Below are 71,372 nucleotides of genomic sequence, written 5' to 3' on the forward strand. Positions count from 1 at the left end.
ACGACGGGCAGCATATGGGACCTGAGGCTGCCCCAAGGGCAGCCGCTCAGGGGCCCGAAAGGCCTGTGCCTGCTGCTGAGCAGGCTGTGGACGTGGGCGCTGAGACCTAAGGTAGCCACTGGGGTGAGCCTGTGGGTGATAGCTACGCTGTGGGGCAGCTGAAGAACCTCTAGGCCTGCTAGGAGGAGGCACACTCCTTTGAAGCACAGATAGCTGCTCGCGAGTCTTCCTGGCCTGGACTGTTCGCTCAAGCGCCTCTAGAGCTGCAGAGCCAAACAGCTCCCCAGGTTCAACTGGAACACTGCGGAGGGTTCTCCTGCACGCCTCAGTAAGAGGAGACTGTGCCAACCAAACCTGGCGGCGAGCCTGGACGAGAGTGGACATCACCCGCCCCAACTCTCTGGACATCAGTGCGAACGCCTGCAAAGAAGCGTCACTGAAATCGTGGGCCGGAGCACCCACTGCAACCTCCTGCAGGGATGCTGACAGAGCGAGCATCAGGTGGGACATAGAATTGCCTATGCGTCCCATGCGTGCCGCTGCGTCATAGGCTTTGGAGAGCAAGTCATCCGTAACCCGACACTGGGGACGAGGACACCTCGCATCCGGTCTTAGAGCCTCATCAGGTGAGACAATTAGAGCGGCTATGGTTGGCTCAACTGCTGGCATGCGGTCCAAGCCGAACTTGGGTGCATCCTGCATGGCTGCCAGTGACCGACCGTCGGATGTTGCATGAGAGTGGGCTCTAGGATCCCTCCAGCATGCATGCAATTCCCTCAGATACTCCTCCGATGGAGGCACGGTAAAGCTGGCGGGGGCTGGGCCACGCCTGAAGAAAGCACTGGCCGGAGCCGGCTGCGCTTGTGGCACGTCTAGCTGCAGACTGGCCAGGGCCATACGAATGATGGCTCCCATTGAGTTGTCCTCAGAAGCACTAGTAGAGCTGTGGGTCGAAGGACGGGAGCACGCTGCAGAGGCACGGGAGGCTGCGTCCTGTAGGACCCCATCCGGCTCGTATTCAGCAAACTCGGCAGCCGACGCTGCCAGAGAAAGCACATCTTCCTCCGGCTCCAAGGTGGCTGCCGGAGGAGCAAGAGCACCTGGCCCCCCTGCACCAGTCCCAGCCTGAAAGGCTAGGAAGAGGCACTTCATGCTTTCGAGCTCTGCCGTCAATTGGCCTACCTTGGAGGCAAGCCCGGACTCCCTAACCTTCTTCCTAGAAGTGGGGCCTGCGGTCACGGCAGCCCGACGTTTGGAGCGACCATCCTGGGCTGGATTACGTCGCTGGGCTGGGGGCAACAGTTCGGGGGACGAAACGAGGCCCAACCGCTGTTCCACCTCAACTAATCTAGCAACTCTAACTGCCCGAGGCATAAAAGTGCAGTTCATGCAGGGGTCATCTGAAAGACCCTCCTTCAGATGCCCGAGGCCAAGGCATGAGGGACACAAATCATGGCCATCCTCAATCTGCAGAGGAGCCATGCAGGCCGAGCATGAGTGGTCGCCAACCATGTTGACAACCAGAAAAAATAACACTGTATAAAGCAAGAAAAACAATAGACACTGGGAGAGGGGGCGAAAACACAGCCTTCACCAATGGATATACAAACAGAAAAAAGACCCAGACAAGTTAGCCTCAGCGGGAACGCTGCTACCAACTACAGTCACACCTCTGCTGGGAGCGGGAGCGAGAGCACTGCCTTCACCAGTTGAGGGTAGCGGTCAGAACGAAACGTAGATAATAATAAGTGCAGTATAAATGCCGGGAGAGGGAGCGAAAGCACAGCCTTCACCGACAAATATTGGCGGGATAACAGCCCAGACAGTTAGCCTCAGCGGAGCACTGCTACTAACTACAAGGCTAAATATAACTATAAATGCTGGGAGCGGGAGCGAAAACACTGCCTTCACCAGTTACACAAAGCGGGCACAACCGAGTTGGCACCGAGGTTAAATGTACCTAAGCCGGGAGTGGGAGCGCACACACTGCCGTCACCAATAGCAACGATACACAACTTGAAAATTAAGTGATAAGCGCAATACAAACGCCGGGAGAAATTAAATGATAAGCGCAGTACAAACGCCGGGAGAGGGAGCGGGTACACTGCCTTCACCGAAACACGAAATTATAACAAAGTAAGCTTATCCAGCCGAGGGAGATGCGTTCCACGCAATCCGAACCTCTCGGCGGGTCCGTTGCGGCCTTTGGAGGGTGAGCAGCTCACGGCTCCGACAATATGTCGCAAGGCCACCAGCAACGAACGATCAATGATAATAATATCCAATTAGCTTTAAGCTAGCAAGGTGATACGATACCTGCGAAGCGAGAAGATGAAAGGAACAGATCCTCTGATGTCACCGGAAGATATAGGCTGTCCGGAGCTCATCAGGGGTCACAGGTGACTTTGTTGATATTAGGTACTCGAGCTGCGCATGCGCGAGACGGATAAATCCAGTGCTTAAAGCACCGCCTCTGGCGGTCAGTAAGGATGAAATAGAACCGTCAATGCAACCACTGATGGCAATGCCGTACTACTACAGCGGATGACTACTTTTTGTCATCCGCTGCACGCTTGGGAGGATGCCCGGAGCGTCTGCGTGCTGAAAGAGGAACGGAAAATGGACACGTCGAGATTAAAGTTCATATGATGTTTCAACTTTTTTCTCGACATTTCGAGTTTAAAGTCGACGCGTCGAGATTAAAGTCGACATGATATTTCAACTTTATTCTCGACATTTCAAGTTCAATGTCGACATGTTGACTTTAAAGTCGGCGTGTCGATTTTAATCTCGTCCCGGCAAAAAAACTTGTTTTTTCTTCACGTGTGGCCCTAATACTCCGTCGTAGATATTAGTGATGATGGTGTGTGTGTGTGTGTGTGTGTGTGTGTGTGTGTGTGTGTGTGTGTGTGTGTGTGTGTGTGTGTGTGTGTGTGTGTGTGTGTGTGTGTGTGTGTGTGTGTGTGTGTGTGTGTGTGTGTGTGTGTGTGTGTTTCCCTGTGGTGATTTGGTTGCTGGAATTGCTCCTGAATAAGGAGCTCCATGCTGACAAGAAAGGAAGGCACAATGAGACTGAATGTTCTAAATAAGTTTCTGAAATGCACACAGGACTGTTATATCCCAAATTCGAGAAAAAAAAAAGAGAACACCAGGGATTTTGTGTTAGTTACAATGTTTCTTAAGGTTTTCAGAAGTAGTGCCACGTTTTGCCTAATTTGTTATTTAAAATGTGTTTAGACTGGATGCAGACCAATACATAATTGTATAATTATTTGTAATTGTAGATTTGTAGAGAGAGCAACCTGGTCATTAAAATGATTACAAATTGAATTTTTTTGTTTTATTTTTTCTTTGGCGGCCCCCAGTCAAATTTGGGTTCCTAAATTGGCCCTCAGCTGTCAAAACTTTGAGAACCCCTGGTTTAAAGGAAGTAAAAGCATTATCTTTCCTACATGAATGGAATAAGTATGGACTACATTCTGAGTGACATCCACACGTACTACTCATCTACATCTTCTGTGCACTGATATTATCTTCTTTTGCTTAACTAACTAAGGGGTCGACTAACTAAGTCGACACCTAAATCTGGGAAACTCTCTTTATCTTGCTCACCCCTGCTTTATGACAGCCACAAAATCCCCTTCAGTCTCTATACTCCCTTATATGTTAAGGATATAGTTAATGTCACAGTCAAAGTTAAAACATTGCCTGTTTCATGAGTGAATTCCACAGCCACATATGTTGGTATTGTTGACAGTTGGTTGAAGGTATGCTTTTTTGCACACACAGAGCACTACGGACCCATAAACCCATGCATTTGGAATTGGAGCATTTCTCTGACTTTTTCGAGCTACAGAGAAGAACATTGAAATTCAATGCATTTCAATCAATTTTGACTTCAGAAGGGGGGCGGGATGCATAACTGCCACCTCTATTTATGGATACATCAAACAACAATCAGATTTTTCTATATTTTTTGGTTTTGGTTTGTTGGTTTGTTTAGGAAAATAGATTATGCAGTGACAATCGCTATGATGAAGGTTTGGGACTGCACGTGTGTGTGTTTTTTAAAGTCGTCCAAATTACAATATTTGATGACTAGTAGTTTCAGTGCAAAACAAATAGTTTGAGTAAACCACATTTTGTATATCCTGGGGTATTTACTTATAGGAAATAGTAAATGCTAGAGTGTATTTAGACTGTATGCATTTCTTACCTGCGACTGCTCAAAGAACTTTACAATTAGTGCCTCACATTCACCCATTCGCTCGCACACACGCACACAATTTTTGATACATGAGTTTTAGCTTACACTCAGGTAAAACTTTCAAGAACTTAAAGTATATCAACCTGAGAAGAACTATGTACAGTCCACTTATACGTCATGAATCAAATCTCCCGACACCTGGGACGGAGGTTTGATTGACAAGCATGCTGGCCCTCCCTCGCCCCTAATTACTGTTGGACAGGCGCCCGTCCCCCACCCCTTCATACTAATGTTATTGTGTTGACTCCAAACGTCAACTCAACCTCTTGTCCATTGGTATTGATTGTTGTTTGTAAAAAATAATTGTAATAATTCAAAACCTGCCCAAAATGTATGTTCTCGCCCACATTCTTCATGCCTAACATGATCAAAAGTAGCCCAATTAGGCGGTCCCGCCCAATCTGTCAACACTGCATGCAGGAGCCTCAAACCAGACTACTCGTTCTCAAAAAGATTCACTGAGAGTTGGGTAAGTTGGACAAAATGAGTCAGTAGAAGTAGTAGACACACCTTTGTATGTCAAATCGTGCGTGTCCTTTCCATTAAGCGAGTCTATTCTCAATTTTAAAAACGTTCTAATAGGAGAGACCGTTGTGTCAACAAATGTGAGTCTCCATAGGGAACTATCCTAACCACACAAACAACCGATGCTCAACAAGCATGTTTCCAATTGTATTTGTTATTTAGGTCAAACAAGAAATACCAGAACAGTTTAGGTTTTACATTTGGTTTCTAGGCTAATATTTTTACTTTGTATTCCTCTGCGACGTCCGAAATATCTAGCTTTTGTGATGATGACATCACCTTTGGCGGGTCACATCTTCACCCAGGGCCCAGAGGAAGTCAAGGAGACCAACTCTAACCCTGCGTTCACACCAAAAGATGCAAAACGTTGACGCGCGTCGTGATCCCATTCAAAGTGAATGTAGAGACGCGTTGCTGCTTTGCTGCCGCAGCATTTGCTGCCGAGAAAACGGGCAGCAAAACTTGATTTGCGGCGTGTCAAAATCTGATTTACGGCGCGGCATGCCCGTGCCCGCTGCCGGGCACGGGCGAAGGGCGCGTTCACGTATTTTGCGGCGCATCAAATGCTGCTCGAGTTGAAATATTTCAACTTTTGACGCGCGTCAAAAGTTTGACGCGCCGCAAAACTTGATTTGACGCGCCGCAAAACTCAGGCGTCAACGCGTTCGGGCAACAAATGCATCTTTTGGTGTGAACGCAGGGTAAGTAGGCCTATACTAAGAGGGTGAAAATAAACAAAATAAAATTACACAGAAAATCTGTTTAATTTACGACTAACTAGCGCTTCACGCAGCCTTCACCTATTTAATATTTATATAATTTCATATCTATAAAAATATATAGCTGATAAGAATTAAATCCTTGTCATTTTTGTCATGAGATGGACACATTTTGATCTTATATAAACGTTTGCCAATGGTAGTTTGTTCACTAGTAGGGAGTACATTTTTTCATTAGGTAGCCTCTAGTGGCCTTACAGTTGTAGACAGTTGCTTTTGCCTGCAGAAGTAGGACAGTATTTATAAGATTTAAAATACCCTGGATGGATTGACTCAGATGGACGTCTTTTTTCTCTTCAGAAACTTTCTAGGTCCGATACTTAAATAAAAAGCTACAGTCATAATAGTCCAGGTTTGAGGCTTAATTCATCAAGAAGTAAAAATCCATAATTTAGTAAAGGAAAACAAGCAACAAATTGTGTTAGATGACTTTTATGGTTGATTTCAGTCCCAACCACAAATATAGTATTGACATTTTCAAACATATCAGCCGATTTCCAATGGATCCGTTACTGTCAGTCATCCATCTTCCATTGAAATAAATGTATTGAAAGGCAACACTGCAACCAGTTGTGAACAGAGCATTACTCAATTACATTCAACATTTGTCTCAGCATACTCCCATTTACATAAACTTAAAAATATTATTTTTTCCCTGATGCAAGAATAAGAACTAAATATTAGTGATTTTAGTTCTCAAGAAACTCTTAACATCACAATAAAATGCTACTGAAAAACATTTCCATATAGATTGTTGAGAATTCAAGGGTAACTCACTCTCGCTCAATCTCTTTGTTAAAAGTACAATAACAATTACAATCCAAACGGAAACTCAAATTGCAGAAATGCATGTAGGACGATAATTGTGTCTTGGAAAATCTCACTTTTTGGCTGTGCTTGCTTAAAGGCTTTTAGAATAAGACAACACAGGCTTCACCAACTCTAAGGACATGCAGGCAACATCATGGCCAACAGGAGGTGCTGTTAAACTTGCATTTACACCCAACTTATGGGTAGGTACAGCTTGTTCTAGTTGACCGTGACATGGCTTAGCATTTAATACATTCATCAGGATTATTTTAGAGACCTGAACCAAAAATTATGAAAGATTTTCCTCACCTGAGATTGAGATCAGAACCATAGCAAGGCACTGAAAACGCACAATTGTCCTTGAAAAGATTTAAGTGAAAAGTAAAGTTTTCACTGATCTTGAAACGTGGTAAAGGCACTTAACAAAGCAGCAGCCAGCTATGAAGCCATTTCGCGTAACAACAACACCTTGATGAGGTAAATAATAATTTGAGGTTGTGTAGTTGGTTTTTGTTTCATTTCTTACACCAGTGTCTATTACCAATTGGTTTGAAAGAACTCCCATACCCGAGAACATCCTGGTTCCACTTGTGGCTTAGAAGAGCCGCATGTTCTCAAAGCCCAACTCTTCCGTCATTACCGCAAGCACTGTTATAGTGTAGCACCGCCACTCTTGTATGAAGGCAGAGATTGGCTGAGTGGTTTTACATGGGCGTCTCGTGGATCACCAGGTTGACGTTGGTGGTGCTGCCGTTCTTGCTGCTGGGCTGACTCTTGTTCTCGTAGGCCTGGGAGCAAGAGGGGGGAAGATTTTGAAATGTAAGCGTTACTTTCTTTTACACACTAGTGTAAAAAGAAATCCCTTGTTGTCATCAATATGTGTGACCAAACCCCATCAGAGCACTCAACTCTGCAGTTATTTTTGTCGGTTTTTAACCTCTTAGTAGACCTTGTATAATATTATCGATCAGATTTTGACACTACAGGCTGCTTTTTACGTGTGCTTGTTTGTTGTCTTGTACGTTGTCTGTCTCGGTTTCAGTGCCCTAATGCGCGGTAGTTCGCACCATGCAAACATAATTCCTAACGGAAAAATTAAGTTATATGAATTTTACTAGTGCCACGTTGACTGGCCCTTATGTTGAAATGTTCCTTTGTACAATGAAAACATTAGAACAATTTATGTGCAAAGAATGACGTTAGCCGTCAGCATGTGGAGCACCTTCCTTTAACTGTTACGGTAGCATTTACCAGACCAATTATAACATTGAAGGAAGACTCGTGAGGCACAGAGCTGAGTCCTTTTTTTCTGTCTTTTAACTAAAAAGCTCAACCTCAAAATTCCCAATGAAGCCCGATCAAGATGTCACTCAGTGTGTCCTGCATATAGCACTTTGGCAACTATAACTTAGCAAAAATACATTAAAGTCCAATCTTTACTGTTGAGCAGAGATCTTGTATGTCCGAAACAGTTAGTTTTCAGGGCATTACTTTGTTCATTTTTTCATAAAGTTGGTAATGTGTCTTTACATATGGTAAGTTATTGCACTTTTTAGATTTTGTGCTTGGATTTTCCTAAGTTGCAGGTGTCTTGAGATGAAGTGTCTGATAAGTGTCTCAATGAGGACCAGCAGCACTCACCTGCTTCGCGGAGGCCAAGAGGTCCTCTGCCTCCTGCTGGCCGGTCTGCTGCACCATCTTATAGAAGATGCCCTCGGGGTCTTGCAGGAGGGTGTAGGGCGCGTCGTAGGCCTGGATCTCCCCCGCGTCGAGCACCTGGACACACAGTGGCCTCTCAGGTCAAAAGATGCTCCGTAACGACAAGTAAGGAACACCAAAGCAGAGCTGCCATTATTTTTTGTCCTCCTGTTGACCCAGCTCGGACTTTTGACACAAGGCATTCTTGAGTTAGATTATCTCTGATCAACAGATTTCCAAAGAAGTTTGCGGTTCACCAATCAAAAGCCCTCAGGATTGCAAGCTCCAACCATACAGCACGGTTAGTACTAAGGGTAACTGGTCAAGAGCCAGCATGGGTGCTCAGCAGACTTAGGTTGGGGGCACAGTAGACTTAGGTTGGGAAGAGTAGTTAGGAACGAGAAGGTGTAAGGAGAGGCTGGAGGAGGGGTGAAGAAAGTGAGGAGGAACTAGGACAGGGAATTGAAAGATACAGTTGGGAGGAAGGTGGCAGAGTTAGGAAGGAAGGAGGAGCAGTGTTTTGAGGGAGAGGAGAAGGCGAGGGTAGGAGTTAGTAAAGGCTCCAGGTGGCAGGGAGGAGGGGTAGAATGGTGTGGTTACTAGAGGAGAAGAGGGTCACTCACCATGATGCGGTCGCTGTCTATGATGGTGTTGAGCCTGTGAGCGATGGTGAGCACCGTGCAATCTCTGAACTTTTCCCGGATCGTCCTCTGGATCAGCTCGTCCGTCCTATGGACGGCGAAATACAAAACTCAGACTTGAAGAGCAACAGAAACTAAGGTGGAGCAACAGCAGCAACCCCGGTGGTCAAACACACTCTACTACAAGCGCAGACTTGTACCTGGGGTCGACGTTGGCCGTGGCCTCATCGATGATGAGAATGCGGTTCTTCCTCAGGATGGCTCTGGCCAGACATACCAGCTGCCTCTGGCCCACGCTGAAGTTGGAGCCCGACTCGGCCAGTAGCGTCTCCATCTTGGCGGGAAGCTCCTCCACCACAGACTTCAGCTGAACCTGCACCCGGGGAAAACAGAGAACCAACACATGGAACCACTTCCTTCAACACACGGAACCCATTCCCTCAACACATAGAACAACTTCCTACAGAACACATAAACACTTCCTTCAGTGTGTGTGTTTATAATGCAACTGGTATGGGGACAACATTTGTTCCAAGGTTGTGAGGAGGGGTAGAAGGGCTACTGACCTCCTGCAGAGAGTTCCAGAGCTCTTCATCAGAGTGCTGGTTGAAAGGGTCCAGGTTCTTCCTCATGGTGTCAGTGAAGAGCACAGGATCCTGTGGAACCAATCAGAGGAGAGCTCAGCAACAGACCATCCAGAATCATGTTATGAGCCGGCCATCTCCTCCCAGAAGCAGGAGGAGTACCTGAGGAATAATGGACATCTTCTGGCGCAGGTCGTGGAGGCCGAGCTCAGAGGTCAGTATTCCGTCCACGTAGATCTTCCCCTGGGGTTCTGCCAGGCGGAACAGGGCCGACACCAGGGAGCTCTTCCCAGCACCGGTTCTCCCCACCACGCCCACCTGAAGGACACACGGAGAGCACAACCAATCACACTACAGATCAGAACGGGTCATCCCTGGATGTTGCAGAGTTGTGGCCGGCAGTCAAACCATGATGTCCCACCTTCTCCCTGGGTAGGAACGCGGCGTTCATGTTACGGAGGACCACCGGCCCGTCGGCGCTGTAGGAGAAGTTGACCCCGTCGAAGGTTACCAGGCCTTGGCTCGGCCAGTCAAGCGGGGGACGCTTCTCGGTTTCCCATGGTGCTTCGCTCTCCAGCTCTGTGTACTCCATCACTCGCTCCACGGAGGTCATCTTAAGAGAGAGAGTTATGTTTTAAACTCAAAAAGGGCCCCAATTTTATATACAGTATACTTAAATGGACATCACAAGTAGGGAGTGTCGGCTTGAGTTGGAACAATCCATCATACACCTGGATGGTCACTCTAAATTGACTTTACAATACAGGACAACAACGCAAACGCATCGTCGCATTGGTTGACCAAAGACTAATGGTGCGATCCAGATGCCTCGGACACCAGCCTTCCGAGTTGCAATTGTGACGTCATTTCCGGTCTGGGAGCACTTATAGCGTTCCGGTTCATCTTTGTGATTGTGACTCTAAATTGGCTAGTCGTTGTTTATTGTTAGCTACATTAGCCTCTTCAGCAAACCAGATCGAAAACAAACAACACAACTTTACATTGTATTGCACACACAGCAAGACCCTGCAATGCATAAATTCCGGACCTGAATAAAGTTGCAATGTAATCAAGTGTGTGAGAGCATTTAAAAATCACCATTAAAATGACATGATACAAATTCAAAGAAAATAAATGTAGCACTTCAGTGGCCATTCCACACGGTATTGATTTAAAAACCATTGAACGTGCTTGCAGATCCCAACCACCAGCACAATGATTGGTCGAAACAAATACGATTCGAAAGTATACCCAGATATGAGCTTGTTGACCATCAGACTTTAGAATAACCGCAGTGAATCTACCCACAGACTTACCAAGTTCTCCACTTCCGCTGACTGCCGGACTCCCCACTGGAACATCCCCATGAGGGTGATTGCGTAGGACAAAGCCAGCCCCACATCCCCTGCACCTAGGTCTAACAGAGGAACAAAAGCATGACATGTTATGCCACCAACAAACATGCATTGAGAGAGCTCAGGCCAGTCATTTGATGGGCTTTGATAGCTTTTGTGTTGAGGCACCTCAATCCCAAAAGGATCTTCTTAAACCCAGACCCTATTGGTTGAGAAGGGATATGAACCTAGAACCATGGAAGTGCAGAAGGGGAATTTAAACTGGAACACAGGAGGGGGTTCGAACAGAGCTTTCTTACTTTCTCGGAGCAGCACGCAGGCATATATGAGGATGATGACAAAGACGGCGCACAACAGGTCCAGGCGCATGGCGAACCAACGGGAAGAGGTCAGGAACAGGTACCAGGTCTCTGAATGCAAATGTTAAACTTCGTATTATAGCAGACAGAACACACCAAATCAGTCACGGGGGTTCACTTGGCCGATTTGATCTGATCTTGATCTTGATTTGTCTACGTTTAAATGGCAGCCAAGAGAAAAGTAAGAATTAATTTTAGAATTCGGTCGTGACCTAAAACAGTCACATGATGCTTTTGTTTGATTTCCAATGTGTCCAATACACATCTATCACAGCCAATCGTGCTATAGTACAGTGATTCCATGGCATCAGAGAAAAGGGGCGGGGCACCTGAGTGCAGGTCCTGGTGGGCGTCAAAGACGTTCTGGAAGCGCTCCTCGGCTCTGAAGGCCCTGATGGTCCACAGGCCCTGTAGCGAGGAGGACAGGTGGGAGAACACGGGACTTCGAGCTGCAGGAAGGAGCACAAGGAGCAGGAAGTTGACCTCACACAGGGCAGGGAGGTAAACCCCCTTTTAGAAGATCATATCATGTGATACTTGAATGGTAAACCACGTGGCACTAGGTCGTCAAGACATTTGGGTTTTAACTTAATGTTTGACAAGATAGACTGGTAAACATGATGGACCACTGCAAAGGTCTTCGCTTTAACAGACATGGAGCCAAAGCAAGCATGGGGGAGACTTACTGGTCCCCTCAAGTCGCTTTATGTCCCTGGAGGTTTGCAGGAAGTAGCGGCGGAGGAACAAAAAGATTATGAGGAGTGGTACGACCAGGATTAAGATCCAGGGAACGACCATCGCCGAAACCACAATCACACCGATCGTCTGCAGAATGACCTGCCCGAGACAACACAGAAAAAAACATTTACTGCATTGAACCTCATCTTTGCATCTGTATCTTTAACCCACAAGTGACGTTAAACTAGATTCTGATTGGTGCACCACATGCCCGTGCAATAGAAATAACACTAACAGCATCGGTTAAACATCTTCCACCAAATCCACCAAAAAAATATGCTCAAAAGGGCCGTAGAGTCTAATAATTGACCAGCATAATTTAATAACATTATTCCTACAGGTTTCAATGACCAAGGGGCCGATAACCTCAAGGTGTACAAGGCAATGTTTGAGAACAGTACCTGGCAGGCGTCCACAAAGGTGATGGGTAGCAACACGTCCATCTGGCCGATGTCCTTGGAGAACCGGTTCAGAACCCTGCCTGAACCACACAGAACAAATGCAGAAAACCACATCAGGACGAGACTCTCTGAGAAATGTCCAACGTCAAACACACAGAATTAATATCATTCCTACAGCCATGTTTATTTTTCTTCATTGACTAATTTTTTCTTTCAATTCACTGAAGCACATGTTGTGGCAACCCCGGTCCCAAACCTCCTGGCCAGGCGGCCCGAGGGAGAGGTGGTGGATGGTGTATACCGCCGATATCCACCAGTCGGAGCCGTGAAAGTTTCTCTTAGATGAGAGAACTGGGAGCACGAGAGACCCAGGAAACCTCCAGGACCCGATTCGGGCAGGCCGACAAGTTGGTCTAGCGGACCTTTCCCAAGCGTTCCCGAGGGAGCCTCACGCAAGGACTACACTCGTCGCTGAGGAACGCCCCGCCGGCACAGCAGCCCAGACGGGAGCAACCTCCCTCTCCGGGAACAAGACCAGCCCGGCCGGAGAGACAATTAGCAGTGACTTCTCCATGGCTCATGGAGCCATTTGTATTATTTCCGTTTATCCCGTGTTGGGCACCGACCCCCGGGTTTTTCTGTTATACATTGAATAAATACCTCTTGTTGGCTTTGAACAGACCTGGGCGTTTGGTAAATAGAGACATTCCTCGAGTCGCCACAATGTGTATGAATGAAGTAAAAAAAATACACTTTTTACACACACACACACACACACACACACACACACACACACACACACACTTTAGGAAATGTATATTTACCAATATTTAGATATAACCATTTCATTTTAATCAACATTAGTTTTCCCTTATTAAACAAAACAATCACAAATTTTGGATTTACATCTTGACATGAATCACTCCATCCAGATTTCAATAATAACAAACTTCTGCGGTGTAAGCAGCGGGGTACACACTCTGCTTCTCCTACCGATGGGGTTCACGTCGAAGAAGTGCACGGGCGCTCGCAATATGGTGTCGAACATGCGTTTGTGCAGGGTCTCCGTGCTCTTCACCAGCACATAGAAGAAGAGCATTGCCCTGACGAGCCCAAAAAGAAGCGTGGCTGCAGTCAGACCTGAAAACACATCAGCACAGTGTTTTGCATTGACCCTGAGCCACAAATATATACACAGAATATGTTTTATTTATTTATACAGTATGTTTCATCAATACAGTGTCCCTCTGAACTTCAAAACATACAAATGAAAAAACAAAACATTTCATTTTTTATGTGAAACACTACACACACTTTCTGGACACTCGCTGTGAACACATTTCACAGCGAGTCATTTGAAGGATAAAGTATCTTCCCGTTACTCTTAGCATTGGGTTGGTTTATATTTATGTCTGTCGCAGAATCAGAATAGTCAATGTATATTTAAATGACTGCTTGTGTCTATAGAAGTGCACTGCTGTACCTTAATTAAACTGAACCATTATTTATGGCATGAGCTACACCTGGGTTTTTACTTACGTTTCCCTCTTAATTCAGGGTCACCAATCTGAGTTTCTCCAAAGTGACTAGACAGACTAGTGAATTGGATGGATCACAGCAAATGGGATCCATCTCATTAAGGCGAGCTGTGTTTGCCATCTGTGTGCTAGCTATGTTTGTGCTGTGAAAAACAAAATCGTTGTTTTTTTTCCTCACCTCCGTATATTCCCAGGTAAAAGGGTATATCCAACACCTCGGTGGCGTTGGTGATGTAGTTATTTATGTCTGCCGTCAGGCTGCCTTGCCTATTGGACCTGATGAAAATAAGGTCACAAACCCATTGTTATGCCTCTTTTAATGCTGACCGTCGAGACTAGAGCCAAACGAGATGCCTATTTACCATCCCAGTTTCTATTGATATTGATTCATCTTTAAGGTTTTTAATCATTAATTCAAGTTGGCTGTTAAATCTAAAGAAACAAATTTAAATGCTTATATACTTACCATTCAGACAACCACAAGTCCTGAAGGATGTAGGCCACCTACATGGAAGAAAAAAAAGTTATCATTACAAAAAAAACTTTTTTTATTGACAATTCACCTACCAGATACCATTCGCTAGATTCTGCTCATGATGTATTCAGAAATTTAGCACAAGAATATGAATGAATTCTGAATGTGCTTTCGGCACATAAAACACTCCTTGTTTCAAGACTTCTTTGGATTTTGGATGGGCTCAAGAGATGGAATACAAAATGCATGTGCTTGGCAAAGGCTGGCAGTAAGCATTTAGCTTACCTGAGCGACTATGTTGACCACAAAGAGCACTACCAGAACAAAGATGTTCGCTCCAGCACGCAAGTACTTGTAGTACATGTCCGTGCTGATAGTCCCCTGCGATCGGCCCTCCTCCACAGCTGTTTGGGTATGTTCTGCCTTTAGAGATGAATTAATAACACTGTTACTAGTGCAGCGGCTCAGATAGTGGCCCTAATGTAGCAGCTAATCTACCTTCTAAGCAGTGGTAACATTTGAGGCACAGTGTTCCCATCAATAGACAGTGTTAGCGTAAGAACAGTGGGGAGCGTATCTAGGTTCCCCGGGTCCTATGTTCCCTGGGTCCTATGTTGCCTGGGTCCTATGTTGCCTGGGTCCTTTGTTGCCTGGGTCCTATGTTCCCTGGGTCCTATGTTCCCCGCTTTGTATGTGACCAGGGAACATAGGACCCTGTGAGCAAATATTTTTTCTGTAGGATGGTAGGGGCAAGTACCGCCTTTTTCGCCTCTGATTCGCCTGTGATTGCTGTGATTGCCTGTTAGAATGCCTCTCCTCCGATTGGTTATGGTTGGGGTTAGGTTTAGGGTTGACCCTCACCCTAACCCTAACCATAACCCTAACCCTTTGCATCCGGGGAACATAGGACCTGGGGAACATAGGGATGACCCCAAACTGTGTTAGCATCACAAGCAAACACCGCTAGTGTCAAGATATAAATGCTAAGCATCAAAGAGACTGACTAAGCATCAGAACATTTTGGGACTTAGTTAGAATCACTCTATATTCCTGTCATGTGTCGCACGATTTACATTTTTAAGAGAGTTTTATGTATGTGTATACTATCTGTTAACTAACAACACTTTGTTTTTGTTTCTATGTTTTCACCTAACCTTTATCCTTTGTTGCTGCTCTATGTGCCTTCAATTGCTCCCTGGGGACAAACAAAGTATTTTGAAATGAATTAAAAGTCCCACCGGCAGCTGGTCTGCTTCTTCATTGGGCGAGGAGATGGAGGAGACTGTTCGGCTGCGTGCCAACTCCTCCAACTTCCCCTCCCCTTCCTCCTCGTGTTTCAGCAGAGAGGTGAAGTCCAGTCCAGACCTCTGCAGGTCTGTATACCCCCCCTGGGCCACCACGTTACCCTGTGATGGAGGCACCGCAGGGGTTGACCAACGTTTCACATTAACATCAACAATAACATCATCTGGCTCTCACTTCCCATAACAAAATCTATTTTTTTGTCTTCTCTTACTTTCCATGGAAACCCGAAACCTATATGCTATTCAGCCTAGATCAGTTACATTTAATTTGAAAAACTTTTAATAACAAGCAATACATGGCTGAACAGAGAGAGAAACTCAGATCACTGATTGGATTTGTATTAACTGGATTTGTGCATAGAAAACTAGCCAAACCAAAATATGGTATGTACTGATGTTGATGATGGAGAATCATGGACTTGGTGTGGCGTGGCAGTGTTGGGTATTGGTGCATGAAGCGCTGGTTCACCACCATAACTTATCTGTTTGTAAATCATTATCTGCGTTGGTCTTAACTGGTAGCTAGTGCCTGAAAATTATGTGCAAAACACGTCATAAACATCTCAACCACCCAAATCATAATTGCAATTGTTTTTTAATGAGTGGCTGAACGAAATACACCATAGTTTATGTGAATCCACAATAATCAAAATATTTTATTCATCAATATTACATTGATGTGTCCTGTCTTACAGTTGTTTTTTTGTTTTGTTCCCTTCTCAAAAGGGTTAAGGTTCGGTACCTAGGCATAACAGACGTTTAGATTAAGTTAAGAGCTGTGTGTGTGTTTGGTCTGGTTTTGCCATGCATGAGCAAAAATGACGTGTGGACTGCTCTGTGATTTGACAGGGGAGGAGGGGTCGACAGACCTCCTTGAGAACCAGGATCTGGTCTGCGGCTTTCAGGTACTGCAGCTGATGGGTGACCAGGATCCTGGGCTTGTCCTTCAGAATACCACAGATACACCTCGAGGGACGGACACACACACACACACACACACACACACACACACACACACACACACACACACACACACACACACACACACACACACACACACACACACACACACACACACACACACACACACACACACACACGTTGAGTGCCTGAATTTGTTTAAATTGTGTCCAAAAGACAATGAAATATAGGGCTGAAACCTTCTGGACGGTTGGTGGATTGGTCTGGCAATGCGCTCTGCGAAAGACTCTAAACAAGAGTTGATCCAAAAACTTCCTCTACACAGAACGTGCGGGATATTAGGCTACCAGGTAGAGTGAATACGCCATCCCGCACAGGCTGCCCTACCGGAGCATTTCAAAACTTCCAGCCAGAGTTTTTTGCTTCTACCGCAGATATGTCAATTCAAGTCATACACTACAATTCATGGACCTCCCTCAGCCATCTCCTCACACAAGAGGATGGGCCAGAGGTGTTGTCTTTCAAGGTAAAAAAAAAAAGCAACTACTCAAGATATACTGGTAGAAGCATGCTAGTGCAAAAATGTGTAGGATTATCATTAACCATACAAGAGGTTTTTTTACTTTTCAAACAGGTGCTTCCCGACCTCGCCATCCACGGCACTGAGAGGGTCGTCAAGGAGATAGATGTCAGCATCCTGGTACACAGCTCTGAAACACACACACAATATATATATATATATATATATATATATATATATGACGGGTCCGTCATATCAGTGGCGGCTGGTGGTTTTTAAAGTGAGGGAGGAAGGACTGCGCGCTTGGTTGCCATTGGCCTGCTTGCACTGTTGGTGTATGGTGGCATAAGAATGTGAGACTCAAGTTGTTTCAAGGTGTTTTGGTGAACTACAAAATAGCAGGGAGGGAGTTATGTCAATACAATTTATACAAAGCCACCGGTGGCATCACTGTAATTTGAGAAGGAAAGGATGCAAAGCATATTAGTCAAATCAGGTCTACTATTTATTTGTAAAAGTAAATAAAAAAATATGGGCCTATCATTGGGCCTAGATCTCGACGGGTGTCAAGATCACGTTGGTGCTCACCAACGTGATCTTGACACTTGTCGTGGCGTTTGGTTGCCCTATCAAGATTTACCACATCAGTGAAACCATGAACAGCCCACGTTGGAGATTTGCTATTATTCATAAGCAAACAGGGTCAGCAATAAAGTCGATTGCTTGTAATGCTACCAGTAAGCCATGCGTACCTAGCAAACCATGTAGCACTCACAACACTGACGTTGCCATTACTTCTGGTCACCTTGATTTTGGGAAGTGGTCTACCTCTTTCTTTGGTCGCTAACTTAGCACTGTAACTCAATGAATGGAATGCTTTTTTTAATAAGACGTTAACAATGTCCTCCGTTTCCAATGTTTCCATTGTGCATTTAGGATCTCGCTATCGCAGATTTCACTTGCTCTGCGTCTCTGACTGAGCACCGCGGCAATGCAGACCGGGTTTGTTATCGACAGCGTTGCCAGATTGGGCAGATTTCCCGCCGAATGATAATTTTTCCAGCCTAACATGGTTAAAAGTAGCCCAATTGGGTGGGAAATCTGACCAATCTGGCAACACTGCTCAACATCCAGGGATCCTGCTTATTGGTTCATAGCGCAGACGGATAGATTTTTGCGCGAATCAGACCCCTTAAGGTCCCACCCACTCAGAGGAGGAATTTCCTCCTCTCTCCCATTGAAGACCATGTTATCCACCGGCCGCCAGTACTTTCGGGGAAATGAATGGGAGTGAACGGCGGCTTCCGGAGGACGTTCCTCCCTGAAGTAATTGTCAATAGGCGATAGGGGGTGCTAATGTCCCTTCACCCAGGGAATCGAACATTATATATTCAAAGGCAATAAAGTAGTCATATTTAAGGGCATTAATTCATTACAATAGTCTGGGCATCTACATTTTTTATTCTCAACAATGTTAGGGAGGATCTTCCTCCCTCTCCTCAATGGAGAAGCCTCCACTGATATATATATATAGATATATATATAGATATAGATATAGATATAGATATAGATATAGATATAGATATAGATATAGATATAGAGAGAGAGAGAGAGAGAGAGAGAGAGAGAGAGAGAGAGATATATATATATATATATATATATATACACGATTTAGCTGATGCTTTAATCAAAGACTATTTACAGTGAATTCAGAATAGATACTGTAGTACTACAGTACTATAGCAGTTAAAGATGTGGTACTACAGTACTAGATCAGTCAACCCTGTGGTTTGGAAATGTTTTTTTGTCATAAAAAACGGTCATAAAGAAACTGCCGAATCAGGACAAGATAGTCATTTAGTGAGGCCAGGGGAGTCGGTTACATTGGTTTGAACAGTCAGGATGGTATCGTCCTTTAAGCTCCGCCCCCTGGGTTCACCTCTCCAGGGTTCAGCTGAGGTGAGCATCAGACTCACCTGGCCAGGTTGACGCGAGCCTTCTGCCCCCCACTGAGTGTGGCTCCCCGGTCCCCGATCAGAGTCAGGTCCCTGTCTGGCAGCAGCTCCATGTCCTGGAGCAAGTGGAAAAGAACTTCAGCAGCAGATCTCACGGCTGTAAGATGTTGTATCAGGACACAACTGCGACAAAATTGCACACTGTCACGTTATCAAAATAAACCTATATTTGTGTCCCGCATTGCACGGAAACATGGCTTGTAGCACTGATTGCATCGAGACTAATGTTCAATGTCATTTGGATTTACGTCCTGGTGTTAATCTAGGGGTGGGAATCTCTTGGCACCTCACGATTCGATTCCAATTATGAGGTCAACGATTCGATTCTGAAGCGATTATCGATCAACAATTTTTTTTACGTCATTTCCATGCGTGATTTTCAAAAATATATCTATACATCTGGGTTTGCTACTCAGTTTGCTAATCACTTCCTACTTTTGTGATGATCATTAAAGACATCAACAGATGAATTATCTTATCTTATGTTTCATAATTAGATAAGATAGCTTTTCACAAATATGACTTTCTATGAATAATGCAATAATCAATGCAGCTTGCATTACAACACAATATGGAAGCATGCAAAAAATAGGTTTCAGTTTTATTTTATTTCTAATCTTTCTTTTCTATCTCATTAAAGGAAAAGCTGCTCTTGAATTAGAAGGAGTTCTTGTGTCTGGCTGTGAGATTGCACGCATGCTATGCGTAGGCTGAATCGCAATCGTGTCAAGACAAATCAGATTGGCCAATACACACTGAAGATAAATTCAATAATTTTAAAATTACAAAAATGATCCCTCTTTGGCGAACAGAATGCTGCAGCAGGCAACATTCCGATTATTAATTTATCTGCATCGAGACAGAATCGTTCTAGCGAGAATCGCGATGCATCGTAGAATCCATTATTTTTCCCACCCCTATGTTAATCCGCATTAAAGTGCCTGAGATTTAGTTAAAGAATACATTGAAATTATTCAGTGTTAGGATCGGGTATTACCTAGGCTGGGTAATCCTGAACAAAACCTGGTTTGGGCTCACATGGCAGTTTGGATACTGGTTGCCCCTTTGCATGTAAACATACCGATTGTGAAGGATCCTTAGGCCGTAGTGATGAGCAATGAGACCATCATCATCATAGCACTGTATGAACATGATAATTAGTATTGCAATGATTTGAATCTAAATATCCTAGAGGGGTTGTCATCAAGTCCCAGAGATTGAGCCAGGTTGTCAGGGTGCAGGCCGGACCACTCACCCTCTTCAGGGCGCAGGCCCGCAGCACCTTCTCATACTTGGCGGGGTCTAGCTCTTTGCCGAACAGGATGTTTCCGCGGATTGTCCCGGGGAACACCCAGGGCTGTTGGCAGGCGTAGGTCAGCTGCCCCTTCACCTTGACCACCCCCTTGTCAAGGGGCAGCTCCCCCAGGATGGCACTCAGCAGGGAGGACTGAGGGAAGGGAGGGAGGACAGCTGTTTCAGTTGGAATGGTTGCACTGCTTCCTCGACAACCTTTTAAAATATGCTCTAACCTGCTAGGCCGAATGACTGTAGCATTTCGGGGTTTTGGTGGTAATAGCATTCTTAAAACAGTTAAAAAAAATACTTTATAAATGTTATCCTTCGCCAGCCACAATGGAATAATGTACCTAAAAAGCAATTGTTCTAATACTTAGTTCTCATCGATTTAAACAATTGGCAGGTACTCAAAATCGGTCATTAGCTGGTGGCAGGTATTCATTTTGGACCCTGTTCCCACAGCTTTGGGATTGAGGAGGGCAAATTTAAAAATCCGTAATAATGAAGGAAAGGAGCCCTGACCTTTCCGGCGCCCACAGGTCCAATCACCGCCACCAGCTGCCTCGAGCCGACACTCAACGAGACGTTCTGGAGGGAGGGTGCGTCTTGGTTCTGCACAGGGGAGTTAACACACACACACACACACACACACACACACACACACACACACACACACACACACACACACACACACACACACACACACACACACACACACACACACACACACACACACACACACACACACACACACACACACACACACGTCAACAGCTTCATTAATTTATAAGGGGATTTGAATCGCTCCCAGAGCACAATGCCCTGAAACCCCTCGATAACTTGATGGCCATTAGATGTACTTTTGTAAAAAGAAGAAGTAATAATGGTTGAGGGTCACAAGACAATGCTGGAACTATCATTAAAGATTTTCTAACATTAATACGAGTTCGCAAGTGTTGTACACTTCTTTGTTATTTGGATAACCGATCTGCTGTTGGTGTTATTGCGCATAACACATCAGACTCTCGTCTCTGGTATTTCCACAACCAGACTCTTTGTGGGGGTTACTACTAAGTACATGAACCACGACATGGAGGAGAAAGGGATTGTTGCCCGCGAATGTCTCACGCTTGAGCCCCGCTTCCCGCTGCCGAGGGACCACCGCCTCGGCGCTGCCCGCTGCAGGAGAAAGCAGTGCCTAATAGGAGTGTGAACGGTTACAAAAAATTGTTAACGGTTACACAACCCCATTTTTTTCGTGTACAGGTTTAACCGTTTAATTAATGATTTCTTTATTTTTTTTTTTAAAGTGGACCGCAGTCGCGCTATAGGGGGATTATTTGTTTATCAACACGGCGGATGCCGTGTTGATCGCAAAAAGAAAATTTGTTTGATAGGATGTTGTTAATTAGGATGTTGTCAGCTTACTGGGACTAATTTCAAATTATAAATATGTACACTTTATGTTGGAAGTATAGACCGTTTCCAAACGAAGTGAATGGCGCAGTGATTATTCTTCAAAACGAGAGCTGGTAAATCGTGAACCATGAATTAAACTGTAATCAGACAATGCGGTTATATGCTGTATAGACCCTAGACTATCTGTGGTATAAAGGCTGGGATGAATTTCGAATTATAAATATGTACACTTTATGTTGGAAGTATAGACCGTTGCTATTCCCATTGAAACTAATGGCGCGTTGATTATTCTTCACAACGAGAGCTGCTAAATTCTAAAAATTTAATTATCTGTAATCAGACAACGCGGTTATATGATATATACCCTAGCGCAGGGCTATTCAATTGGCGGCCCCTGGGCCGGACCCGGAGGTTAAAGCGTATTTAAACTAAAATGTGTGTTACAGCATTTTTAAAAGTTTGCTATAAGCTGGAGACATAATTTGAGTGTAATTTGTTAGAAATGTCCTCTCCATCCGTCTCTCCACCTATTAGTGAGTGACATTTTCTGTGAGAATATCCGTTCCTAGCCGCGCCCGCCTCTGAGCTCGTGGCTCATTTCTGACTAATCAGGGCATCTTTTCCCTGATTGGTTTGCGGGGTCGGTCTTGTCAGTCCATCACATGAGTTTGAATTAATAATAATAATAGTGGATTGAATTGATATAGCGCTTTTCTAGACACTCAAAGAAGCTTTACAGTGAAGGGGGGACCTCACTAACCACCAAATACTAAACAACAAGGTTCCACTCTATAGAAAAGTAGAGAGCAGAGAGGGAGGGGACGTTTTGGCAGTTTGGTTTCAAAAGCCTGCCCTCTTCTGCTCCCTCGCTCTCTTTACAAGTCTGGCATCTTACTTACAGCACCTTTAACCCTTCCCTCTAGGCCAACACCAGGGAACAAGAGGTTTTGCTGACCTTGTCCCAGTAGCAGACGAGTTCCTGGATGATCACAGAGGCATCCTTTGGCTGGCAGAACACATTGGTGTTCTTGGGCAATTCCTCTAGATTCAGGAAGGTCTGCAATTTACCAAAATAAAACAGACAAACAGGTTCAATAAAAAGACAAAGGAACACATCAGTAAAATTATTAAATAATACATTGATGAATAAAAGGTGTGTACATTACAAATAAATGTACATTTAGTTGACTTTTATTGAAAGCGACTTAGAACCATTCATAGACACAGACGTACATTATGCACAATGGACAAATCATTTACTCACTTAAAGCATTAGTCTAAAATAACATCACACATCCTGACTTCTGTAATGCAACATGACTCCCCCCCCCCCACCCCCTCATATACAAGCCAAACTGTGATGATATGTCAGAGAGCAAAACTATTGGAAAATAATTATAGGTGAGGTAAAATTTCGGATAATTCAGAAATATTTGTTTTCTGCTGCCAACAAACAGCAATTTTATTCTACCGTCTAAATATTACGATTTCAAATATAAATCATATTAGCTCCTACAATATGTATTGCTCTGGAGCTACCGCTAGCCGGCGACTCTGGTTCATTCCAATTCACTTTGTTTTCCAGCTGAGCAGAGCCTCTATCCTAGCCAGCGACCAAGATGCCATTCCCTAATCATGGCCTTCTTTAAAAACTCAAATATACTTGAGTTTAGATGACTCAACAAATAGTATCACAACAAAGGGATGCATGGGGGAGAGGGCAAGAGAGTTAGGGAGATATGCAGCTACAGGGAGGTGTAGCGTCACTCATGGCCACGCAGTTTGTTTGCCTTCACAAATGTGCGTGTCTGGGGTCGGGTTTAAGTGGACATGCCTCTCTGTGTTCATTCATACATAATTACAGAGCATCACATCCAATGTAATTCACCAAACGAACACAGACCAGCAGACTTTGATCACAAACTTTGAACGCAGACTTTGATCTCTGTTGAAAAATGAATGATATATTTATTTTTCTGCTCCTCCATTGAAATTGCACTCGTTTTATACACTACAACTAAAAGTGGTTTAAAAACAGTCGCCTACACAAGTGAATCTGCGGTTTAGGAGAGGCCTGCCTCCAAACAAACTTAAGTTAATCTTCCCCTTTGCTCAGCTTTTTGGTTATTTTATGAAGAGAACCTTGGTCCCAGCTTATGACCCAAGCCCTAAAATGCACTCGCACGGTTTCCTTTATAGCAAGTGGGTCGAGCAAGCCATAGACATTCTATCATTAAACATGATTGGTAAGCCTAACCTGTTACACAGACGATGACAGTCTTTTCTGATTCACTGAGAATAAATAAGACTGGCTGTGGTAACTTTTCTTTTTTAAAGATAGATAGCTATTTTATAGATAGATATAGAGATAAACTGAAAACTGGTTACCAGCCAACTTCCTTAGCCACTGCCACCCCTCTTGATTACATGTGAGCATGCTTTAAGCACCCCAAAAATCCTCCAGGAGGTGTTTAGACCCATCAGGCTCCTGATGGCCAATCAACCTCACACCTGGTTGAGGAAAAACATGGGGGCTCCCCCTCACCTGGATCCGTTCAATGCTCACGAGACTCTCAAAGAGCCTCTCGAGGGCACTGGGGAAGAAGAGCGTGACGGTGAGGCGGATGGCGCCATACAGCGACACGGTGACGAACACGCGGCTGGCCGTGATGGTGTTGCCCAGCATCACGTACACAGCGAAGGTGAGGAGAACGATGATTTTGCTGGCCGAGAAGAAGGTGGCCATGTTTGCGGCTCGCAGCATGGAGCTCTTCATCAAGTTGACGATCTCCTCCCTATGGTGGGGACAGGGGGGGTAGAGACAGCATCTTGTTTCATCTCCACCGTACACCGTATGAGCACACACTATACGTTGGGCTAAGTGTATGACGGAGCTTACTAGAGTTGGTATAGTCCGCTGTTGAAGTTTACATCCACCCATCATGCATCTGGGACACACACACACACCCCCCCACACCCACACCCACACCCACACACACACACACCATTTAAATTATTAAAACCTTACGTTCTGTACTCCGAAACAAGGGCCGCGAAGGGCTTCTCCCAGGCGTACATCTTGATGATACGCATGCCGGTAACCACTTCGTTCATGGTGCGAATCCTGTGGTCGGTGAGCACCGCCGTCCTGCTCCTGCAATGCATCATGGGTAAAAACGTTATGAAAACGTTAACGTTACGTGTATTAGTGTGCAGATGAAATACCCTTAATTGAATGAAATAAAAAGCTCAAGGTATAAAGTTGAACCCAGTTTTCTGTCCATTTCTATGTTTAGACTTAAAGAAACACAGATATCACTTACAAAAAGGAGAAGAAAAAAAAAAAGGAGATTTCTTTTATTTATGGAATGAGTCAGCATCACCTGGGCTAATGTTACAATGCATGTGATGTAACATTTGACACCATTGAAATGGTCAATAACACTGCGACAAAAAGTTGTAAGTTCAACTTTTTGCATATCATCAGTGAGGCCAGGCAATCGTTTACAAGACGCGGTTGACAAACTGTGGCTAAACAGAGTCAATAGAGAGTGAACATTCACAAATTGCATGTCGATATTACGAACAAAAATATAGATGGGTTGGTAATCGTTTTGACCAAAAAAGGAATAAAAAACCAAAGCTTTGCTCAGCCCTCACAGTGGGTACTGTTTGAGAGAGTGAAGTGAAGCGAAATGCCGTCATAACACAATACATAACAAACAAGTCGACTCCGCACGTTTGCCGTGTTAATTTGAATGAGCCGTCGCTGGGTGAAGAGCACACAAGTTACCGGTAAACTGAGAACATCCTCCCAAACTGGGTTTGCAGGGGCATCAGAAAGATGAGGAGTGCTATTCCCACCAAACACGAGGGGCCGATTTCTCCCCACAGAAGGGCGACCACCACCGCTATCTGGATAGGCCCCACCCACAGGTAGTGCAGGAAAATAGTAAGCTGGAGAAAAGTAAAAAAACAAAATCAGGAACAGCCAACCGCCGTGCATCAAAAAGGTACAAAGGCCACCAAAATACTCCACACTAGTTTCCAAGCTCACTAATTATAATGTAAACCGGGACGTGAATAAGTGGGACGGTGTGGTTGCCAGGTACTTGCCAGGTACTTTCCAAACTATTACGATTAACACGCCGATGCCTAGAGGAGAGATATCTGGAGGTGTTGTCAAGTGTGAAAGACTCTGTTGGCCGTTGGCCGTTGGCGTTCAGCTCAACTCCCAAGTCAAAAGGTACTGGGTTCGATCCCCTGATGGCCAGAATGGTCTACCAGAAAATTAATGCAACCGTCATGATTGAAGCAGAATTTATAAAAAAAATAAATCAAGAATAAGAGAGGACCTTTCCCTGGATTTAAAAGGTGACATATTATGCCACCAGGTGTGAGTGCGATTAGCCATTACTAGCCGTTTTGAAAATCTGCCTCTTCTGATACCACAACCTAGATGACTGATAGATGAGCAACGTTTGCCACATTCCACTGGGTAGGCTGGTAGACTGATCTATCCAGCACACGTCTAGGTGGACACGCCAACTTCTGTCAGAAGAGGCAGATTTTCCAAACAGCTTGTGATGGCAAATCACACTCAAACCTGGTGTTATACTAGGTCACCTTTAATGAGCGATGGGTGAATGGGGTCCAGTCTACCTATAGGCAACCTTGAGCAAAAGGCCCCAACCCCCAACAGCAAAAAAAATAAAACGCAGCAACATGAACTAGGATCAGTAGTACCAAACTGCTCTAGTAGCAGGTAGGAGTTAAGAATCCAGCAGATTTAATGTCGTGCGTCAACATTCCCTGCAAGTTAGCTTGGTTAAAAAAATTACTAAATAGAACAATTGTAGTCAATCATCATGAAATAGTTATTATTCAAGAAATAAACAGGGGACCATGGGTTTAAACGGGTGATTTCGCGAGAAGGATTCATGAATAAACCAGCCCTTTCCCGATCCCCCTAAAAAATACCTAATTGCTCAAGCTGTGGGGGGTTGGTTTTACTGTATAGAAGTAGTTATTGTAGCTAGACAGAAATCGAAATGCTATACTTTAGGCTAACATCTTGGCCTAACCATCCTGGTCGGTGGAGATTTCACATACATCGTCAAACTTGCTGACGTCGTTTGAGAGGAGGTTGACAATCTGACCCGTGGTCGTTTTCCCTCTGGCCGAGTTGCTGAGACATAAGGCCTGGAAGGAGGGAAGAACAGCATTAATGTTTAACACACTCCGGGGTCTTACCTTGAATAAGTTACCAAACCACGACCCTGACCAGTTGTGAACACAAATCTTATCCTTTAGAAACATTTACAAGAAAAGAAAGTATCTCTGTCTCCCCACCCAGTTCACAGTGGTTCCCGAATTCTCTCACTCGCTCTCTTTCTTCAAATCCTTTTAAAAATTGAAAAGGCTTTATCCTTTATATTATAGAGTAAGACAGGGAGGTATGGGGGAGATAGAAGGGAAGACATGCAACCAAGGACCACGGGCAGGAATCGAACCCCGGTCGCAAAGTAATAAAAAAACATGATATACTAATAAATAATAATTTATCTCACGAAACAGCTCACCTTCGCTCAAGTCCCCTGCAGCTTTAGCTCACTCCCTAGCCAACTGCAGGTAATCTACAGCCACTTTCAAGCCCCACCCACTCAGCCCAAGGCCCATCGAATAGGCTCACCTTCCTGAAGATCATGTTACACATGGCCACCCGTATCTTCATGCCCGCCTTTTGGGTATTGAAGAATAATATGTGATGCATCACCGCCAGCAGAAGGATGCACAGGGACATTCCGAGGGCGTAGTAGCAGGCCAGCTCCAGACCGTGGTAATCATTGGGGTCATAAGTCTCAAAGTAGCGCAACAGGTACCCCAGCAGCACCGGCTGGACAATCTTGGTCGCCTCCTGAGAGCAGAGAGTGGTTACTTTCAGACGATCCGTTAAGTTACTTTCAACACGAATCTTCGAGTTCTCACCGAATGTTCAATTTACAGAAAGGGAATTGAAGTTTGGATAGAGTTTTGTCTCCCACCCCTTCGCCTTCGATGCGCCGCAACCCCCCACCCCCATGCGAGCCATCTGAAAATTAGCCCCACGCTTTATCGCGTCCAAAATCGTGATAAAGCGGAAAAAATAAAAGACTCACAAATTATGAGTACATGAGCGCAGTATCGGGCCCGAGTCCAAGTACTGGTATCTGTAACAGTTCATCCCTACTTGTATGCATCTATTTTGAGACGCCCAACATGTGCTTGAATATTTATCTGTTTGAGTGTTAGAAGGTGGGTATAACGTAAATATCTGACGTCTGGAAGATTTGCAGAAGTAGCAAGTCAGAAGTACTAGACTTGATAGCATCAACAAGAAATAAAAGTTTCTCAAGGTGAAATAAAACCTAAACAAAATTAGGATTAAATAGCTGATGAGTCAGCCTGCAATGTGTAAATTACCTCAATGAATGTGAAGATGCCAAGCAGTGAATAGGATTTCCAGTAGCAACGGATGACGGCTTTGCAGAAGCTTGGTTTCTTCAGCTCTTTGGCACTCTTCAGGCACTCTTCATCCCAGTAGCTGTTAAATGGGGTTAGATGGGCCTTATTCACTTGTGCGATTACAAACTGCTTTTGTTGGCTAAAAAGCTATTAGCCTACTTCAAATGTTACTTCTTCTTTGTTTTCATCTATTGTCACTGTTCGTTGGGTGCCAAATATAACAATAACATGAGTAGAAGATTATTAAGACAGACAGACAGACAGACAGACAGACAGACAGACAGACAGACAGACAGACAGACAGACAGACAGACAGACAGACAGACAGACAGACAGACAGACAGACAGACAGACAGACAGACAGACAGACAGACAGACAGACAGACAGACAGACAGACAGACAGACAGACAGACAGACAGACAGACAGACAGACAGACAGACAGACAGACAGACAGACAGACAGACAGACAGACAGACAGACAGACAGACAGACAGACAGACAGACAGACAGACAGACAGACAGACAGACAGACAGACAGACAGACAGACAGACAGACAGACAGACAGACAGACAGACAGACAGACAGACAGACAGACAGACAGACAGACAGACAGACAGACAGACAGACAGACAGACAGACAGACAGACAGACAGACAGACAGACAGACAGACAGACAGACAGACAGACAGACAGACAGACAGACAGACAGACAGACAGACAGACAGACAGACAGACAGACAGACAGACAGACAGACAGACAGACAGACAGACAGACAGACAGACAGACAGACAGACAGACAGACAGACAGACAGACAGACAGACAGACAGACAGACAGACAGACAGACAGACAGACAGACAGACAGACAGACAGACAGACAGACAGACAGACAGACAGACAGACAGACAGACAGACAGACAGACAGACAGACAGACAGACAGACAGACAGACAGACAGACAGACAGACAGACAGACAGACAGACAGACAGACAGACAGACAGACAGACAGACAGACAGACAGACAGACAGACAGACAGACAGACAGACAGACAGACAGACAGACAGACAGACAGACAGACAGACAGACAGACAGACAGACAGACAGACAGACAGACAGACAGACAGACAGACAGACAGACAGACAGACAGACAGACAGACAGACAGACAGACAGACAGACAGACAGACAGACAGACAGACAGACAGACAGACAGACAGACAGACAGACAGACAGACAGACAGACAGACAGACAGACAGACAGACAGACAGACAGACAGACAGACAGACAGACAGACAGACAGACAGACAGACAGACAGACAGACAGACAGACAGACAGACAGACAGACAGACAGACAGACAGACAGACAGACAGACAGACAGACAGACAGACAGACAGACAGACAGACAGACAGACAGACAGACAGACAGACAGACAGACAGACAGACAGACAGACAGACAGACAGACAGACAGACAGACAGACAGACAGACAGACAGACAGACAGACAGACAGACAGACAGACAGACAGACAGACAGACAGACAGACAGACAGACAGACAGACAGACAGACAGACAGACAGACAGACAGACAGACAGACAGACAGACAGACAGACAGACAGACAGACAGACAGACAGACAGACAGACAGACAGACAGACAGACAGACAGACAGACAGACAGACAGACAGACAGACCTTTGCAAGGTCAACCCCAGTGTTTCTGAGCGGAATTCCGGCAGCACGTTGTACAAGTCTTCTTCTTCCAGGGACCGTTTGTAACCGATACGAAACAAGGGGTTCAGCCAGCTGGTGACAGAAGAGAATTTAGAGAGACTAAAATCATAGTAGACTATTGGCTACCGGCTTGTAAGATACAGTGTGGTCATTTATGGGGGCGTACACATTTCACAAGGTTACAACAGTGCACTAAATGCTTTGGGAATCATAAAGAAAAAGTAAATAAAAAATCGTATTATAAAAAGAATATGGAGAATAAAAAAAGTTTGACACGTCAGGGAAACCCCTTAAGCAGCGAGTAAACATAAACAGGTTAAAAACCAGTTGCACACGGGCCTATCATAACGAAAGTATGTAAATTACACTTCCTTGAGCTGACTTTCTTCAATAGAAAGTGTGCCACCCATGACATCACCTGAAACAAGCAATCGTTTGGGGGTGTGATATTGATTAGCACGTGTGTGCGTGTGCATGTGTGTGTGTTTAGGGCTAATCCATTGTGCAGTGTTTCCCCCAGCACTGTATGGTTAAGGCGGCTGCTGCACTGTATGGTTAAGGTGGCTGACTTAACAACAATAGCCTTGACTACCAATGACTACCAATGTATTGAAAAAATATATAGGCTATATAATCATAATTTTGGAAATGATTCTGCATTAATAAAGTACAAAACACGTAGGGAAAGAAAACATTTTTTCCATCAGGTAAAAAAAAATAAAGATAAATAATGCATTGCATTGGTAATACTGATAATGCTTTTCGAATGGAATTGAAAAGGCGGCAATTGGTGGTTGTATATATTATTGCGAACTGAAAACCTCACCGAAGACCGCAGGACCAACAGATAACACCCCCCCCCCCCCCCCCCCCACACACACACACATTCCTGGGGGGAACACTGAATTGTGTAATCATTAAAATAACATCCTAAATGTGTTTGTTTGTCAAGCCTAGGGCATCGTTTCAAGAACCTGGTAAATAGCAGGTGAGCTCAGAGATAGACCTGCCCACTACTGCAGTGCAATTCCAAATTATTTCTATCTTCTCATTGTTTTTTTTGCAAAGAACAACATTATATGGGTATCCTATACTACTAAAAATTGGGATCCACAGATAGAAATTAAGGAGCAAATTGACATAATGTTCAAAGCCTGCAGAGTAAAAGTAGTCAATACAGTGAGTGTGCTGTCTAGTAAACTTCACATTTAAAAAATGTATTAATGTATATACTGCTATTATACACGTTGTATTTATCACCAATCAAAAAACACCATCTTTGGATATCTGAAATAAAAAATTGAAACTAACTATTAACATTTGAATTATAGTCAGATATCTGAAAGGGGAGTTTTTCCTATTTTGCAGATAACCAGAATGTTCTTTCTGGATATCATTAGTGCAACTGCGGATATCTGGAACCCAATACACATGCATGGTAAAAGGGGCGTGGTTTGAGCTCGGACGTTGAGGATGTAATAATAATAATAATAATACATTTAATTTAGAAGTTATGTAGCTGAGAAGTTATGTATGTGGATATCTGAAAGTTATTTTTTACTTCGAAGAAATTAGATTTCAGATTTCGTGCAATATACATGACGTCTATTAAATGTTTAAACGGCTTTATCAAAACAACTATTTGGCTTTTGACCGGTGTTGTGTCGAGATCTGTTTCCCCGTCGAGATGTGTTTCCCCTAGTCCCAGATAATGACTGTCAGGATGCGTTCCCCCTGTTCTAAATGGTCAAATTGAATGATATCAGCCTGAAAATCACAGCACTTATCTGTTGTGGGGAAATAAGTCAGCAGTATGAATTTGAAAGATGTGTGAGCCTCCTTTCCTATGGAACAGAGGGCCTTTTCGGGTAATTTCGGACGGGGGCGGGGACTAGGGGAAACACATCTCGACGGGGAAACAGATGCAGATCTCGACGCAACACCGGGACTGCACCGCTCAGGTGGGTGCGAAGAGGAGTGACATCAGACCTCCAGGAAACCGCTATATAGAGTCAGAGTTCTGGTTAAACACGACCTCAACTAACACTGTGACAGTGTGCATGCTATTTGCGTGTAGGCGATACATTGTTATAACTAGTTGTATGACTCAGACATGCTGAGCCACTTTAAAAGTCATATAGATAGTCCCGAGTCCTGTATGGTCTCAGTACCTTAGTCCAAGTCCTGTGTATCTGGTCTAAGTAACTTAGTCCAAGTCCTGTTTATGTGTGTCTAAGTAGTCCAATTATTGTATGTCTATGGTTTGAGTAGTCCACGCGGACCACGTCCTGTATCTCTATGGTCCAAGCAGTCCAAGTTCAGTATGTATACGGTTTATTACTTCCAAGTCCTGTGTGTCTACACACTTAAACAGACACCGCGCCACAGTTCTTATCGCTAAGACGTGGTTATGTAACCAGGCACGTTTTAATTTCAAACATTGTTTCCGACTCACCAGAAGAAAATCTTTGAGAACCAGTTGGCCGTCGCCGCTGGGTTGATCTTCTCTATCTCTTTCACCTGAACTTGCTCCATGGCTGCAACTCATTCGGGACCGATATCAGTACGCGGTGTGGGAGGTGACGCTCCCAATTAAAGCCCACCGAGAGATGCGTGAGTCCTTCTCCCCTTGGAGCCGCCGCATGCCCGCTCTGGACGCCGGGCTGTGTATGTACATCAGACACTCAAACACCGCCCGAGGACCAGCAGCGCCGGTCACGTGCACACAAAGAGTAACATGATTGGGTGAGGATAGCAGGGGGCAGGGTCGCTACCAGTTGCTCCTCCCTTCAGGATACTTCGTCTTTTTTATTTTACCCCAGGATGCATTTACATTTAGGGTTGAGACACTTTTATACAAAAGGAACGAACTTGAAACCTTCAGATTTAGAATCAGTCTACCTCCTTCGATACCCGTCCAATGTTAACGTTTGAATAATATGTGAAGGTTGTAAAATAAACATTTAGATTGCCAAAGTAGTTAAATGAAACAAAGGAAAACCAAGTAGTAAAATCTTATCTTCAATACTCTGAAAAGGTTAAAAATCGAATATACAGATCAAGTTATTATGCAAGTTGTATGAGCAACTTAGAGTTCAGCATTAAGTTAGTATCACAACAACAATACAGTGTAATATACAGTGAAGAGTGAACAGGTACAGAGATTTATTAGAAATACTAAGTTATTGGTACAACATCACAGTACAAATCAGTGAACAGGTACAGCAGAGATGTCTTTCAGCTGAAGTGCAAAAGTAACCTAGTATAATGCGTTAATGTGATCTAGGGTGACAGGTTGAAACAGAATCAACTTTGGAGAACCATAACCTGACTTCAAACTGTGGTGGCCAATCACGTGAGCCGGCGATCAGAACAGACAATGGCCAAGGGAAGAAGAGTTCTTCACAGTAGCAGAGCTACTGTGAAGATGGCAGAGAGACTGATAGCCTCTGTGTTTTCCTCTCCTATGGAAGGCCATAAGTGGAAATAATGTCTTAGAAATATGAAAGCCCACATTATTGTGAGTGTGGGAGACTCTAGTAAGCTCCTAAATTGTGTGTGTATACTCCATTAATGTGTTGTGTATGTCAAAAGGACAAGTTACCGTGGCCCACTATCCGAGAGTAGCAGACCTGTGACCCACTGCATAAGATGAAGGCCTGAGACATTCATCCAGGGTGCACCAGTACAAAGTAACAACCCAAAGACCCAAAACTCAATAAGGAAAAACTTGAGTGTGTGTGTGAGAGTGACCAACATATGGAACAACCTACCATCAGAAGTGGTGAACGCACCAAGTGTCAATTGTTTCAAGAACAAACTGGTTACATGCTGGAAAAATTACCAAGTTCTCTAGTACTTTAAGAGTGACATAGACAACTCCCAAAACATAAGTACCAGCAAACAGCCAGTAAGATGTAGATCTGATCATAGTGGCATCTAGAGCCATTGATCAGAAGAGAACCTAAGGTTACCTAAGGTAACAGGTGACAGCCAGGCCCCCCTTTATGGTTGCAAATGATAGCCTAGCGTTGTACACCCATTGACAACTTTGATATGAATGAGGGATTCAACCTAGAACTCAAACTAAAATGATATGTTTAGATTTAGAAGCTCTACCCCAACTGGAAGTGACGGAATTGACCTTTTAAGATGTCAAAAAACACAAATTTGTTAATAAGATAGAGACCTCTCTTTAATATGAATCAATTCATTAAGGTCTACTAGAATACGCATTTGGGGGCTCTAGTGTTACGGGAAAGGTTCACAAAGCACCATCAAATGTCGTTGCCCTAAGGCGTGTAATCACATCTGTGAACATGTTTTTGAAGTCTGGTGTCAAAGGTTAAAAGGAGCCCACACCATGCCCCTTATTGTATTAAAAGATGTGAATGTGCATTTTGCCCACATGTTTTTTTGGTTATGTAATAGAGGTCTGATGTCAGATGTGCATATGTACACATGATAGTGGTTAGGTCTGGGAAGAACTTAAGTTTACAATCTCGCAAGCGAGCATTGGAGCATTTGCTGAGTCACTTCTTGTAGGGCTGGAGCCCCCAAATTGATTATCGCATATGTCCTTTGAGATCCTCTTTGATATAAAAGAGACCCCAGGTCTATAGCTCACTTGTTAGTCGCCTTGACCCCTAAGTCACCTACTCATAGCATCACACATGGGAGGGGGGGGGGGGGGTTTAGGGCAGCTCAGCTGCAACATGTAACTTTGTTATGTCATCAAGTGCACTATTGTCTGGAGTAAAGGCAGGCAGCAGGCTAAATCATTTACTTTTAAACAAGTAAATGACTGAAGTGATTTAGACAAAAATGTAGCTCATGCTCCACTTGTTTGGAATACGGATTGTATTCAATTTATCATTTAGGTTACCGGTATTCCTCAAACAGAATATAGCCAAATCGATTGTAATCCCTCAAAAGCGCAAGTGAGCATGAAAAATGCCCAGAGCAGTTTGACTAACTAACGAAACATCTTAAACAATCACTGAACCTAGATATAGTGTGTACATTGAATAATACCTCGAGCTGTTACTCTGCATTTCCCTGTTAACTTTGTGTGCATGTTTATGTGTGCGTCGTAACATAAGATGACATTAGGCAATAAGTAATTATGTCCATAGAAGCACAGGAAATAGTATACATAAAGTTGCATACTGCCTATCAATACATTTACAGTATGTATGCCTTCATATTTTTAGTGACTTTTGCCGTTATCTGAATGGTCACCTTTAAATTCATCCTCCATAATCGAATGGGTAACAAAGTAGCCAATGGGACTGCATCTTGCTACGTTGTAGAATGACAAAAAAATTGTTTGTACCTTGTAACATGTAAAGGACTAAGGTCCTTTCGGTGTAGGTGTTAGATTTATGCAGTGATGAGTGTCTTCATGATACTAAAGGAACCCTGAAACGCAAAGCACGTTAAAAGGAGATGTTTTTGCTGAGTCACTGCACACTTTGTCTTATGATACCGCACATTTATGGAATGCATTACACTAGCAAAATCGGATGATGAGGAAGCAATCCAAGTAGCCATGGCAAGGTGAGATACATCGCTAGTTTTATGCTGTAGTGTTCTGAACACCCATATAAAGTAATACATGAATGGAACAAGAATGGAAGAATGGAACAACCCGTTGGCTGAAACAGACCATTTGTGTGTTAACATGCCAAAATGAGACCTGATATGTCAGTTTTTGTTGCATTATCACATCAACATATGATGTGCTAACAAGACCAAACTACATGTTAAAGGTGACATATTGCACAACAAGGTGTAAGTGTGATAAGGGTTGTAACGGCTAATCACACTCACACCTGGCGGTATAATATGTCACCTTGGACACACAAAATCTTGGTCTCGGACATTTCTAAGACGTAATTTGCCCTAATGGCCTTCAATAGTTAACATGACGTCACACAAATGGGCCATGAAGTGACACCCCTCCATCACTGCAGCAGTCTGTGGCTATCAATGCAATGCCTGAATTGTTTGTCAGGCTGAATCAGGCGTTGCGTCGCAACCTTGTACAACCGTTCATTTCAATGGGGGTAGTGCGTGGTAAGCTACGCAATGGGGGGCAGCGTGGGGGGGGCACAAAAAGTGCAGCGGTGTGTAGATAGAAGTAGAAACACAATCCACTTTTGGAGAAACTTTAGCCGACATCACGCTGCTGGGGTCAATCCCGCAGGAGCCCGTGGGAAGGACAACCTTGTTTCCATTTAGAGATAGCATTATTCATTTTACTGTACAGAATACCTCTATTTGTTGTTTTTTGCAAAAAAAAAAAATCTTTGCACCATCTCTGCAGGCACTGCCATTTTTCATTTAACTGCCTTTCTTGTATATGTATGTGACCAACAAGACTGCTGAATATTGGATCTCGAGTCAGCATTGTAGCATTCTGACATTTTCAAAGAAGTGGTCAGCCTCAAAGTTCAAAGAAGTGAATTGCTGTGCAGCCACTTGGCGTTGTGTGTTGATAATGCGTAACATGACATCACACAAATGGGCCATGGAAGTGACACTCCCACCAAACTGCAGCAGTCTGCGCTGAACTCTGCAACACAGGATTTGGTCTGCATTTAAGGTGACATATTATACCACCAGGTCTGAGTGTGATTAGCCGTTGCTTTGAAAATCTGCCTCTTCTGACATCACAAATGGGCCTTCCACCTAGAGGTATGAAGGATAGATGAGCAATGTTTGCTACAGTCCACCGGTTAGGCTGGTTGTCTGATAGACATACCATATACATCTAGTTGGACACGTCCACTTGTGAGGCAGATTTTGAAAACGGCTTGTAACGGCTAATCACACTCACACCTGCTGGTATAATATGTCACTTTTGACTCTTGAACCTTGGCCCTCTGACCACCCCTTCCCTGTTGAGAAAAAATATAAACAGCTAGCTTAGCTTATTGACATCTTCCTGACGAATAATCGCATCATCACACTAGTAGTTGTTTGCACGTCAGTAGAATATGACGGCCAGGGGTGCAAAACCGACAGCAGACCAATCAAACAAAGACAAATTCCAACTGTAAAGCTTTTGAGCCTTGGTTGATCAAGTCCTCCAGCAGCACGTATAACTGTATTAGCTCAGGAGGTAGAGTGGGTTGACTGGTAACCGCAAGGTTGCTAGTTCAATCCCCGGCTCCTCCTAGCTGAGTGTTGCAGTGTCCCTGAGGAAGGCACCTAACCCTAACTGCTCCAGGCGAGCTGGCTGACGCCTTGCATGGTTGACTCTGCAGTCGGTGTGTGCATGAATGGGTGAACGACAGGCAATACTGTAAAGTGCTTTATAAATACAGTCCATTTAAGTGTACTGACCAAGACCAGAAGGAGAGCACCAATTTCACCTGTCCTATGGACCCTTCATCAGTTGCCTGTCAGTTCTAGAATCGATTTTAAAATCCTCTTTTTGGTGTTCAAAACAATGGATCAGTGCCCGAATACTTGTCAGACATGCTCCTGATGTGTGCTCCCTCTAGATCAGTCCACTCCCCTGGCTCTGCCCTCTTAGTTGTTCCCCGGTTGAGGACAGGGCCCTTCGGGGAGGCGGCCTTTAGTGTCTATGGTCCTCGCCCAGTGGCGCAAAAAGTGGGTATGCACTATATGCGGCGCATAGGGGCGCCGAACCAGAGGGGGCGCCAAAGCGATGGAAGTACAATTATTTCAGTCGGCATTTTCTGTATTTAACAGCGTTTGTGTACATGATATGATGATCAGTAACAGAGGAACGTCACTGATAAGGCGCCCCCCCCGCTCCTTCGCCTCCCTCCCCCCCTCCTCCCCACACGGCGCTCCAGTGGCCGCCCCCTCGACTACGCCCTGGAGGTGAGCGCCAGAGTGTCTTCATTTGAACCGTATTGTCATCTGATGACACGTACCTCAATATGGAGATGCAGAGAAGAAAGCCCTCGGGGTCACAAATCACAATATAGAAAAAGAAAGATTGGGAAGGTCGTTTTTATGTCAGTGTATCAAGAGGAGGCTTGTAAATATACAGGTTAGCTACATCTACTACTAGTAAAACATCAGGTTACTGTTGTCTTGCAACTGTGTACTGATCAGAATGGAGCCTACAATATAACGGATCATAACAAGAAAAATAAAGGAACTTGTTTGTGGTTATTTTGTTTTACTTCAATCTCTATGCAATTCTTTGTTTTATGTCAATAGACCCAGTAAAAACGGAGTTATAAAGTTTATACTTTATAACTCCGTTAATAATCCAAAATTTAATAAATTAATAATAATAATAATCCCAAAAAAAAAAAAAAGATTATTATCGTATCTGAATCGAGACTGAATCGTTCTACACAGTATTACGATGCATCGAAGAATCGATTATTTTTCCCACCCTTATTGGTTACTGTACTCTGTACAGTTCTAACAGAGTCTATTGTTTTGCATGTAAGCTTTTTGGTGAAACTAGAGTGGTGGGGTATAATAACTGGCAGTGTCTTTCAAAGATACTGAAGCACCATGAAACAAGTGGTTACCACATAAATGCTTATCTGATGTGGAAAGAATTGGCACCCCGCTTAGGTAAAACTATTGATAGCGAATTGCAGAGAGCCTGTTGACTCGAGTGATCGACTGCATACTCTTCCTTGCAGAAAGAAACCTGCCACTGAGGGGGACTGTGAATATGTGAATGGCATCTTCACTGTGTTAACATGTTTTAAAAGATTCACGTGTTCCTGTCTGGCTGTTAGCCCTGTAATAGTCTGCAGCTGTGGCTCATAGATTAATTGAGCCACACCCTTTCTGGTGCTCCTTAAGAGGGCCAGAGTTCTAGACTGGAGGGCGCCTTGAGTTGTGCAAGTGACTCGACTGTTTTTAAGTAAAAATATGTTTTTACCAACAACATTGTGCGTCGAGGAAACTCTTTTTCACAGGGACAAAATGCACAGATAGGAAATCCTAGAAATGGACATTTTCTGCGTATCCTTGATCTCTTATAGCACGGTATGATGTTACACTGGCAGAGCATCTTAGAAAGGCTGCCTCTAAAAAAAACACCGGATATCTGTCCTGGTGCACTCAAAATGAATTTTTTGATTCAATATCAGAGTGTGTTTTAGGTCAAATTTGTGCCCAGATCAAAGAGGGGGGGGGGCGCCTGCTAAGTGTCTGCATACCCCCCAGAAAGTAGGCAGTTGCGCCCTTGTCCTCGCCTCTGGAGCAGCCTGTCGGAGGAGCTGAGGACGACACAATCTGGGAACACCAATGTGACAAATACAGATGAATAATTTAATGAAGGCCTATTGCACTGTAGGTTCAATGCTTATTATACGTTTGTAATTCTCATTTCACAATATCGAATGGTAAATCCAATTTTATTTATGCAGCAAACTTTGAATGAAGATACAGAGTAGTCCAGGTGACAGAAATACATAATTTAAACAAAGAATACGAGCTGGCTGTCGCCTTGCATGGTTGACTCCGCAGTCGGTGTGTGCATGAATGGGTGAGCCTGTCGGAGGAGCTGAGGACGACACAATCTGGGAACACCAGAAACCTTGGTGTGGTATTGGACAATCAGTTATCCTGCACTGCAAACATCACTGCGGTCGCCCGATCCTGCAGATTTGCACTTTACAACATCCGCAGAATCCGGCCCTTCCTCACAAGGGAAGCAGCTCAGCTTCTAGTCCAATCACTGGTCATCTCCCACCTTGACTACTGCAACTCACTCCTGGCTGGACTTCCTGCCTCTTCGATAAAGCCTTTGCAGCGCATCCAGAATGCGGCAGCGCGCTTCGTGTTCAACCTACCGAAGTTCTCCCATGTGACCCCCCTCTTCCGGGACCTCCACTGGCTCCCTGTAGTAGCTTGCATCAAATTTAAGACGATGGTACTGGCATACATTCTTCAGTTTTTCCTCAGAAAGAGGGGGGGGGGGGGGGCTGGTAGAGCTGTGATTGGGCGGACTGGTCCTGGCCCAGGTGGAAACGGTCTAGAGCCGCAGCTGCTACTAGAGAGCACTTAGCAGACGCCCTAAGTCACCACCCTGGCATTTTCCTATCAACAACCTCTGAAATCTCTGCAGTCCGTGTGGCTGGATGTTACCCGTACGACATGTTGACTCATATACACGTTCAAGTGCTGCAAAGATGATAAAGTCTCCAAGAGAGACTCTGCCTCTCTACGTTCCTTCTTAAAGATTGTTCTCCTTGCTAATTAAGGGAGTGTTTTCTTAATTGATTAAGGGCTACACTAATTCAATTTAATTGAATGGAGGTGAACCGAAAAGACCAACATTGTTCGAAAGATAAACAAGGACTACCTTAACACATATTGTAACTTGTTTGAACAGTTTGGTCTTTGTTTGTGTGTGTGTGTGTGTGTGTGTGTGTGTGTGTGTGTGTGTGTGTGTGTGTGTGTGTGTGTGTGTGTGTGTGTGTGTGTGTGTGTGTGTGTGTGTGTCTCCAACAGATCAATTTTCTAATGTCCCACGATTTGTTTTAATTCGAGCGTCAAGACATTCCGCCACTTGGGGGCAGTATTGCTTTATCAGTCTGTTAAGCTAAAAATTGTGTTTCTACTGCAGATGCATCTTATAGAATTAGGTGTAAGAGGATTTTGGTAACTGCACCATCCCGCAATATTATTATTATAGAAAAGAAGAAGAAGAAGCACAATTTATAAACAATTATAATAATGCATTAGTATAATACACAACTCAATTATAAACATTTAAATAATAATTTAAATATTATTGTGTAGGTGTGTTTTGTGTCCACATTTACTATATTCTGTGAGACTTTTGCTATCAGGTAATTTGAAAAGATGGCTACTATCTGGATCACATTGTCTACAACTACTAGTTAATATTAATAATAATAATAATTATCATCATTATTATAGATAATACATTAAAAACATCATATACACTTGGCAGTAAAACATGAAAATAAGAAACAACAAGGAAATCAATTTGAAATAGAAACAAACTTAAGTAGGGTAGAAAGGAGTTAACCTTGACAACAGAAAGAAGAGACAAATGAAGATACATTGAGTGCACAGATACAAAAGTATCCAGAAATCTAAAGTTGAAAGCAAAGGCTTGGAAATGAGTACATATTGTTATATCTGATTAGAACAAACGCAGAGTGTTTGTGTCTGTGTGTGCCTGTTTTGGTGTGTGTATTTGTGTGTGCGTGTGTGTTTGTAAGCATTTGTGTAAGCATGTGTGTGTGAGAGTGCGCGAGAGAGAGAGAGAGAGAGAGAGAGAGAGAGAGAGAGAGAGAGATTCATAGATAATTCAGCAGACGAAGTTTGAGAGAGCGAGTGAGAGAGAGAGAGAAAGATCGAGAGATAAGGAGAAAGAGTGTCTACCTCTCAACTAAATCCAAGGTCCCGACTTTGACCATTATTTTCATTGAGGCTGACCAAGGAGTAAGAGTGAGAAACAGAGACAGAGACATAAGAGAGACAGCGACAGAGGGACACACAGAATGGACTACTTTTAATTTCTACATTTTTGGATGATGTAGAATGATGATTTTGATTATTTACAGATATTTTCTCTTTTACTTTTTGTAGCATTACAATCACTTACGCGCTTTGGCATAAAACATATCCCAGGCCATTTAATAACTTAGATTTGACCTGAGAAAGAGTGAGATAGAGAAACCGGGAGAGAGGAGAGAGAGAGAGAGAGAGAGAGAGAGAGAGAGAGAGAGAGAGAGAGAGAGAGAGAGAGAGAGAGAGAGAGAGAGAGAGAGAGAGAGAGAGAGAGAGAGAGGAAACAAAGAGAGAGAGATAGAGGAAACAAAGAGAGAGAAATAGAGAAACAGAGAGAGGGAGAAAGAAAGGAAGGGAGTGATAGAACCAGAGTAGAGAGAGAGAAACAGAGGAGAGAGAGAGATAGAAATTCAGAGGAGAGAGAGAGAGAGAGAGAGAGAGAGAGAGAGAGAGAGAGAGAGAGAGAGAGAGAGAGAGAGAGAGAGAGAGAGAGAGGGAGAGAGAATTAGAGGAGACAGAGAGAGAGATGGGCCACATGGCGACAGAGATCGTGGCGTTCCTCCTCAGCGTGTCGGGCTGGATCCTGGTGTCCTCCACGCTGCCCATGGACCACTGGAAGGTGTCCTCTGTGGACGGCACCGTCATCACTACGGCAACCTTCTGGTCCAACCTGTGGAAGACGTGTGTGACCGACTCCACTGGCGTGTCCAACTGTAAGGAATTTCCCTCCATGCTCGCCCTGGACGGTGAGTGTGTATGTGTGTGTGTGTGTGTGTGTGTGTTTGTGTGTGTGTGTCTGTGTGTGGTGTAGAGTGCTTGTTGATGTTGTTAATGTGTTGTAAGTGTTGTTGTTGTGTTGTTGTGTGATTTATTACCTTGATGGGGGGAAAGTGTGCACTTTGCGTGTGTGTGTGTGTTTGTACGTGTGTGTGTGCGTGTCTGTTTGTGTTTGTGTGTGTGTCTGTGTGTGTGTGTGTGTGTTGCGTCAAATGGTGGTAGTTTTTGTTATTGTGTTGTTGTTGTGTGTGTGATTTATCAACAAGGGAAAGTGTGCACTTTGTGTGTGTGTGTGTGTGTGTGTGTGTGTGTGTGTGTGTGTGTGTGTGTGTGTGTGTGTGTGTGTGTGTGTGTGTGTGTGTGTGTGTGTGTGTGTGAGAGAGAGAGGTTTAAAGAGAAGGCCAGTTTGTGTGATCTTTCAAGAGAGATGTGTGTGTGTGAGTGTGTGCACACGTATGCTCTTGACAATGTGTTTTTTTTGTTATCAATCTGTGCGTAAACGTTTATTAATATGTATGAATATCCCTTCATGGACATGGGAAAGGTAGACGGACAGGAAATTGTTTTGAAAGAGAAAGAGGGATTCTCAGCAAGTGGAATCAAACCCGCGGTCATCACACAACATGTTGCCTACGCAGTGTTCACTCAACCATGTGAGCACAAGTGTGTGTGTGTGTGTGTGTGTGTGTGTGTGTGTGTGTGTGTGTGTGTGTGTGTGTGTGTGTGTGTGTGTGTGTGTGTGTGTGCGTGCAATGACGGCTGTGGAGGTCATTGATCAATAATATTTTAGATGAAGTATCAATCACAAGATAAAACGCTGTCTACCAGGAAGACAATAACAATAACAACAATTTGGTTCTGATATGTGTGTCAGCGTGGGCCTGTGTGTGCGTGTGCATACGTGTCCATGCGTTCGGTGCGCGCGTTCCCGTTGCGTGTCGATCTACGGCGGACACTTGTTTTTCCTCAGATGAATGAGCACCATTGAAAACAACCAGGGAAGGGGAACTCTATACGGCTCGTAAAGAGGAATGTGGCGGCGCTCCAACTGCCACCACATCCACCCAAGGCCAGCGCAGGGGCACAACTTACCCGCTAACGAGCCCGGCTGCTCGGACACAAAGTGGCCCCTAATTCACCTGCTCGCCGCAATTTGAGAAAGGCTCAACGCGAGGGAGAGTCGAGGTTCACCGGATCTTCCCCGGTCCCCAAAAAAGTGAAAATGTCAAACGGTCCTTATTTACCAACTCCCCCAGTTCACAGTGGTTACAGGAAGTGACCTTCAAAATCTCCCACGCACGACATCTCTCTCTCTCTCGATCTCTCTCTCCCCCTTCTAAAATAAAGTTTATTTTACTTTTGCTCTTCAGTCCTTGTCTTACTCTCTCCCCTCATTCCCCAAATCTTGCTCTCTCTCTCTCTATCTCTCTCTCTCCCTCTCTCTCTCTCTCTCTCTCTCTCTCTCTCTCTCTCTCTCTCTCTCTCTCTCTCTCTCTCTCTCTCTCTCTCTCTCTCTCTCTCTCTCTCTCTCTCTCCCTCTCTCTCCTCTCTCTGCCTCTCTCTGCCTCTCTCTCTCTCTCGCTCTCGCTCTCGCTCTCGCTCTCGCTCTCGCTCTCGCTCTCGCTCTCTCTCTCCCTCTCTCTCTTTCCACAGCCTATATCCAGCTGTGCCGGGGTCTGATGATCGCGTCCGTGTGTCTGGGCTTCCTGGGCTGCTCGCTGGCGCTGGTGGGCATGAAGTGCACGCGGATCGGGGGCTCCGAGCCCACCAAGGCCCGGCTCACCGCCCTGGCCGGACTCCAGTTTGTGCTCTGCGGTGAAAACAGCGTCCATGGGATCCCCTCACTAGCGCCCACACACATATGCACACACACACATGCACACATACACACACACATGCACACATACACATGCATACCCCCATAAACATGCATGTATGCACACACACAAGAGTACACTAATACACACACATTATGCACACACAGATGCATACATGCATACACAAACACACTCACACAAACACACACACACACACACACATACACACACACACACACACACACACACACACACACACACACACACACACACACACACATATACACACACATACACATTCACACTAACACACTCACATGCAAACATACACACACACATGCACACATACACACACACATGCACACATACACATGCATTCCCCCATAAACATGCATGTATGCACGCCCACAAGAGTACACTAATACACACACATTAACACTAACACACTCACACGCACACACACACACACACACACACACACACACACACACACACACACACACACACACACACACACACACACACACACACACACACACACATGATTACACACAGACACACATATGCACACACACACACACACACTCACACACACACACACATGATTACACACAGACACACATATGCACACACACAAACACACACACACACACACACACACACATGATTACACACAGACACACATATGCACACACACAAACACACACACACACACACACACACACACACACACACACACACACACACACACACACACATAAAGACACCCACACACACACACAAACACACACACACACACACACACACACACACACACACATACCCAAGTCACCCACCCACACACTGACACTTACACAAACACACACCCAAAGTCTTCCACACACACAAACCCACACACATACACACGTATAGATACATGACCTTTAGCTCCTGTAGTGTCTTATCAACATCATCTTTAACATTTTCATGGCAGTCAATAGCATTAACACATCCATGGTTTGGTTCCCCAACTGGTTTGAGCTGAATAATTAGTGGATCATTTGTTAGTATTTTTCTTGTTCCAGGGCTCTGTTGCATCACCGCCTGCTCCATCTACGCTCACAGGATCACCACAGACTTCTTTGATCCTCTCTTCATTGCACAGAAGTAAATATTTGCCAATTATTATGTGTCTTCTTTTTGAACGTGATTGTATTTGTTTAGTTAGTTATTATTTTTTTTCGTTGTGATTCATTAATTTAAAATACATTACATTATATCATTATCATTATTATAATCATCATTGTCATTACCGTCACTGTTTCCATTAGCATTAGCGATGCCGTTAGCGTGATGATGCATTGGGCTGTGGTCCCTGTGCAGGTTTGAGCTGGGCGGCGCGCTCTTCATCGGCTGGGCCGGCTCCGTGCTGTGTGTCCTGGGAGGCCTGGTCTTCTGTCTGTCCCTGTCGGAAGGCTTCACAGTCAGGCAAGCTCAATCAATCACTAATCAGTAGATCGGTCAATCAGTCAATCGGACAATAAATTACTCAAATAAGGATTTTAATGATATTTGTTTAAGCCTTTTGTCCCCTCCAAGGCTCTTGGGATTGTTTCAAGGGTCATTCTTGGGAGATTTTACTGCATGAATACAATATAGGGAATCACTCTTATTGCCCTTTGAGGCAGGCCTTTGTTTAAAGAGCGCTGTGGTTCCAGTCAGGGAAAAGCTGTGCAGTGACCCCCAGACCAACTCTGACCCCGAGGAGAGACGTGGTTCCTGGGGTGAACAGCATGATTTTCTTTTTAATATCCATTATGACATGACTGTTTTCTTTGTTTCAGTTAAATAACGACCTCAATTATCTATGTGAATGTCACCTTGGCAGCGAGGGCAAGAGAACCACTGCGGACAGAACACAGTTTGCTGTGAGGGTAGAAAATTATGGAAGTAGAATTTAAAAGAATTAATACCAGTAGTAGTATTTTAACCATTTCATTATATTTGTACTTTCATTGATTTATAAATAGCATATTAACGCTTGATAGCGGGACATCCTCAGCGCAGTTCGTCAAGGCAAAGGTTTCACTTGTTTGTACGTTCCTCTCAATTTGAATCACTATTTATTGTCGACCATGCGACACCACAAGGTGTACACCCACACACACACACACTTACACACACACACACACACTTACACACTTACACACACACACACACACACACACACACACACACACACACACACACACACACACACACACACACACACACACACACACACACACACAAACACCACACACACACACACACACACACACACACACACACACACACACACATTGAAGCCCCATATACACACACAATTATATATATATATATATATATATATATATATATATATATGCATATACACACACTTCAATTCTTTTATTTTTCCCGCCTGTTCCTTTTGTCCAGTAGAACAGAGTACACCTACGGCAGGCGCGCGTCATTTGCGACCGCTCGCCCCGTGGAAAGCAGAGTACTCCACGCGGAGACGCAGCGCGCTCAGCGGGACTCGACGCGGAGATTCGAACGTAACGCCTATGTGTGACGGGGCAGGGCGCAGCGACGGGGACATCGAAAAACAACAACACTGAATTCAGAATTCTAAAAATTGCAACAAGCTCTCCATAATAACTCATACAAACTTCAAGAACAGGAAATAACTTTAATAAGTTAGGTTAATGTAGTAAGCCTCCACTACTTTTGATTATTGGGTTTTGGGTGAGCTCCGAAATATCATACTTTTAAACAGAGATAGGAAAGTGGGCCATGAGTCGAAAAGGTTAGGAACTCCTGATCTAGTGACAAGTTATTAGGGTTGTCTTTAAGGTTAGGGGGTGAAACTGTAGTCACCCTACAGCAAGATGCCCTAACTCAATACCTGCTGCTTAACGCCATGTAGCCTATACCACTTTCAATCCTTCTACTCAATATCTCAACGTTTTTTTCTCATTGTTTGTACATTTTTACGTGTCAACTGTAAATAAAGTTTTATAAAACATCACTATTGGCTATTGACTTCTGTGATGACAACTTAAAAAAAACATATTTAACTGAAATGTACCAATGAAACCCATATAAAGATACAAAAAACTTTTCAGTGAAGAATTGTAATGGATTTAATGGGTCAGGTTTCCTTTACTACAAAATCAACAGGCCCCTCTGAGAAAAGTCTAAAACAGAAAGATGGTTTCCTCCCATTCTCGCAGTGTCCCTCTGACCTCGAGAGGTCATAATGTATCACTAGCACTGATCTATCACCACCTGTTGATCAATATCGAGACCCCCATCCCCGTCCCAACCGTCCCATGTCACACAATAGCACTTGCCCCCCATGACGAAAATACTTCATTTACCTGGTCGCCCGGTTCCCTGCCGTCCGCTAAACAGTGATCAGGTTTCTGGATTGTTCCAAGGAGAAGGAGCAGGGGGGAGTTAAGATAATGGTTGCATTGTGCGTTTTTTTTTTTTTTTTTTTGCTGGGTGTATGTTTCCAAGAGGAAGGATAATGACGCATTAATAAACACATTACATTGATTGACGCATCGATCGCTCAGATTAACATCACCGTAGACTCCAAATACGTTTTTGATGACAGCTTTTGGTCGGCTGCGATTTCCTGAAGCACGCACCTCAGTGACCACTAGAGGGCAGCGTGTCCACACTTTAGCGCAACTAGGAATTAGCAACCCTGGCACCGAGATCATAATCAAATAGTCAAAATACTTTGCCCCCCGGACAGCAGGATAAATAATTAAACTGTCAAAAGACTTCGCCGTTGCGAAGTCATGTATTCCTCCTGAAACAGATTCATACATTAACGTCTTTCCTCCGCTCACAGTGACAACCTGAACAACTTGAAGTGTACAGCAGCATATCGCTGTTGCAGTGTTATATATATAAAAAACACATCTCAAGAGCATTGATGTTGGTCTAGTTTGTGTGTTGAGATTTATCCACTCAGCATGACAGAAGCCTGCTGGAGAGTGCCTTCTTTCTGAAAGGGGGGGGGGGGGGGGGGGGCTCAATGAGGGAGGAACTAGGTTTTGGTCCTCAATAGTTCCTCAATTTGCTAAATTAAATCATGCTTTTTGGGATGGATGACAAAGAGCACCGGCCTCCATCTCTTTAAAGTTCACTAATATGCAGATTTCGCCCGCATGACGGTCATCGTTTGGCTCTCTTGCAATTTTGCCTTTTTTTCAAACTGCTGGCTCAGAAATGTATGGAGGTAGATTTGTGTCTTTATTATGCAATCAAAAATAATAGGTTTGAGAGCAAAACTTTCCACACTGCAATCAAAAATAGGTTTGAGAGCAAAACTTTCCACACTGCAATCAAAAAATAGATTTGAGAGCAAAACTATCGACACTGCAATCAAAAAATGTTTTATTGCAAGATAAATTAATGTGATAAAAAAAATATTAATGGGAATCCAAAAGTTTTGTTTGCAAACCCAAAAGTTTTGTTTGCAAATCCAAAAGTTTTGTTTGCGAATCCAAAAGTTTTGTTTGCGAATCAAAAAGCTTTGTTTGCGAATCCTAAAGTTTTGCTTGCGAATCCAAAAGCTTTGCTTGCTGTTGAGCTGAATCTCGTGGGCGGGACCTACGCCGAAAGATGTAAGACACGTCTCTATTGGCCAGTCTCGATCGGAGTGACAGCTTGGCAACATCTGAAAAGCCTCTGCCCCCCGACCGCCTCCAGAAGCAGATTGTCGGCCTGACGGACAGGGTGTTTGTTTGTTTCTCCCAATCCGCGGCGGCGCTCAACAACATCGCCCTGCTCTCCTCTGCCATGGTCTCCTTGTCGGCGGACAGGGAGGCCTACGGAATTTTCAGGGCGCGCAAGCGCGCGCACGGGACAAGCCCATAAGGCGAAGCCTAGACGGCGTAGCCTACATGAAATAGAACTCCCTCTCTCGTTACTAACTGTGGATGTTGCCAAGCTGTCACTGCGATCGAGACTGGCCAATAGAGACGTGTCTTACATCTTTCGGCGTAGGTCCCGCCCACGAGATTCAGCTCAACAGCAAGCAAAGCTTTTGGATTCGCAAGCAAAACTTTAGGATTCGCAAACAAAGCTTTTTGATTCGCAAACAAAACTTTTGGATTCGCAAACAAAACTTTTGGATTTGCAACCAAAACTTTTGGGTTTGCAAACAAAACTTTGGATTCCCATTAATATTTTTTTTATCACATTAATTTATCTTGCAATAAAACATTTTTTGATTGCAGTGTCGATAGTTTTGCTCTCAAATCTATTTTTTGATTGCAGTGTGGACAATTTTGCTCTCAAACCTATTTTTTTATTGCAGTGTGGAAAGTTTTGCTCTCAAACCTATTATTTTTGATTGCATAATAAAGACACAAATCTACCTCCATAGAAATGTATGTCATAATTGCTTCCTCATCATCGTTTCCTCTTTAACGTAGGCTACAACACAGACAACTTCACTGATCACTCGCCAACTGGTTCGGACCACTAGCTTTGGCGCCAATTGCTGGTCGTAACAAGTAGTCTGAGTGAGCGACCATGGTCAGTCGACCCAGATCACTGAATTGGCTACTACAACCCTTTCTCTTCTCAGGTGTTGTGCAGCATTGGTATGCACTCCCTGTCGTGAAATGCACTTTTTATTGGGAAAAACAAAACAAATAGGTTACGATAAGGCAAATGGGGACATGCAATTAAAACAAGGACTGAGCACACAACTTAATTGAAATGATTGAGGTTTATATGGTTGATATTATTTATGTGATTCTCAAATCAATAATAAGAACTTCTGGGTGAATCTCTTTTTTCCTATAGTGAGGTGCTCCATAGTTTTGTTTTTTGTCCTTTCTGTTCAATGTCTCACACCTCAAGAGATCGATTTAGTTCGAGAATAACATATTGTATTTCCCCTCTCTAAAACGCAACTCTTCTAAAGAGCGAGAATCAAGGATGATCTCTTCTTCTCTTCTATTACCTAAAAAAAGAATCGCGGTGGGACATGTTCACGACAGGTGCATATCACAGCCCAAAACCGAGCTGGCCAGCACACAAACACATACACCCACACACACACACACACACACACACACACCACACACACACACACACACACACACACACACACACACACACACACATACACACTATTCGCCTTGTACACTTTAATCACCAGGGGGGGCCCACTCACATCACATGGTACAATACTGTCACCACAGCCAATCTGTCCCTCCTTTACTTATAAGCTGAGACCGGGGTCGTGAAACATCCCTTTCATGGACGCTCCCTGCAGAAATCCTCACATCAATCAACCCCCAAACCCTAACCCTAATAACCCTCCAATGACGTATTTAATTCCAGTCATGGTGGCTCAGAGAGCATGGGCAGTAGACGGTCTGAGGCTCAGCATGCGGCCCCACAGTGTAGGCCTTTAACAGCTTCAGAGGAAGATGCTGGGTGGTGTCTGCCCTGCAGCCAAGTCAAGCACTAATGTCATAGTATTGCAATAAGAACAATATGAAGGAACACCGGTAAGGGCTTGTCAAACTCAATGGCTGGGTGGAGTTAGGTGTCATCTAGGCAGAAAGATCCAACATGTCTGGAAAAGTAGATCCTATCCTGCTGAATCATTGTACAGAAAGCAGTTAAAATTGTCGCCAAATCAGGGCTATTGCTCTAATTGCTCTGATTAAGTTATATTGTTGAATTCAAACAACAATCTAACTTGTTGAGATGCCCCAGAAACCAACCAATAGGATGAGAGAAGGGTGCATCTAATCCCTTGTTTTGATAACCCGAGCCGAATGCTGAGGCCTACAGTTTCGGCCAATATCTTGACTCCACATCTCCAGGCAGTGACGGTGAGGGCCCTGAGAGCTCGGCACACCGCCGCCTCTCACACGCAGCGGCCTGCAACACGAAACGGTCGTTCCACACCTCACTCGGAGCTCCCTGTGAATCGCTATGGACTTCCGATGGCCAAATTAGGAGTTAGCAAGGTGAAGAGAACGCCGCAATACAAAGAAAAAAATCACGTCTGGAGGGATCGTGATTCCTTGGCAACGTCTGTCAAGACGCCGCCCCCCTCTCCCCCCCCAAAAAAGAGACTAACACACCGAGGGGTTCCCAGCAGCGATGAGATCCGTGTGGTCCAGATCTGGGGGTTTCTGATGACGGTGCTGGGCTGGATCTTCGTGGCCTGCACCATAGCCATGGAGGTCTGGAAGATCACCTCCATTGGTGGGATGGGGGGCTCGTCAATCATCAAGATAGCCTGGTTCTGGTCCAGCCTTTGGCGGGCTTGCTTCACACCGACTCCACGGCCGTCACCAACTGCTACGACTTCCCCGTGCTCTGGTCCGTGGATGGTGGGTGAGACGTGTCTGTTGTTCGTTGGGTAGAAGTTTGAAGTGTGTTCTGAACGATCTGGGGCACTTTTGAAACAGGGCATGTTTCTGTAAATTATTGACCCAAAAAAAAAATGGATTTAGTTTGTATAGACATGATCAGTGGCTAGTTGGTTTCGTATTTGGGTGAAGGATGAGTCTTAGAGACACAACTTGCCACTTGTAACTCTTTTAGGTTATTTTAGGTTTGTGCAGTGTGTGGAAATGTTTACAGTGAAGGGTCATTCATGCAATGTTGGCACACAGTTTCAGTCCATTAAATTTTCCCATACATAGTACTATATTGGCCTATTCCTGGGTCTGCCTTTGGTCTCATCCTTCGACCTTGTTCTGCAACACCCGTTTCTTCCCATCATTGAAATTTCCGTCTATCTGCTGCCCCCTGCAGGCCACATCCAGATAGTGCGTGGGCTGCTAATGGGGTCGCTGGCGGTGGGCGCGCTGGGCTTCGTGCTCAGCATGATGGGCATGGAATGCACCTTCCTGGGTGGGAAGGAGAAGCCCAAACACAGGAAGGTCTACGCAGGGGGATGCTTCCACATACTCAGCGGTAAGGCAGCTGGGAACCAGAGGAGTGTAAACTAGGATAGGTGTCCCAGAGACATGAAACACCCAGTTGTACATTTGCAATGTTTTATTAAATTCCTGGGACCAGTATTTCATAATCAACTCTAGTGTTTTCGAGCCAACTAGCAATCTAGTTGCAATCTATTAATATGCAACAAGTAACATGTTGAGTGCCTGACTCACTGTGGAGGAAAAGGGGTTGGGTGCCAAAACATGGTAGGGATTGCATTGAACATGGACTTCCTTATCCAGAGCAAAGATTCAATATTGCTAAAAGCACAAATAGCTGCACTCTCCATTTTTATTATTTAATGAAGAAAGCTAAACCAATAATAAAGTGCAACCAATATTTGCTCAATCAAAGGTTGAAATGGTATTTTCTAAAACTTTATCAAATAGTTTTTTCTTAATGTATAATAACGACCTTATGTAATTCTGAAATCTGAAGTGATGCTTTTGTGAACCTCAGGTATCCTGTCAACAGTGCGGGTATGTGGTCTATGCCCGAGTACGTCTCTGGAGAATACTTCAACCCCCATTGTGAAGGACTGAAGTAGGTCAAGAAGTCATCTTCGTTGTTAGCTCAATGAATCATATATTACATTGTTAAACAATATCATTTCTTCAACTGCATTGTGAATGACAGTTAACTCATTTACTCTCTCTCTCTCTCTCTTTCTCTCTGTCTCTCTCTCACCTCTCTCTCTCTCTCTGTCTCTCGTCTCTCTCTCTCTCTCTCTCCTCTCTCTCTCTCTCTCTTCATCTCTCTCCTCTCTCTCTCCTCTCTCTCTCTCTCTCTCTCTCTCTCTACCCCTCTCTGTCTCTCTCTCTCTCTGTCTCTCTCTCTCACTCTCTCTATCCCTCTATCTTTCACCCTCACCCTCTCTCTGTGTCTTCCCCCCCTCTCTCTCTATCCCTCACCTTTTCTACGTATGTTTAAACCTCTCTCCTCGCTCTCACCCTCTCTATCTCCCTCTCTCCTTCTCCCCCCCCCCCTCTCTCTCTCTCTCTCTCTAGGTTTGACCTGGGGACCCCTCTCTTCCTGGGCTGGTGGGCTCTGCGTTTCACATTACTGGCGGATGTTTTTACCTGTGGGCCTCATGCAAGCCGCTGTGTGGAGGAAAAGTGACGTAAGCGTCCCCCCGTGTGCGCACACACACACACGCACACACACACACACACACATACACACACACACACACACACATACACACACACACACACACACACACACACACACACACACACAAACACACACACACACACACACACACACACACACACACACACACACACACACACACACACACACACACACAAACACACAAACACACACACACAAATAAACACACAAACAGACACACACAATAAGATTATTATAGCTCTTTTTTTTCTCTGATAAGAAGATCCTGTGTTTCAAGGTTAGCTGTGTGTGTCGGGTTACTTTGTTGTGATGTCTGAACTCCCACGATGCCTCTCACTACCTATGATAATAATTCCTATAGCTCTGCGCTCTGTGTAGTTGGTTGTTTTTTGAAAGAGGGGTGTGCAGCCCATCCATTTTTCTATCCCGTTTGGATAAAATGTTTGGCTAAATGATTCAATGTAAAATTGAAATACTTGTTACCATGGTACATCGCTTTGCCGTGTATAGTTTATAAGGGGTAAGTTAAAGCTATGGTAGGCAACTGATTTTAGAATACTCAGTCAAAAAATTTAACAAATCCGGTATCTGTGGCAGGTTGTAAGGCCTACCACTCTGTCTACTCGCCCTCTAGGCTAAGCTAGCGAGCTAGTCAAGTATTTTTGGTAAGTGGCTTTAGACATAGGCCTGAAGAGAAGGTTGGGATTTTTACGGTTAGATTCTTTCCAAATCTTGCTGACTTGTTTCTCCAAATTGCCTACCCAAGCTGTAAGGTAAGGATGAAGATTGCTGAACCAATGAAAGAAATCCCGCTTATAAAGTTCGACTTTCCCTTTGAAGGACTATCGTGATTCCCAGCCGTTCTTGAGCTTCCTGAGACGACAACGGCCTTGTCCACCGTGTCTGAGATCCCATCCAAGAGGCAAGGTCTCCACCTCCTCCACCCTCCTTCCTCCTCTTCCTCCACTGCTCGTTCCGATGTGTCCGGGATCTCGTCGAGGGCCGAACATTTCCTCCGGGTCTTCCAGGTCTTCCAGGTCATCCGGGTCTTCCAGGTCGGCGGGGCGGCCCTCTCGGTCCCGGGCCGCCAGGTCATCAGCCTCGGAGTCGGGCCGCCGTCGTCGAGGTCCCAGCCGGTCGTCTCGCTCCAGCGGGGCTGGGGCGCTGGGACAGTATCGTCTCGGTCCGCTGGGTCCAGGAGTGACCGCATACCCTTCTTGAATACCAACTACGTTTGAAATATATTTAAAGGTGACATATCATACCAACAGGTGTGAGTGGGATTAACCGTTACAAGCCGATTTGAAAATCTGCCTCTTCTGACATCACAGGTGGGCGTGTCCCCCTGTGATGTGTGACAGATAGATGTGCAACGTTTGCTGCAGTCCCGCTGGGTAGCTGGTAGACTGATCTATCCAGCACACATCTAGGTGGACACGCCCACTTGTGATGTCAGAAGAGGCCGATTTTTCCAAATGCTTGTAACGGCTAATCACACTCACACCTGGTATAATATGTCACCTTTAAATACAATAGTGTGCAATTACATTACAGGTTCTCTCCAGATACGATTGTGCGTTTTGTCGACCGTGAATCTGAATGGACTGTGTGGATATTGTTTTTGCTTGATCAATTAGTTTGGCAATTGGGTTTATTGGTTTTCTATTCTCATTTTCCTGTGTCATTCCGTCCGGGGGATAGTGAATAGGCTTGTCTGTCATCTTCACTGTATTTTTTTAAATCATTCCTGCAAACACATCCTTTAATCTCAAACGCCTCCTGTTGTCGCTTCCACCCCTGCTCATCAGTGGAAAGAACCGAAGAAAAAAAAAATATATAGCAGTCTACTAAATAATTTATTGTTCGAAAAACCAGATAACCACCAAAATGTAGAAATATTTTAGATTTTTAATATATTTTTGGCCGCATTGACACATAAGGACTGGTTCAGGTAAGGACATGTGTATATAGGTATGAGTGTCACAGCCTATTACATTTACGTTAGGTTATATAAATAACACCGTACTACTAGGATTACGATCCAAAATGTCAGCCGCTCTGGAGCCACGTGGAAAGATTTCTCCAGAACGTAATGGGGATATTGTTTGACACAACAGCCTAATGCTTGAATTGTTTCAATAAAGAGGATATCAATGCTAGGAAGCTATTGGGAAACCTTTACTGTACTTTCTACCAAAGATTCAAAGTTATGCTATATATTGGTTTGCCAATGATGTACATAAATAAAACTGAATAAATACCTTTTGTGGTCAAATGCTATATCATCTTTGATTTCAAGTGTATGAATATCGTAAAATTATAAAATCTTCAGAAACCCCAAGATTTCATCTATTTCATTCATGGTAAATGTTCAAAAATTTCAAGAAACTTTGCTGTAGATAAAGAACACCCTATTTTATATATGACTAGCCACAATGATCAGACAATAGACGAAAAACCTCCACAGTATAACAAGCCTTCACATCTGAGGACTTTCTGAAGCGCCGACTGAAGTGGGGCTCTCCTTTAGGCCTGTAGCAGCTGAGGGCAGCTCAGGTGTACCCTGTTAGCCCTAACGAGGTGTCTGACGCAAAGGAACCCTGGAAATGAATCTGTCGGAAATGGAAAATCTAAATGGACAAAATGCAATGACATTATTAAAACACTAATCGACAACCCTGGCACTTTGACTTTGTCTCCTAGTCCATTTCAGGGTATTAGTGTGTGATGATGTGGGGGCCGTCAGGCCCAAGGGCCCAACCAGAAGGGACTAAACTCCACTCTGATTAACCCTTGAATAATCATTGCCTTTTTTGCAATTTACAATTAATTATTCATTTGATTGGATCCTTGTTATTGTTACTTTTTTTTTGTTCCTCGACCATTTAGCTACTCTAGATTAGACAGAGTGATGTCATCTTCAAATAAACATGGGGCATATGAAACTCTCTCTCTAAGCAAGAAATTTGAGAGGGGTTGGCTACGATTACAGATAAAAGGACATTCCCACTTCCACTCGTGGGAAAGTGTTGGGTCAAATGCTTACTGGGCAAAAACAACTAAAAGACGTGATGAAGACCGACTGGTTTAACCAGCCTGCATCAGCATTTTGACGCTCAACACCTGATCTCAGTTTATCCAAGCTTGACTTGTCTTGAAAGCATTTTACAACTGTCTTCTCTCTCCATTGCCCATGGTCTTTTAACCATTAAATCACAGTAGCATTTTCCAGATTCCTCCTTTTGTTGCTGTTGGATTTTATTCTATTTGATTAGGGGTGGACGGCCACGATGAAGTACAGGACCGTGGTGATGTACTTGGAGGTGGGCTGCTTCGTGTCGTGTCTGTGCGGCTGGGTCCTGGTTTGCTCCACCTTGCCCACGGAGTACTGGAACTTCTCTGAGGTGGGCAGCACCGTCCTAACCACCGCCAACTACTTCTCAAATCTGTGGATGGACTGCATCTCGGACACCACGGGCGTCTCCGACTGCAAGTACTACCCCTCCATGCTGGGACTCTCCGGTAGGCGTCAGACGTCGGCCAGTCGTCACTGTTTAGCGGGCCTGTATTAGGTATCAGTGGGCCTTATTTCATGTGATTAAATAGGCCCACCAGAGATTTTTTACCTTTACAAAGAAAGGTAAAGCGTCTCCATAAAGATTAAAAAAATAAAAGGAAAGCGTGAAATGAGCGGTAGGCGTGATCAGTGTTAAAAATAATTTGAGATGCTGCTTCCGCTTGTATTTTTTATTGAATAAAATGTAAAAATCAAAAGCTAACCATGAAAAACGTTACGACCTGTAAAGTTATGGTTCAGATCTAATTATTGTGTGGGTCTACTTCAATGTGTGTTTCAGAACTTGAGCAAAGTTACGTTCAGATTTTTAATCAAACAATGATTTAGACAGTAATAACAAATTGAGGATTAACAAAGGGAAACAAAGGGTTCTGCTAAGGGCCCAGATTAAGGGGGCAACCTGTGGGGCCCCTGAGAGCCTGAATACTTTTAATTAGAAAGGCCACGGTTAGTGATTGGATTTTACTACATGTCAACACTCTCCTCTTATAATCCCCCCCGGCCCCATTCAAGTTCTTGTTCGACATTGTGCTTCCATTGGCTGAGCTGGCCCCTCGTAGCGTCAGTAGTTCTATATCCAAAATTACTGTCTACGCCCGTGCGGAATGGCTATTGATGGCATGACGTGCTGTTATATAAGTAGGCTAATGTTTTTCCCTTTAGGGTATGGGGGCCCCCCCTGGGCTTCTGGGCCAAAAGCACGAAACTAGGAAACTATAATATATGCAGCGGTAAAATGAATGAAGTAGGCATAATTAAAATATATAATTATTATAAATAAATATGTAGGCCTATAAAGATATATCCCCGAAATAAATAAATGTTACAGATCGATTTACTTTAATTTCCTTTCCTCTGTTTTTACTTAGATAACGCTCCTCTGGGTGCATTGTGTGTGTCGGACAAATGGTTCGCTTCCTCAACCGTCTTGTGTCCTCCAGCGTTCCTCCACGCGTGCCGCGCGCTGGCCGTGGCGTCCGTCGCCACCGGCTTCTTCGGCGGCGTCCTGACGCTCATCGGGATGAAGTGCACCAAGATCGGCGGCTCGGAGCTCGCCAACGCCCGGGTCACCTTCGCAGGAGCGGTCACGTATTTTGTATCAGGTAAAAAAAAAAAAAAATGGGTTTCAAGCCCACCTGTGATTGACAGGGAAAATGGGTTCCCCGAACCAATCGTGAAAGAGATGCCCATTTTGCTCAGAAATGTACGTAAACTCCAAACCAAATAGGAATAGATATATATAAATCACACTGTAATAGAGCTCCTTAATGTAACCTATGGGGGACAGCTGGGGACAGCACGTGTCACAGTGACGCTTAAAAATAAGCAGTTGACGTGACGTCACAGATCATGCACGCAATGGCACTTTTAAACCTTTCGAGGGAGTCTTCAACAATGCAAAACCATCTTCAAGTAAAATGGAAGTTTAAACCCTTTAAACCCTAAACAACAACTATATTAATTAAGTTTAATTGATTAAATATCATTAATTTCTTTATCGCTTTATTATTACTCTATCGTAATGAAATATAGCCTACCAGTAAAATCAGCAGTATATCAAATATAATCCTATATTTCGCTTCCTCCTAGGTCTCTGTGGGATGGTCACCTACTCACTTTGGGGCAACCGAGTCGTTAGCGAGTTCAAGGATCCAAACTTTGTGTCACAGAAGTGAGTAAGGTGTTGCTTCTGTGGCAAGCAGTCATTTGACTGAACTTTTGTTTTCTGTTTCTGTTGACAGAAAACAGAACCGTGAGACACGTTTCCATGTAGGAATGAAAGGTCACAAAGCTAACTTGTGCTGTATTGAAAAAACGCTTAGGCCAACCGGTTAGCCGAGCTAGTTTGCATATCACTGTTGCACAGCCAGTAAGACAGGACATGAAATCAGTAACTGCAAGGTACTGAATACATTGTGAATATATCTATATCTTTTTTTTTACCAAAGAATATAGTGAAATAGTTATTCATATTTTATTTTTCAATGGAAATTCCAGCCATGAACACAATCTCTTAACAGACTCGCTATCTGCTATCTCTGCGGGTCAGGTTTGAGCTGGGGGCGGCGGTCTTCGTGGGCTGGGGCGGATCCAGCCTCCTGCTTGTTGGAGGGGGCCTTTTGAGCTATCTCTCTGGCAGAGAGGGCCTACACTTCAGGTAAAACGACCAGTTTAACAGTGCAACTCACCATTGATTACTAAAGTTCTTTAGTGGGTACTTTTGTCAAACGTAAATCACACTGAATTCATTGTTTTTCGTATTTTTTCTTTTGACAATTTTGTGGATTTGCTTAAAACTCACCATCATTCATCACCCAATCAAACTAAAAATAGTCTGATTTATTTAGATACAAAACTTTATCGTCAAATATCTTAAAGCTTATACTTCAGCGAGCTCCGGTGACCCCAAATGCATTTCCCCTAGAGTTTTGGGAACACTCTTTTAGGGCATCCTGCTTACAGAGCGCTTACTTGTTGGACTGTGGACAGAGGGGATGGAAGCCATCACCTATTGGATGGGAGGCTAACACCCTACATGCCAATCAAAAAACCCATCCTAAATAACGCCCATTTCCGTTCCTCCAGTAGCGACAAGGGTCCGCGCCGACCCGCAACGTACGCCCAGGCCCGCTCCAGACGGACGTACGCAACGGCGCGGACTAGACGGACCTACGGACCACCTCTGTTCTACCAGGGCCGCGACAGCAGGGGGGTCCGGAGCACGAGGACCCCTGGGACCATCAGGACACCCAGGACCACCAGCCAGCCCAGGACCATCAACTTCCCCGGGAGCGAGGAGTTTGTATGACGGTCGCAGCCGCTTGGTCAGAGACTCATGAGTTTTTGTTTTTTAAGCCTTTTGTAATACTTATTCGTGTTGTTGTATGAACTGGACTTTTTATTATTTTTTTGTTCTTTGTGTGTCAAGAAATGTTTCAAGATTGTTGGTCTGTGACTTATTTTTTTATGACTTGTTTTAACCTCTAACCCAAAAACATCTTACTTAACGTCAAACTGATTTATATGAATTTAAACAATATCTTATCTATCCCACTAATCCATCACTTAAGGTATCAAATTCACCATCAAAATGCCAACTGTAATCCTAACACAGACCCTCAATCCTACCTCAGCCAAAACACTAACCTTCTAATACTGGGCCCGCCCTAAGGATGCTGCAACCCTCCCCTGCCCAATGATTGGTCAGTCACCTGGTAGCAGATCCCTGATTGGTGAGCAACAAGAGCGAACTAGATTATCGTTAGCAGATTGGTGGTTCTTTGGGTTGATATTGTTGTTGTTTATGTAAATAAAGCAATTGAGACAAATTGCAACATAGGGCCTTCTCCCTAAACGTCTCATGTCGTTCTTTTACATTCTTTTTTGTTGTTTTTGAACATTCAATGGACAGAATGGAAATATTTAATTGAACAAAGAGCCCAATTTATTGCTTGTATGAATGTATAAAGGAGAAAATAATCAACAAAAATCTACAAAAAAGATTCTGTCACATATAAATCGGACACTATAAAAGCAGTACCTATAGGGTAAAATAATCTCATAAATCATATATAAAGGGGTCATCAAAGACATTCCAGGGTTCATGTGGGGTCAGAACAGTAGGGTGTGCAATGCTAAATGTCTTCTGAGTCGCTGAAGTCGCTGAGTGAGATCAGGCTGCTCTTCAGCGTGCTGCCGGCCCCCGCGGTGTCCGTCACTCCTGAGAAACACGCGACCACAACGAATGAGCTTCGAGGGAATCTGTTAATTAATATATAATATAATAAATAAACCCCCATCTATGGACTGTAACACCCCCCACCCTCCATGGGATCCTCACTGGACTATAACTTCTACCTTTGAGTGCAATATCCCTTTGTCACTTGATTCGTTTATCATTATCCTTTTAATACACTCAGTCATTTTAACCTGTTTAAGTAATACCAGCACTTTATGTTCTGTGAATATTTTAATGTTCCATATATTTATATGTCCACTCCACCGTGAGCCAAGGTAACGAAGGGCCTTTAATATATGCACTGATGCTGTGTTTATTGAATGACAATGAAGCAAGTCTTTAAGTCTAAGTCTAACTATGTCATTTTTTTTCTGCAGCTGTTTACTCCATTAAAACATAGAATGCTTCTCAAGGAATAAATCACAACTGTCACGTGTCAATCCATACAGGGATTATTTTGCTATGAATCGATTTTTTTTCTCGGTAAATCTTTAAATAGCTTCATATCAATCATATAGCTATAACTGTAGCTACATCTCAAGCCACAAGAGGCTAATGGAAAACATTCATAGGTTTAATTAAAATAAATAAAAGTACAGCGAGGCAATACAAATCTAGAGGTATTTAAACATGTTCACAATATTTCATGACAAATTGTGGTGTGGCCCCTTACCGGATTTCTGTCCCTTGCCCGTGGAGGTTCCCCAGACGCTAGTGCTGGACGAGTCCAGACTCTTCCTGGTCGGTGGGGGCCCCTTGGGGCCCGACTTGGGGAGAGCCAGGATGTGACCCGGCTCCTCCAGGGACGACACCGCCCAATCACTGCTCTCCTCTAGATCTGTGTACTAAAAATAAAATATAAATATTTAACAGAAGAACTCAATATGAAAAATATCTAAAGAATGTACAGTAGGGTTTGTGAGGAATAATTAATTAAAATATATATAGAAAGTAATACAAATAAAACTATATGGCAAATTGCTCTTTAGATTCTTTATTTATTCTCTACTCCTACTTTTTATTCCCATTGTGAAGTTCCGGTGAGTGTCTAGATATCACTATACAAACAAAGTGTGTTATTATGAAAGGCACAGCGTCTTGCAACCACTGGTCTCGAGAAGAAAAGGGGCCCTCACCAGTAGCTCCTGAACTACATCCTCCTCCTCTGTTTTCTTTGTACTCTTCGGTGCGACGTTCACGCCCCCTGCTGGCCGTCGCCCGCCTCTCTCCGCCAGCTTGTTCTCCACTTTCACAGCCAACTCCCGCACCGTGGCCTCTGATTGGTTGAAAGTAGGGGTGTAACGGTACACAACAGTCACGGTTCGGTACGTACCTCGGTTTGAAGTCACGGTACGGTACAGGACGGTTCGGTTCATAGTTATGGTGAAAAAACGGATTGCTTGACAGAACAAACATAACTTTAATTAGTAACGAAAACACAACAGTTTTAGCTGTCAGTATGAAACATACAAATAAAATGTGTAACAAATATAAAAAAAATACTGCAGCAATTCTCCAATAACCCTAACATAAAATTAATGAAAAATCCAGTGTTAATGCTCAGTCTAGGCTCTTTAAGCTGGTATGTAAACAAAGAGTATGTAAACTTTAAGGGTTTAAAGAAAATATTCCTGCAGCTCCTAAAATTCCTAAAGCTCTGAAGTTCTCATAAATATAAATATCAATCATTAAATAAAAGTGCAACTGCAGCCTTAACTTAAATCACAGCTTATGTATTTTATAATCTATTGGTGTTTTCATTGCCTCTCGTAGGTCAGAGGCAATGAAAACACCAATAGACCTGGTGATGGCATTTGCCCGTTCTGAATTCCCAGACAGGTGTAGGGGTTGATTAAATAGTGTAGGGAGCTGGGTTTGAACGGTTTGAACAACTTTTTTTCATTTCGCAGCGGTGACAGTAACACCTGGATGGTGCTGTCACGTTAAAATTGTACCGGGGGCGAAAATTGTGTGCATGTTCGATGTGTTTTCCATTTGCATAGACGATCGCTGTTGAACAATGTCTGCACACAGCTTTCGACTTGTCCACTCGTCTTTCCCCATTGTGATAATTAACCTGGAATCCAAAGTTCTCCCACACTTGGGATTTAAATGACAGGGGGGCATCTTCAAGCTCCGGTTTTCTGTTGTCGCTCGCCATGCAGTTCGCTAGTAGACATCAATCCACACACAGTCGCGATCGCGCTCTGCTACTGCTACTACGTGCGGAGGTCGCGCACGTGCGAGCCGAGCCTAAGCCTAAACGGTCCGGGGGGAACTCCGACTTCAAGTTTTAAGTTCCGCACCGTAAAACAAGCCTTTACATTCACCATATTAACGCTATGTACGCCACATTTACGGACCGCGGTACACCTCTGTAACCGCACCGAAGTGCCTGTACCGTGACGGTTCGGTTCAAATACGTGTACCGTTACATCCCTAGTTGAAAGTGAACCGAGCTAATCAGGTTAAGCAAGATTTTATTTTTTCGATGGTTAACATCAATGGATTTTCTTTTATTAGCTAAGAAAAATTGAAGCACATTTAAAATATTTTTTTGCAGTTTCAGGATTAACCTCGTCAATAGTTCTGATCGTTATTGTCCTTTAATTTAAACAAAAAATAAAATAGGGAAGCTATGATATTGAAGTGATAGTTGTGTGTTCACATACCTTTGTCACGAATCATGAATCATGAATCGACCTAATGTGAGCCAAAAACAAACATTATCCAATGGTACACAACACTTTCAGCACTCACGTTTCACCGCGGGTCTCTTGTCCGTGCTGCCGTTCCGGTCCTCATAAGACTGTAGCCGCTTGGGGTCGATCTCTTGCAGCACGCTAACCTCAGACCAGTCGTCGTCATCGCTGTCCGGAGCCTTAACGGCCGCCGCCTTCACGACGTTCCCGGCTGGTGCCCGTTGCTGATTGGGCGTGGAGGCGAGTGCGGGCCGCGCTGGAGTCTGCTGCCGTGCGACCGGGCTGGGTCTGCCGGCTGTGTTCTGGAGCACAACGGGGGCCCGCTGAGGTCTGGATGCTTGCGGGGACGGCCCCTAGGGTCCTGAGAGCGCCCGCGCATCCTTCTTAGATCCTCCTCGTCCTCTTCCTCGTCGTCATCCTCAGTGTCCTCTTCCTCCTCTGAGTCTTCGTTGAGCTGAAAGGAGGTGTCCTGAAGCTGAGAGTCGAGACGCATGATTAGCTTCAGTGCGATTAGCACTGCTAGCATTAGCACGGTTAGCATAATTGCTAGATTCATCATGTTACTTCGTTGCTATTATGAGAATTCCCATGCAAAGCCATGTCCCAGTGAATCTCGTGTTTTAGCGTAGACGACAGTGCGACCACTACTGTTGTCGTTTTCCATACTTGGGTACGGCAGCCTTGGCCGGGTTCCTGGCTCTGCTGGTCAAGGTCTTCGGTTGGTCGACAGTACTGGTCCTGGGTGTTGGCTGGGGGGTCTTGGCCTGTTTTGCCGGAGGTCCAGACACCACCTGAGTCACCCTGGAGGGGAGGCTACTGGACCGAGGTCTGTTTTGACTCGCTGGACACACAAACACACACACAAACACACACACACAAAGTAAGTACCATGTTGTGGATCAGCAGTGAGTCAGTGGAGCTTTGCTAGGTCGTTAAAGAAAATAAGTTAGCGTTAGTCTAAGATAGAGCTTCATAAAAGAGTGTGTTCAGTGTGATCACAACAAATTACCGCATTCCTTTCTAAAAAGCGCTTAAGGACTTGGCTAGACACAGTTGGCTTATTTGTTTAACTCATTAGCGGGGACTAACTCACATGAAGTGTCTAAGTACTGTTTGATAACTGGTATTGAACTATGTTGGCTCTGTCTTGGAAGTTTGAAAGCCAAGAAGTCAATTGTTTTTATTTAACATGTGGTTAGCGCAGCAGCTCCAAACCTTTGCTCGTGACTCCAAAATCCCTTTTTTCCACCGTTTCCACCGTGCATGATATTAAAGTTTACATATTATACCACCAGGCAGGGCCGTTGCAACAAGTCCTGGGCTCCTGTACAAGAGGTACTGATGGGCCCCCCTGCGCTGAATTGGGGGGGGGGCGTGGAAGGAGCAATTGTTGACGGGGGGGGGGCCTAGTACTATGGGCTGGTAGTTATTTTTTTTTTTTTTTTTTTTATTGCCATGGGCCCCCCCTGGGCTGTGGGCCCCTAGAATCGTCATCACCTTTCCCCTTTACGACGGCCCTGCCACCAGGGTTGGAGTGTGAGTAGCCGTTACAAGCCGTTTTGAAAATCTGCCTCTTCTTGCATCACAAGTGGGCGTTTCCACTTAGATGTATGACGGATAGATCATCGTCAAGCCTACCTAGTGGACTGAAGCAAACGTTGCTCATCTATCAGGCACACATCTAGGTGGACACGCCCACTTGTGATGTCAGAAGAGGCAGATTTCAAAACGGCTTGTAACGGCTACTCACACTCCAACCCTGGTGGCAGGGCCGTCGTAAAGGGGTGAAAGGTGATGACGATTCTAGGGGCCCACAGCCCAGGGGGGGCCCATGGCAATAAAAAAAAAAAAAAAAAAAGTAACTACCAGCCCATAGTACTAGGCCCCCCCCCGTCAAACAATTGCTCCTTCCACGCCCCCCCCCAATTCAGCGCAGGGGGCCCATCAGTACCTCTTGTACAGGAGCCCAGGACTTGTTGCAACGGCCCTGCCTGGTGGTATAATATGTAAACTTTAATATCATGCACGGTGGAAACGGTGGAAAAAAAGGGATTTTGGAGTCACGAGCAAAGGTTTGGAGCTGCTGCGCTAACCACATGTAAATAAAAACAATTGACTTCTTGGCTTTCAAACTTCCAAGACAGAGCCAACATAGTTCAATACCAGTTATCAAACAGTACTTAGACACTCATGTGAGTAGTCCCCGCTAATGAGTTAACAAATAAGCCAACTGTGTCTAGCCAAGTCCTTAAGCGCTTTTTAGAAAGGAATGCGGTAATTTGTTGTGATCACACTGAACACTCTTTTATGAAGCTCTATCTTAGACTAACGCTAACTATTTTCTTTAACGACCTAGCAAAGCTCCACTGACTCACTGCTGATCCACAACATGGTACTTACTTTGTGTGTGTGTGTTGTGTGTGTGTGTTTGTGTGTCCAGCGAGTCAAAACAGACCTCGGTCCAGTAGCCTCCCCTCCAGGGTGACTCAGGTGGTGTCTGGACCTCCGGCAAAACAGGCCAAGACCCCCCAGCCAACACCCAGGACCAGTACTGTCGACCAACCGAAGACCTTGACCAGCAGAGCCAGGAACCCGGCCAAGGCTGCCGTACCAAGTATGGAAAACGACAACAGTAGTGGTCGCACTGTCGTCTACGCTAAAACACGAGATTCACTGGGACATGGCTTTGCATGGGAATTCTCATAATAAGCAACGGAAGTAACATGATGAATCTAGCAATTATGCTAACCGTGCTAATGCTAGCAGTGCTAATCGCACTGAAGCTAATCATGCGTCTCGACTCTCAGCTTCAGGACACCTCCTTTCAGCTCAGACGAAGACTCAGAGGAGGAAGAGGACACTGAGGATGACGACGAGGAAGAGGACGAGGAGGATCTAAGAAGGATGCGCGGGCGCTCTCAGGACCCTAGGGGCCGGTCCCCGCAAGCATCCAGACCTCAGCGGGCCCCCGTTGTGCTCCAGAACACAGCCGGCAGACCCAGCCCGGTCGCACGGCAGCAGACTCCAGCGCGGCCCGCACTCGCCTCCACGCCCAATCAGCAACGGGCACCAGCCGGGAACGTCGTGAAGGCGGCGGCCGTTAAGGCTCGGACAGCGATGACGACGACTGGTCTGAGGTTAGCGTGCTGCAAGAGATCGACCCCAAGCGGCTACAGTCTTATGAGGACCGGAACGGCAGCACGGACAAGAGACCCGCGGTGAAACGTGAGTGCTGAAAGTGTTGTGTACCATTGGATAATGTTTGTTTTTGGCTCACATTAGGTCGATTCATGATTCATGATTCGTGACAAAGGTATGTGAACACACAACTATCACTTCAATATCATAGCTTCCCTATTTTATTTTTTGTTTAAATTAAAGGACAATAACGATCAGAACTATTGACGAGGTTAATCCTGAAACTGCAAAAAAATATTTTAAATGTGCTTCAATTTTTCTTAGCTAATAAAAGAAAATCCATTGATGTTAACCATCGAAAAAATAAAATCTTGCTTAACCTGATTAGCTCGGTTCACTTTCAACTAGGGATGTAACGGTACACGTATTTGAACCGAACCGTCACGGTACAGGCACTTCGGTGCGGTTACAGAGGTGTACCGCGGTCCGAAATGCGGCGTACATAGCGTTAATATGGTGAATGTAAAGGCTTGTTTTACGGTGCGGAACTTAAAACTTGAAGTCGGAGTTCCCCCGGACCGTTTAGCCTTATTAGGCTCGGCTCGCACGTGCGCGACCTCCGCACGTAGTAGCAGTAGCAGAGCGCGATCGCGACTGTGTGTGGATTGATGTCTACTAGCGAACTGCATGGCGAGCGACAACAGAAAACCGGAGCTTGAAGATGCCCCCCTGTCATTTAAATCCCAAGTGTGGGAGAACTTTGGATTCCAGGTTAATTATCACAATGGGGAAAGACGAGTGGACAAGTCGAAAGCTGTGTGCAGACATTGTTCAACAGCGATCGTCTATGCAAATGGAAAACACATCGAACATGCACAAAATTTTCGCCCCCGGTACAATTTTAACGTGACAGCACCATCCAGGGTTACTGTCACCGCTGCGAAATGAAAAAAAGTTGTTCAAACCGTTCAAACCCAGCCCTACACTATTTAATCAACCCTACACCTGTCTGGGAATTCAGAACGGGCAAATGCCATCACCAGGTCTATTGGTGTTTCATTGCCTCTGACCTACGAGAGGCAATGAAAACACCAATAGATTATAAATACATAAGCTGTGATTTAAGTTAAGGCTGCAGTTGCACTTTTATTTAATGATTGATATTTATATTTATGAGAACTTCAGAGCTTTAGGAATTTTAGGAGCTGCAGGAATATTTTCTTTAAACCCTTAAAGTTTACATACTCTTTGTTTACATACCAGCTTAAAGAGCCTAGACTGAGCATTAACACTGGATTTTTCATTAATTTTATGTTAGGGTTATTGGAGAATTGCTGCAGTATTTTTTTTATATTTGTTACACATTTTATTTGTATGTTTCATACTGACAGCTAAAACTGTTGTGTTTAATTCGTTACTAATTAAAGTTATGTTTGTTCTGTCAAGCAATCCGTTTTTTCACCATAACTATGAACCGAACCGTCCTGTACCGTACCGTGACTTCAAAACCGAGGTACGTACCGAACCGTGACTGTTGTGTACCGTTACACCCCTACTTTCAACCAATCAGAGGCCACGGTGCGGGAGTTGGCTGTGAAAGTGGAGAACAAGCTGGCGGAGAGAGGCGGGCGACGGCCAGCAGGGGGCGTGAACGTCGCACCGAAGAGTACAAAGAAAACAGAGGAGGAGGATGTAGTTCAGGAGCTACTGGTGAGGGCCCCTTTTCTTCTCGAGACCAGTGGTTGCAAGACGCTGTGCCTTTCATAATAACACACTTTGTTTGTATAGTGATATCTAGACACTCACCGGAACTTCACAATGGGAATAAAAAGTAGGAGTAGAGAATAAATAAAGAATCTAAAGAGCAATTTGCCATATAGTTTTATTTGTATTACTTTCTATATATATATTTTAATTAATTATTCCTCACAAACAGACCTACTGTACATTCTTTAGATATTTTCATATTGAGTTCTTCTGTTAAATATTTATATTTATTTTAGTACACAGATCTAGAGGAGAGCAGTGATTGGGCGGTGTCGTCCCTGGAGGAGCCGGGTCACATCCTGGCTCTCCCCAAGTCGGGCCCCAAGGGGCCCCCACCGACCAGGAAGAGTCTGGACTCGTCCAGCACTAGCGTCTGGGGAACCTCCACGGGCAAGGGACAGAAATCCGGTAAGGGGCCACACCACAATTTGTCATGAAATATTGTGAACATGTTTAAATACCTCTAGATTTGTATTGCCTCGCTGTACTTTATTTATTTTAATTAAACCTATGAATGTTTTCCATTAGCCTCTGTGGCTTGAGAGTAGCTACAGTTATAGCTATATGATGATATGAAGCTATTTAAAGATTACCGAGAAAAAAAAATCGATTCATAGCAAAATAATCCCTGTATGGATTGACACGTGACAGTTGTGATTTATTCCTTGAGAAGCATTCTATGTTTTAATGGAGTAAACAGCTGCAGAAGAAAAAAATGACATAGTTAGACTTAGACTTAAAGACTTGCTTCATTGTCATTCAATAAACACAGCATCAGTGCATATATTAAAGGCCCTTCGTTACCTTGGCTCACGGTGGGAGTGGACATATAAATATAGGAACATTAAAATATTCACAGAACATAAAGTGCTGGTATTAAACAGGTTAAAATGACTGAGTGTATTAAAAGGATAATGATAAACGAATCAAGTGACAAAGGGATATTGCACTCAAAGGTAGAAGTTATAGTCCAGTGAGGATCCCATGGAGGGTGGGGGGTGTTACAGTCCATAGATGGGGGTTTATTATATATATATATTAATTAACAGATTCCCTCGAAGCTCATTCGTTGTGGTCGCGTGTTTCTCAGGAGTGACGGACACCGCGGGGGCCGGCAGCACGCTGAAGAGCAGCCTGATCTCACTCAGCGACTTCAGCGACTCAGAAGACATTTAGCATTGCACACCCTACTGTTCTGACCCCACATGAACCCTGGAATGTCTTTGATGACCCCTTTATATATGATTTATGAGATTATTTTACCCTATAGGTACTGCTTTTATAGTGTCCGATTTATATGTGACAGAATCTTTTTGTAGATTTTGTTGATATTTTCTCCTTTATACATTCATACAAGCAATAAATTGGGCTCTTTGTTCAATTAAATATTTCCATTCTGTCCATTGAATGTTCAAAAACAACAAAAAAGAATGTAAAAGAACGACATGAGACGTTTAGGGAGAAGGCCCTATGTTGCAATTTGTCTCAATTGCTTTATTTACATAAACAACAACAATATCAACCCAAAGAACCACCAATCTGCTAACGATAATCTAGTTCGCTCTTGTTGCTCACCAATCAGGGATCTGCTACCAGGTGACTGACCAATCATTGGGCAGGGGAGGGTTGCAGCATCCTTAGGGCGGGCCCAGTATTAGAAGGTTAGTGTTTTGGCTGAGGTAGGATTGAGGGTCTGTGTTAGGATTACAGTTGGCATTTTGATGGTGAATTTGATACCTTAAGTGATGGATTAGTGGGATAGATAAGATATTGTTTAAATTCATATAAATCAGTTTGACGTTAAGTAAGATGTTTTTGGGTTAGAGGTTAAAACAAGTCATAAAAAAATAAGTCACAGACCAACAATCTTGAAACATTTCTTGACACACAAAGAACAAAAAAATAATAAAAAGTCCAGTTCATACAACAACACGAATAAGTATTACAAAAGGCTTAAAAAAACAAAAACTCATGAGTCTCTGACCAAGCGGCTGCGACCGTCATACAAACTCCTCGCTCCCGGGGAAGTTGATGGTCCTGGGCTGGCTGGTGGTCCTGGGTGTCCTGATGGTCCCAGGGGTCCTCGTGCTCCGGACCCCCCTGCTGTCGCGGCCCTGGTAGAACAGAGGTGGTCCGTAGGTCCGTCTAGTCCGCCGTTGCGTACGTCCGTCTGGAGGGCCTGGGCGTACGTTGCGGGTCGGCGCGGACCCTTGTCGCTACTGGAGGAACGGAAATGGGCGTTATTTAGGATGGGTTTTTTGATTGGCATGTAGGGTGTTAGCCTCCCATCCAATAGGTGATGGCTTCCATCCCCTCTGTCCACAGTCCAACAAGTAAGCGCTCTGTAAGCAGGATGCCCTAAAAGAGTGTTCCCAAAACTCTAGGGGAAATGCATTTGGGGTCACCGGAGCTCGCTGAAGTATAAGCTTTAAGATATTTGACGATAAAGTTTGTATCTAAATAAATCAGACTATTTTTAGTTTGATTGGGTGATGAATGATGGTGAGTTTTAAGCAAATCCACAAAATTGTCAAAAGAAAAAATACGAAAAACAATGAATTCAGTGTGATTTACGTTTGACAAAAGTACCCACTAAAGAACTTTAGTAATCAATGGTGAGTTGCACTGTTAAACTGGTCGTTTTACCTGAAGTGTAGGCCCTCTCTGCCAGAGAGATAGCTCAAAAGGCCCCTCCAACAAGCAGGAGGCTGGATCCGCCCCAGCCCACGAAGACCGCCGCCCCCAGCTCAAACCTGACCCGCAGAGATAGCAGATAGCGAGTCTGTTAAGAGATTGTGTTCATGGCTGGAATTTCCATTGAAAAATAAAATATGAATAACTATTTCACTATTTTTGGTAAAAAAAAAGATATAGATATATTCACAATGTATTCAGTACCTTGCAGTTACTGATTTCATGTCCTGTCTTACTGGCTGTGCAACAGTGATATGCAAACTAGCTCGGCTAACCGGTTGGCCTAAGCGTTTTTTTCAATACAGCACAAGTTAGCTTTGTGACCTTTCATTCCTACATGGAAACGTGTCTCACGGTTCTGTTTTCTGTCAACAGAAACAGAAAACAAAAAGTTCAGTCAAATGACTGCTTGCCACAGAAGCAACACCTTACTCACTTCTGTGACACAAAGTTTGGATCCTTGAACTCGCTAACGACTCGGTTGCCCCAAAGTGAGTAGGTGACCATCCCACAGAGACCTAGGAGGAAGCGAAATATAGGATTATATTTGATATACTGCTGATTTTACTGGTAGGCTATATTTCATTACGATAGAGTAATAATAAAGCGATAAAGAAATTAATGATATTTAATCAATTAAACTT

General features: G+C 44.2%; 4 protein-coding genes, 1 long non-coding RNA gene and 2 pseudogenes across 5 annotated transcripts; 4 read left to right on the top strand and 3 right to left on the bottom strand.

Annotated features, from left to right (window-relative positions):
- Positions 1 to 5,709: 5,709 nt before the first annotated feature.
- Positions 5,710 to 32,556, bottom strand: LOC130380265 (ATP-binding cassette sub-family C member 4-like). The gene is made up of 31 exons (XM_056587413.1): positions 32,342 to 32,556; positions 29,848 to 29,958; positions 28,108 to 28,228; positions 27,338 to 27,562; positions 26,758 to 26,847; positions 25,439 to 25,602; positions 24,674 to 24,799; positions 24,191 to 24,440; positions 22,601 to 22,702; positions 20,749 to 20,838; positions 20,186 to 20,377; positions 18,892 to 18,986; positions 17,019 to 17,105; positions 16,344 to 16,440; positions 15,409 to 15,576; positions 14,456 to 14,593; positions 14,162 to 14,199; positions 13,874 to 13,971; positions 13,151 to 13,297; positions 12,158 to 12,237; positions 11,705 to 11,855; positions 11,348 to 11,467; positions 10,959 to 11,069; positions 10,621 to 10,721; positions 9,726 to 9,917; positions 9,467 to 9,622; positions 9,287 to 9,376; positions 8,921 to 9,093; positions 8,703 to 8,808; positions 8,023 to 8,157; positions 5,710 to 7,169 (listed from the first exon to the last, which is right to left on the bottom strand). Exons 1-31 carry the CDS (start codon positions 32,419 to 32,421, stop codon positions 7,086 to 7,088), a joined length of 3,918 nt encoding a protein of 1,305 aa, XP_056443388.1. The 5' UTR covers positions 32,422 to 32,556; the 3' UTR covers positions 5,710 to 7,085.
- A 9,352-nt stretch (positions 32,557 to 41,908) lies between these two features.
- Positions 41,909 to 46,551, top strand: LOC130380955 (claudin-10-like). Its single transcript, XM_056588381.1, has 5 exons — positions 41,909 to 42,128; positions 43,813 to 43,974; positions 45,041 to 45,122; positions 45,339 to 45,443; positions 46,416 to 46,551. Exons 1-5 carry the CDS (start codon positions 41,909 to 41,911, stop codon positions 46,549 to 46,551), a joined length of 705 nt encoding a protein of 234 aa, XP_056444356.1.
- Positions 46,552 to 50,797: 4,246 nt separating this feature from the next.
- LOC130380956 (claudin-10-like) lies at positions 50,798 to 53,101 on the top strand (annotated as a pseudogene).
- A 3,172-nt stretch (positions 53,102 to 56,273) lies between these two features.
- On the top strand, positions 56,274 to 59,497 carry LOC130380957 (claudin-10-like). The gene is made up of 5 exons (XM_056588383.1): positions 56,274 to 56,633; positions 57,630 to 57,791; positions 58,279 to 58,360; positions 58,739 to 58,846; positions 59,275 to 59,497. The coding sequence occupies exons 1-5, from the start codon at positions 56,402 to 56,404 to the stop codon at positions 59,495 to 59,497; spliced, it is 807 nt and encodes a 268-aa protein (XP_056444358.1). The 5' UTR covers positions 56,274 to 56,401.
- A 635-nt stretch (positions 59,498 to 60,132) lies between these two features.
- Positions 60,133 to 65,520, bottom strand: LOC130380958 (cilium assembly protein DZIP1-like). The gene is made up of 6 exons (XM_056588384.1): positions 65,505 to 65,520; positions 63,796 to 63,893; positions 63,188 to 63,482; positions 61,564 to 61,703; positions 61,101 to 61,272; positions 60,133 to 60,409 (listed from the first exon to the last, which is right to left on the bottom strand). The coding sequence occupies exons 1-6, from the start codon at positions 65,518 to 65,520 to the stop codon at positions 60,324 to 60,326; spliced, it is 807 nt and encodes a 268-aa protein (XP_056444359.1). The 3' UTR covers positions 60,133 to 60,323.
- Positions 65,521 to 67,483: 1,963 nt separating this feature from the next.
- Positions 67,484 to 69,329, top strand: LOC130380268 (uncharacterized). The gene is made up of 3 exons (XR_008895248.1): positions 67,484 to 67,977; positions 68,271 to 68,442; positions 69,125 to 69,329. It is a non-coding gene; the product is annotated as an uncharacterized LOC130380268 (long non-coding RNA).
- Positions 69,330 to 70,034: 705 nt separating this feature from the next.
- LOC130380959 (claudin-10-like) overlaps positions 70,035 to 71,372 on the bottom strand; it is a 3,201-nt pseudogene continuing 1,863 nt past the window's right edge.

Source organism: Gadus chalcogrammus, chromosome 4, assembly GCF_026213295.1.
Source record: "Gadus chalcogrammus isolate NIFS_2021 chromosome 4, NIFS_Gcha_1.0, whole genome shotgun sequence".
Lineage (NCBI taxonomy): Eukaryota > Metazoa > Chordata > Actinopteri > Gadiformes > Gadidae > Gadus > Gadus chalcogrammus.

Coding starts and splice junctions, on each gene's coding strand:
- LOC130380955 (XM_056588381.1), top strand. CDS start 41,909: ATGGGCCACATGGCGACAGAGATCGTGGCGTTCCTCCTCAGCGTGTCG. Junction 43,975..45,040: donor ACTCCAGTTTGTGCTCTGCG/GTGAAAACAGCG, acceptor TTCTTGTTCCAG/GGCTCTGTTGCATCACCGCC. Junction 45,444..46,415: donor TCGGAAGGCTTCACAGTCAG/GCAAGCTCAATC, acceptor CCTTTTGTCCAG/TAGAACAGAGTACACCTACG.
- LOC130380957 (XM_056588383.1), top strand. CDS start 56,402: ATGAAGTACAGGACCGTGGTGATGTACTTGGAGGTGGGCTGCTTCGTG. Junction 58,361..58,738: donor CCAAACTTTGTGTCACAGAA/GTGAGTAAGGTG, acceptor TCTGCGGGTCAG/GTTTGAGCTGGGGGCGGCGG. Junction 58,847..59,274: donor AGAGAGGGCCTACACTTCAG/GTAAAACGACCA, acceptor CCGTTCCTCCAG/TAGCGACAAGGGTCCGCGCC.
- LOC130380265 (XM_056587413.1), bottom strand. CDS start 32,421: ATGGAGCAAGTTCAGGTGAAAGAGATAGAGAAGATCAACCCAGCGGCG. Junction 14,200..14,455: donor TGGTCAACATAGTCGCTCAG/GTAAGCTAAATG, acceptor TCTTCCATGTAG/GTGGCCTACATCCTTCAGGA. Junction 9,623..9,725: donor CGTTCCTACCCAGGGAGAAG/GTGGGACATCAT, acceptor TGTGTCCTTCAG/GTGGGCGTGGTGGGGAGAAC.
- LOC130380958 (XM_056588384.1), bottom strand. Junction 63,483..63,795: donor GCCAAGGCTGCCGTACCCAA/GTATGGAAAACG, acceptor TCAGGACCCTAG/GGGCCGTCCCCGCAAGCATC. Junction 61,273..61,563: donor ATGTAGTTCAGGAGCTACTG/GTGAGGGCCCCT, acceptor TTTTATTTTTAG/TACACAGATCTAGAGGAGAG.